The following is a 52,206-nucleotide window of genomic DNA, read 5'->3' as shown; positions in this document are numbered from 1 at the left end:
GTAAAGCCTAACATTCTTTAGGAAGTCAAGAATGGATTGAGCTAAATTGAAATTTTGCATGAAACTTTGGTGGAGCCTCTTGCTTACACCACGTTGTTTCATAGCTACATTGTAGATAAGAAAATTAATCAATGCACTTTATTAAGTCGTGATGAAAACATAATGTTTGAAGAAGCTGTTTTGTTTCTGTACAGCGTCTGGATAATAAAATCCGTGTGACTATTCATGAAAGTTTGATCCACGTTTTCTGAAAATCCTGCATTTTTAATAAATAATATTTGTTTTGGCATCAACTTCAATCTACTGCGTAAATCTCTCCTCCCTCCACCTTTCCACTCATTACATATGCTAAAACTATGTACAAGTGTGGGAGTGTAGTCGTTCCAAAGTGAATGTTTATTGTAAAAAAATACATATATACATAGGATTTGTGTAATAATCATGTAAGGGGTGGTAGTGGGATGACAGATTAGGCAGGTGCGAAAATAAGCTTTTGTATGGGTTACTTATGGTTTTATCTCGAGTCACTCCTGTGTATTTACATGGTGTGCATGGGTAGTGGATGAAAACAAGGAAGTATATATTTTTAAAATTTCTATAAAGAACAGAACAACTTGAAAAAAAATACATCAAAACTACATTAATCCTTTAAGGAGTGCGTGTAAACTCTACATAATGAGTAAGGATGTCCATATGACGTATACTCTTATAGTGGCCCAAAGTAGTACGGACGTCATATGACGTTTAGCCTCTTTATTTTTGTATTATCGTAAATGCATTGCTATTACTGATTGCCTTTAAGTAGATTTGTCTGTAAAGTGGTTTCCAACTATCGGCAACATACTTAACTTCCATTTTTTGTGCTCGCAATTCACGTGTAATCTGATTTTAACCACCAGATCGCAGTAGCCACCCCGCGCGTCACGCGCGCATCCACTTTGCTGTCAGAATATGCCGCCACATTATACTAGCCATTCCTTGTATACTGCGTACTGTGGCCATATTCATCTTGTGAGTGAACATATTTTTGAGCAAACTATCTGGTTTGTTACTGTTGTCCAAGTGGCAGGCAATATTGATTGAGTCTGCCGTAGTGATGAAATAAGACATTTGATTTTGAAAAGTACTGAAATATTGAAGCTTTCAAATGCAAATAAACACTTTTTAAGAGATTTAAAAGATTTTAATTTTTTACTCCTTTTGGTATTTTTTTGGATTTCATCCATTTACTCATTGTAGCCTATCAAAAGAAGACGTCATAGACGTCCATACTCCTGTTTAGGATTAAAAACTAACACATTTTTAGATGTTTACATAAAGATAATTTAGTAATATTATTCTTTTTTAAATGAATTACCTTTGTTGAAGGGTATATAATATTAGTATACTGTAACAATTTACAATCTATTAGTTAAATGTTCAGGCATGGCACTCCAAAGTGGATGACTCCAGTCCTCATTGATGCCACCACTCTGACTTGGGCTCAAATGGCACTTGTTCTATGCCCAGTCCGTTTTGATCTATGTTACTTTGGTCTGTGGTTATAAGTAGTTGAAAACAATCAATACAAAATAAATGAAGACGTTATGTCGTTTACGTAAGCCAAAAAGTAATTGAGAATTAAGATAAGTATAGGGTTACAGGAGAACTATTTAACTTTAAAAAGGCTAAGCAAGGTAAAGTCTTCTGGTTAAGCAGTAAGATTTTTCATTATGTAGAGGTTCTTATTCAGCTTAAAGAAACCCTATAGCGAATACTGACAAAGTTAACCTAAATACAAGTAATCTTATTTTTCAGACTATCGCAGTATACACATTTTGTGAACTCTTGAGATTTGTATATCAAGATTACACTGTAACCTATTCCGAAAGCAAAGAATTTTCTTTTGTTCATAAACGTAAAGTTTGGAAGTGCTAATAATCTTATAGATTGTAATAGCAGGAGTACATTTTTACATCAATCATTCTGTTATTATGTTGTCATCCTCATAGCTATGTTTTGTGTAATTATAATGGTTTCTAATTACCAATATTTGCGACCTCGTGGCGTCGCGACCGGAAGGTGGGACCTTATAGAGGAATAAATCCGTGGATTCCGCCACTAGATTCCGTCTATTCCAAAACCTAACCAGCTTTGATGACTAAATAAATACTAATAATTTGGGTATAGTTCCGAAAGGTTTCCCTAACAAAAATACTACTAAAATCTAGACCACCCACGCAAACTTCTCCCGGTCCACCCTGCTCGAAAGCTGCACAACGACTGTCTGTGTGCAGAACCTCCGGTCACAGCCTGAAAACCTAGCAGGAACCATCCTACCAGAACCTGTCCGGAAGAATTCCGGATGGTAGGAGGCTCCTATTGTTTGAGCTAAAGGCTAGAGGTCGGCGCAGCTGGCTATAGCGTTCGCGGGCAACTGACGGATAACGCGCGCCAAATTCAAAAACTGTAGCGGCACTCGCCGCATCCTCCCCTCCTTCTCCGAGGAGTTCGAAAGGCTTAGCCCATTAAGAAGTGGTAGAAAGGGTGAGAGGAAAGTTATTTGGAAGTGAACCAGTTAAAGTTAAATTGAGCCAAAAATTTTAAACTAGAACGCAGAGTTTACAAAACCAGACAATATCCCCAAAACCGTAGCGTGGATTAAAGAGTTAAAAGCAACTCAGGCCCGGGATCAATGCTCTCTATTGGGCATCACACCAGCAGGTACACTTGAGGGAATGAGAGTTCAGCTTCGTGCTTATATTAAAGAAAAATATAAATTAGGTGAAATCGAACTCAGACGAAAATATTAATGAATCCAAATTAGAAACTACAGCAGCCTCGACTGATGTTACACCAACAGTCACACAACAATCTGAGGTACAGTCCAACATAACATACACACCTTCACAAACAATAATAGATCCGAATATACAAAATTTGATAGTGGCTATGCAACAACTTACACAAACAACAGTTGAACGCACTACAGAAGTAGTGTGTCTTCACAGATTGCCGAGTTTATTCTCAAGCCATAATAGAGATAGTGATGCGACATTTCCTTCTGTTGTTCGTGAAATGATTAGAGCCCTGCCTATGACTTCAGGTTCGTCCCTCCCAGACCTCGTACAATTTGTAATTAAAGCTACAGAAATATTCAACTTGAACCTTGTAAGTGACAAACTATTTATTACAAATACTATTCCGCGGACTGAGGGTAGACTTTCGTGGCATATGGTTAAATGCTATCACATCTAATCTTAGTTGGCTCTCACTGGTCCAGACTATACGTACTTCACTCTTAACTGATAGAACACTGAGGGAAGCTCAGAATCAGTTTTTGTACCGCCAGCAAACTAACTCAGAGTCCTTAGCTGACTATGTACACAACATTAGTGCCATGTTTACATTTTTAAACCCTACAGTAGATAATGCAGTTGTCTTTACTACTATTATGGCAGGTCTCAATCCCTCCACTAGAGCCTGCTTATCAGGACTTATAACACCACACTGCATTAATGATCTTTTAAAATTGGCCCCCACAGTAGATGACTTACGTCTTACATATTACGACACTCCACAAACAACCAACGTATCCCCACCTACATCCCTTCATAGTTCCATACCATATAATCAAAGTTTTCAACAAAACAACAGATTGTTTTACAACCGAAGCAGTGGCCACTCTAACCATACTAACGGTCAACACCACTACCAAAATCACTGGTCACGTAACTTTAATCAATATAAACCTCAAAATAGTCGTAATGGCGGTCATTCACACTTGGAATTAGGAAATAACCATTCAGGCCAATATAGTACACCAAAAAACAACACAAGTCAGCGTAACTACCAAAACGGTCAGCAGAATAGGCAAGCTAATTATTCTGGTCAGTCCAATTCCAGGCCGAAACATTTAAACTTCCCAGGGAGGCATTTTTAGAAGACAGGGAAATTGGTCTCCCCTAAACCGAAGGTGAATCGCCCTGTCCGCTCTATGGCACCTTCCTTGCCCAAAGTAGATCCCCTTACTATCTGGCTATCCATAAAGGAAATCAAACTAGAAGCACTAATTGATACAGGCTCCACATACTCAATAATATCTGGGTCAGTCTTTAAGGACCTACAGAAAGGTAAAGGGTTTTACGTCAACTCACTTAACACCAGAACTCAAGCCATGACAGCGAATGGTACTTACATGAATTTCCAAAAACAGATTAAATTGCATTTTAAAATTTTACACCTTTCCTGGACTTTTCCTTTCTTTGTATCAGATAGCCTACCGGTGGCAGTTGTTTTGGGTTTGGACTTTGTAGATCACAGTAAAATGGTGATCAATGCGGCTCAGCGTAAAATAACTTTTTCCTTTGACACAACCTTAATTATTAATCAATTCCAGGATCAGTCAGCTCAACCCAACATAGAATCAACTCATACAGCACCAACATTAGGAGAAAACTTGAACACAAAACAAAAACACATTTTAAAAAACCTATTGCAGCAGTACCCGGATACCATAACACCATGCCTTGGCAAAACCAACTTAATATCTTATACCATCCGTATAACAACTAATAAGATTGTCCGCTCAAAACCTTTTCATTATGCTCCTCCCAAACTGAAAGAGCTAAACAGCCATATTAAAGACCTGTTGAGTAAGGGTATTATTCGTCCCTAGTGACTCTCCATATTCAAGTCCGGCGTTTTTTAGTCCCGAAAAAGAATGGTAAAAGTCGCATGGTGGTAGACTACCGTCTCATAAATAAGATGGTTGAGCTGGAGAACACTCCCATGCCAACGGTGGAGTCAGCATTCCAGTATTTAGGGAAGGCTTCTCATTTTTCCCACCTGGACCTTGTAAGCGCTTATAATCAAATTCCTCTTGATGAGAATTCCAAAAAATATACGGCTTTTGTCACAAGCACAGGTTGTTACGAGTATAACTATCTGCCCTTCGGCTTAGCTTCCGGTGGCATGGTTTTGGCAAATCTACTTGACAAAGTCTTTGGAGATATAAAATTCAAATTCCTTTTTGTTTATTTTGATGACCTAGTTGTCTTCAGTAACAGTTTCAACGAGCATGTACAGCATCTTAAAATAGTTTTAGACAGGCTTAGAGATGCTGGTCTGACGGTTAGTCCTGAAAAAATGGTTGTGGCATCTCCTAGAATCGAATTCCTGGGTCACATATTTCATAATGGTAAAATCAGTCTAAATCCTGACAGAAGTAAACCTATCGACTCCTACCCAACACCAAAGAATTTAAAACAACTGTCTAGGTTTCTGGGAATGTGCTCATATTACTCGAGATTCATTAAAAGCTTTTCTCAGATTTCGGAACCTTTTAAATTCTTTAAAAAGGAAGGGCGTTCCATACTTATGGGGACCTTCTCAGGAGGAGGCATTCAAAACACTTAAAGCAATTTTAGTATCTTCACCTGTTTTGAGGCTACCCGACTTTGAAAAACCCTTCACGTTGCAGACCGATGCCTCTGGCACGGCTGTGGGTGCGGTCTTGTCCCAGGAAACTTTTGATGGCAGCCTAGCACCTGTTGCTTTACGCCAGTCGTGCCCTGAACCCCCATGAAAAGAACTACTCAACCTTTGAACTGGAGGCTCTCGCTGTTGTGTTTGCTTTGGAAAAGTTCAGAACTTACTTAGAGCATAGAGAATTTTCTCTTTTTGTGGATAATAGTGCTCTTTCCTGGTTGCTGAACCACCCCAGGCAAATTGGAAAAATAGCACGATGGATTGCCTTAATAAACACATTTAAATTTCAAGTCAGTCACATTAAGGGCAAAGAGAACGTTGTTGCAGACTGCCTCTCTCGTTTGTACGAGGAAGACTCCACAACTCCCCAACAAGATGACACAAGTTCAACACCTTCAACAAACAAACCCAAAAATCCTACCTCCAAAATGTTTAGTTCTCTTCTCTCTTCCAGAAGCCTTCCAAGACATAAGAGAACATCAAGCCCTAGACCCAGAATTAAAAAATATAATTAAGTCAATTAAGTCTGGACAACACCCTCCAAACTATGAAATAATTGATAATGTCTTAGTTTATAAAACCCCTTCCCAGAGCAGACCGCGTGTTGTTGTTCCCAAAAAACTACACCACATGCTATTTGCCATGTATCACACGTCCCCAGTTGGAGCACATTTGGGAATCTCCAAAACACTAAATCGGTTAAAAAGAATATTTTACAGTTCTGATCTTACTACAACAATAACTAACATGGTTAAATCATGCTTGCAGTGCCAGCGCTGTAAGCAAGCCCCAAACACAAAATATGGTTATCTATCGTCTGATCTAGCACAAAGACCTTTTGAAAAGATCATGATTGACTATGTTGGTCCTCTCCCTAGAACTAAACGTGGTCACCAGTGGCTACTAACCATTGTAGACGCGTTTAGCAAATTTTCAGTCATGATCCCAACTAAGAATTCAACAGCTCTAACTACAGTAAATGCCCTTAAAACGAGGCCTATTTTCCTACTTTGGGTTTCCCCAGTCTATTGTCTCCGATTCTGGCAGTTGTTTCAAATCTCATCAGTTCAAAAACATGTGCGATGAGCTTGGGATTAAACACATTAGGACTTCTCCTTATTACCCGAAAAGTTCGCACGCTGAACGTGTGAACAAAAACATCGGAGTTGCCTTGCGAATTTTCCACCACAAAGACAATACTCAGTGGGATGAAAACCTACATTATTTTCAAACCGCCTTTAATTCTTCTAAACACGAGAGCACTGGCACATCACCCTCTGAAATATTTTTGGGATACACTATCCGCACTCCTTTGGAAAATAAATGGAATCTTGACCAACTTCTAGAACCTAATTCTGAACCAAGAAACATGGAACAGAGATGGAGTAAAGCTCTAGACAATCTGATCCGTGCTAAGGATAAAGTATCCAAACAGTATAATAAAGGTCGAGCACAGGTTCCCTTTAGAGTGGGTGATACAGTTATGTATCGACTATTTAACCTGAGTAATGCACCCAAACACATCTCAGCCAAGTTGCAGCCTATGTGGTCTAAACCTTTGGAAATTGAGACCTTTACTTCCCCTGTAACAGTTGCCTTGCGTGACCCAAAAACCAAGAAATTTGTGAGGTCAGCACATGTATCCCATATTAAAAAGTGCATTCTCCCAACTCCACGACAATGATCTGCCACTAGATATTTCCTCTATTCCGAAAAAGCCATTGTGATATTAGGTTTAATTTGAGTTTATTTTCATTCTTCTTTCATTTTACACCTTACAAATAACATTTCCTTTTCTTTTTCTACTCTTCATTGGGACCCTGCATTGGTGGCTGTGCCTGACACTGAGGTGGATTTGGCTAAGGAGTTCACCTGCGCGTGCTCTCCTCTTGCTACCTGGTGTTGGGTTTGGCAATTCTGATGTTTGGTCCAAACTGTCTACTATACACTTACACGGGGATGGGTGGTTATGAGACCTGCCGTTTAAATTTTTGTTTGTTTGAAGTATTTACAGCTTCCTTGATTTAGTATTTATTTATATATTTTTTCTGTAATCAATATTGGGAGCAGCGACAGTCTCATTGCCTCCTATGCGCAACCCCAAACACACTTCATTAACACATCTTTAACTATCTCTATGCTATTAAATAATTATTTTTTTTTTTGTTAAGTTATAACTTAAGGCATTTAGGGATAGAGAATAATTTGTATCGATAAATGCTTTAGAACCGACATTATTTAGCACATCCCTTATAGTCGACTTTTCAACAAAGTTTTCTCCTATATACAACTAGGCTAAAGCTATAGCGAAGCACTCACGCCAGTGGAAAAAGGAATTGTGGCTGTAATAAATAATAAATGGACAGTTATGTAAATTAAAGTCAACAAAGAAAAATACTGCATAACACCTATAATTAGTGAAAAAAATGGTTGTTACAGTCTAATACAAAGTGTACTTCAGGTTACTAGTATAAAAGAAAACTATAGAACTTGGTTAAACAAGTCGTAACTCTGCTTAGTTAAAGGTTAAATGAGACTTTACTGTTATTAGTTATTAAAAAAAATACTATTTAAGAAATATTTAAGAATATATTTATATTTAAGAAATACTTTATAAAACGGGCAAAAAAGTACGGTATTAAATTATTAAGGTTGAACTATGAAATTCTATTAAAGTTAAACTGAGAGCAAAAAATAAATGTTTAAATTAATTCAAGTAATAACGGTTTTATACTTTAAGCTTATTTTAAATGACTAGAACTAATTTAGTTATCTGAAAAGTTGGTGAAGGTCGCTGCTTCCCTCGTGGCGTCGGTCGCTGCCCTGGGGTGATTTACGCCATAGTTTGAGAAATTTTTACCACTGCTATTCGAAAACGAAAAAAATGGACGGAAAGCGTGAAATTTAAATTAATGCTGGTTAGGAATGGTGTTGGGAATCCGAGGCGGACGGCTCGCGCTACCAACCACGCTCTGCGACCTCGTGGCGTCGCGACCGGAAGGTGGGACCTTATAGAGGAATAATCCGTGGATCCGCCACTAGATTCCGTCTATTCCAAAACCTAACCAGCTTTGATGACTAAATAAAGACTAATAATTTGGATATAGTACCGAAAGGTTCCCTAACAAAATACTAACTAAAATCTAGACCACCCACGCTAACTTCTCCCGGTCCACCCTGCTCGAAAGCTGCACAACGACTCTTGTGTGCACAACCTCCGGTCACAGCCTGAAAACCTAGCAGGAACCATCCTACCAGAACCTGTCCGGGAGAATTCCGGATGGTAGGAGGCTCCTATTGTTTGAGCTAAAGGCTAGAGGTCGGCGCAGCTGGCTATAGCGTTCGCGGCAACAGACGGATAACGCGCGCCAAATTCAAAACTGTAGCGGCACTCGCCGCATCCTCCCCTCCTTCTCCGAGGAGTTTCGAAGGCTTAGCCATTAAGAGTGGTAGAAAGGGTGAGAGGAAAGTTATTTGGAAGTGAACCAGTTAAAGTTAAAATTGAGCCAAAAAACTTAAACTAGAACGCAGAGTTTACTAAAATATTCAAATAACACTACCATGCAGAAAGGCGGTGCAGAAACCGCGCCCATTCTCGCTGAACAGCTCCAGTCCTCAACCACAGACAAATTCAACCCATAAGTGGAAAAGCAACTAAGATCTATCTATCACCAATATGTCACATACCTGCTAAATACTTCTAACTCTTCCAAGGTTAAGGTTGGGCTTCTTTAAAAAGTTTAATTAAATTATAGAAGATAGTCCTAGGTAAAAGGAATCAGTATTCTGGAAACCGTGTTTGACTGAGAATCACGACCTTCATTCAGCCCCATCATCAGACTCAGATTTCCCTCCAAAATTAGGCCAAGTAGGAAAGGGGAAGTTAAGGAAATTTTATTCTTGTGTAACTCATAGAATATTTCTTCCATCGTAGCTGGCCATAATCCTAGTCCTGTTCCCCTTACTTCCCTCCCCCCCTCCCCGCAGCGGGAGACAAGCCTGCTGCCAACAAGCCAATCTACCGGACGCAGAATGAGAGGGAGTGAAAGGTCCCCATGACCTCTCTGGAAGAACATATACAATTAATAGTTTGTTCATATTCTTTCAATATTTGAAATACAGGAAAGGTGGTGAAAAGATTAAATGGCCATTGGAGAAATAAATCCAAATCTAAATGATGAGGTCTCCTAGTGACTACAGTCATTAAGAGGCAAGGAAAGAGGAGAATTGGTCTGCTAACAAGTTCTTTAAACTTATCTACCCTATTAGTTTTTCAAGATTGTTTGGTGACATATGGCGAGTAGAATTCCCTAAATGGAGTGTTCAGATCGAGAAGGAATGGGCCAACAAACAATAACTCAAGAGAAAAAAAAACTCCTGTTGGCTCAGAGTTAGTAGGCCAGGATATGATTGGTAATAACCATTAATATGTGGATAGGATAAACCACTCTAACACATACAAATAAATATACATATAACTGACCATTATAAGGTCGTAACACGCATGCTCGAAAATACAAAGTAATATCTATCACGAAAAACCATACACGAACACTAAATTACACAGAGATAAACAATTATAGCAATAAATAACGATTGACTAACTGGCGTGAGTGCTTCGCTATAGCTTTAGCCTAGTTGAATATAGGAGAAAACTTTGTTAAAAAGTCGACTATAAGGGAAATGCTAAATAATGTCGTTTCTAAAGCATTTATCGATACAAATTATACTCTATCCCTAAATGCCTTAAGTTATAACTTAACAAAAAAAAAAATTAATTAAAAGGATAGAGATAGTTAAAGATGTGTTAATGAAGTGTGTTTTGGGGTTGCGCATAGGAGGCAATGAGACTGTCGCTGCTCCCAATATTGATTACAGAAAAAATATATAAATAAATACTAAATCAAGGAAGCTGTAAATACTTCAAACAAAAAAAATTTAAATGGCAGATCTCATAACCACCCATCCCCGTGTAAGTGTATAGTAGACAGTTTGGACCAAACATCAGAATTGCCAAACCCAACACCAGGTAGCAAGAGGAGAGCACACGCAGGTGAACTCCTTAGCCAAATCCACCTCAGTGTCAGGCAGAGCCACCAATGCATGGTCCCAAAGAAGAGTAGAAAAAGAAAAGGAAATGTTATTTGTAAGGTGTAAAATGAAAGAAGAATGAAAATAAACTCAAATTAAACCTAATATCACAATGGCTTTTTCGGAATAGAGGAAATATCTAGTGGCAGATCATTGTCGTGGAGTTGGGAGAATGCACTTTTTAATATGGGATACATGTGCTGACCTCACAAATTTCTTGGTTTTTGGGTCACGCAAGGCAACTGTTACAGGGGAAGTAAAGGTCCTCAATTTCCAAAGGTTTAGACCACATAGGCTGCAACTTGGCTGAGATGTGTTTGGGTGCATTTACTCAGGTTAAATAGTCGATACATAACTGTATCACCCACTCTAAAGGGAACCTGTGCTCGACCTTTATTATACTGTTTGGATACTTTATCCTTAGCACGGATCAGATTGTCTAGAGCTTTACTCCATCTCTGTTCCATGTTTTCTTGGTTCAGAATTAGGTTTCTAGAAGTTGGTCAAGATTCCATTTATTTTCCAAAGGAGTGCGGATAGTGTATCCCAAAAATATTTCAGAGGGTGATGTGCCAGTGCTCTCGTGTTTAGAAGAATTAAAGGCGGTTTTGAAAATAATGTAGGTTTTCATCCCACTGAGTATTGTCTTTGTGGTGGAAAATTCGCAAGGCAACTCCGATATTTTTGTTCACACGTTTCAGCGTGCGAACTTTTCGGGTAATAAGGAGAAGTCCTAATGTGTTTAATCCCAAGCTCATCGCACATGTTTTTTGAACTGATGAGATTTGAAACAACTGCCAGAATCGGAGACAATAGACTGGGGAAACCCAAAGTAGGAAAAATAGGCCTCGTTTAAGGGCATTTACTGTAGTTAGAGCTGTTGAATTCTTAGTTGGGATCATGACTGAAAATTTGCTAAACGCGTCTACAATGGTTAGTAGCCACTGGTGACCACGTTTAGTTTCTAGGGAGAGGAACCAACATAGTCAATCATGATCTTTTCAAAAGGTCTTTGTGCTAGATCAGACGATAGATAACCATATTTTGTGTTTGGGGCTTGCTTACAGCGCTGGCACTGCAAGCATGATTTAACCATGTTAGTTATTGTTGTAGTAAGATCAGAACTGTAAAATATTCTTTTTAACCGATTTAGTGTTTTGGAGATTCCCAAATGTGCTCCAACTGGGGACGTGTGATACATGGCAAATAGCATGTGGTGTAGTTTTTTGGGAACAACAAACACGCGGTCTGCTCTGGGAAGGGGTTTTATAAACTAAGACATTATCAATTATTTCATAGTTTGGAGGGTGTTGTCCAGACTTAATTGACTTAATTATATTTTTTAATTCTGGGTCTAGGGCTTGATGTTCTCTTATGTCTTGGAAGGCTTCTGGAAGAGAGAAGAGAACTAAACATTTTGAGGTAGGATTTTTGGGTTTGTTTGTTGAAGGTGTTGAACTTGTGTCATCTTGTTGGGGAGTTGTGGAGTCTTCCTCGTACAAACGAGAGAGGCAGTCTGCAACAACGTTCTCTTTGCCCTTAATGTGACTGACTTGAAATTTAAATGTGTTTATTAAGGCAATCCATCGTGCTATTTTTCCAATTTGCCTGGGGTGGTTCAGCAACCAGGAAAGAGCACTATTATCCACAAAAAGAGAAAATTCTCTATGCTCTAAGTAAGTTCTGAACTTTTCCAAAGCAAACACAACAGCGAGAGCCTCCAGTTCAAAGGTTGAGTAGTTCTTTTCATGGGGGTTCAGGGCACGACTGGCGTAAGCAACAGGTGCTAGGCTGCCATCAAAAGTTTCCTGGGACAAGACCGCACCCACAGCCGTGCCAGAGGCATCGGTCTGCAACGTGAAGGGTTTTTCAAAGTCGGGTAGCCTCAAAACAGGTGAAGATACTAAAATTGCTTTAAGTGTTTTGAATGCCTCCTCCTGAGAAGGTCCCCATAAGTATGGAACGCCCTTCCTTTTTAAAGAATTTAAAGGTTCCGAAATCTGAGAAAAGCTTTTAATGAATCTCGAGTAATATGAGCACATTCCCAGAAACCTAGACAGTTTGTTTTAAATTCTTTGGTGTTGGGTAGGAGTCGATAGGTTTACTTCTGTCAGGATTTAGACTGATTTTACCATTATGAAATATGTGACCCAGGAATTCGATTCTAGGAGATGCCACAACCATTTTTTCAGGACTAACCGTCAGACCAGCATCTCTAAGCCTGTCTAAAACTATTTTAAGATGCTGTACATGCTCGTTGAAACTGTTACTGAAGACAACTAGGTCATCAAAATAAACAAAAAGGAATTTGAATTTTATATCTCCAAAGACTTTGTCAAGTAGATTTGCCAAAACCATGCCACCGGAAGCTAAGCCGAAGGGCAGATAGTTATACTCGTAACAACCTGTGCTTGTGACAAAAGCCGTATATTTTTTGGAATTCTCATCAAGAGGAATTTGATTATAAGCGCTTACAAGGTCCAGGTGGGAAAAATGAGAAGCCTTCCCTAAATACTGGAATGCTGACTCCACCGTTGGCATGGGAGTGTTCTCCAGCTCAACCATCTTATTTATGAGACGGTAGTCTACCACCATGCGACTTTTACCATTCTTTTTCGGGACTAAAAACGCCGGACTTGAATATGGAGAGTCACTAGGACGAATAATACCCTTACTCAACAGGTCTTTAATATGGCTGTTTAGCTCTTTCAGTTTGGGAGGAGCATAATGAAAAAGGGTTTTGAGCGGACAATCTTATTAGTTGTTATACGGATGGTATAAGATATTAAGTTGGTTTTGCCAAGGCATGGTGTTATGGTATCCGGGTACTGCTGCAATAGGTTTTTTAAAATGTGTTTTTTGTTTTGTGTTCAAGTTTTCTCCTAATGTTGGTGCTGTATGAGTTGATTCTATGTTGGGTTGAGCTGACTGATCCTGGAATTGATTAATAATTAAGGTTGTGTCAAAGGAAAAAAGTTATTTTTACGCTGAGCCGCATTGATCACCATTTTACTGTGATCTACAAAGTCCAAACCCAAAACAACTGCCCCACCGGTAGGCTATCTGATACAAAGAAAGGAAAAGTCCAGGAAAGGTGTAAAATTTTAAAATGCAATTTAATCTGTTTTTGGAAATTTCATGTAAGTACCAATTCGCTGTCATGGCTTGAGTTCTGGTGTTTAAGTGAGTTTACGTAAAACCCTTTACCTTTCTGTAGGTCCTTAAAGACTGACCCAGATATTATTGAGTATGTGGAGCCTGTATCAATTAGTGCTTCCTAGTTTGATTTCCTTTATGGATAGCCAGATAGTAAGGGGATCTACTTTGGGCAAGGAAGGTGCCATAGAGCGGACAGGGCGATTCACCTTCGGTTTAGGGGAGACAATTTCCCTGTCTAAAAATGCCTCCCTGGGAAGTTTAAATGTTTCGGCCTGGAATCTGGACTGACCAGAATAATTAGCTTGCCTATTCTGCTGACCGTTTTGGTAGTTACGCTGACTTGTGTTGTTTTTTGGTGTACTATATTGGCCTGAATGGTTATTTCCTAATTCCAAGTGTGAATGACCGCCATTACGACTATTTTGAGGTTTATATTGATTAAAGTTACGTGACCAGTGATTTTGGTAGTGGTGTTGACCGTTAGTATGGTTAGAGTGGCCACTGCTTCGGTTGTAAAACAATCTGTTGTTTTGTTGAAAACTTTGATTATATGGTATGGAACTATGAAGGGATGTAGGTGGGGATACGTTGGTTGTTTGTGGAGTGTCGTAATATGTAAGACGTAAGTCATCTACTGTGGGGGCCAATTTTAAAAGATCATTAATGCAGTGTGGTGTTTATAAGTCCTGATAAGCAGGCTCTAGTGGAGGGATTGAGACCTGCCATAATAGTAGTAAAGACAACTGCATTATCTACTGTAGGGTTTAAAAATGTAAACATGGCACTAATGTTGTGTACATAGTCAGCTAAGGACTCTGAGTTAGTTTGCTGGCGGTACAAAAACTGATTCTGAGCTTCCCTCAGTGTTCTATCAGTTAAGAGTGAAGTACGTATAGTCTGGACCAGTGAGAGCCAACTAAGATTAGATGTGATAGCATTTAACCATATGCCACGAAGTCTACCCTCAGTCCGCGGAATAGTATTTGTAATAAATAGTTTGTCACTTACAAGGTTCAAGTTGAATATTTCTATAGCTTTTAATTACAAATTGTACGAGGTCTGGGAGGGACGAACCTGAAGTCATAGGCAGGGCTCTAATCATTTCACGAACAACAGAAGGAAATGTCGCCATCACTATCTCTATTATGGCTTGAGAATAACTCGGCAATCTGTGAAGACACTACTTCTGTAGTGCGTTCAACTGTTGTTTGTGTAAGTTGTTTGCATAGCCACTATCAAATTTTGTATATTCGGATCTATTATTGTTTGTGAAGGTGTGTATGTTATGTTGGACCTGTACCTCAGATTGTTGTGTGACTGTTGGTGTAACATCAGTCGAGGCTGCTGTAGTTTCTAATTTGGATTCATTAATATTTTCGTCTGAGTCGATTTCACCTAATTTATATTTTTCTTTAATATAAGCACGAAGCTGAACTCTCATTCCCTCAAGTGTACCTGCTGGTGTGATGCCCAATAGAGAGCATTGATCCCGGGCCTGAGTTGCTTTTAACTCTTTAATCCACGCTACGGTTTTGGGGATATTGTCTGGTTTATACATATTTTAAAGAGAGCGAAAATAAGAACACAATAAGCTATACAAGGGAAACTGGTACCAATATGTTCACTTTTGTAATTATTAGACTAGAGGAGTCTGAAAACAATAACAGTAAAAAACAATTATTTCAAACAACTTGGGCTGACCTAGCTTTGAGAAAAATACAGCAAACCAACACCTACTGGGAGGAAAAAAAATCAGGTAGTTTACTTTAATAAATTATAAATTAGTTTTATATTGATGTTAAAAAAGTTTAAGTAGTTTAATTTTTTATAAAATTTTCTCTGTAAATTAGCTTGTCTATACTCTTTTAAATAAATAAAAATTTATTATATTCAAATTGCATTGTTAGACTTATAATTATTGTAACAACTGTTTTAAGTACCTGAAACAAATGCTCGTATCCAACATCAAACATATTTCCAAGAGAAGCGATATTTAGAACACAAAGGTTAAGATTCTACCGAAGGTAAAATATTGGCTATAACAAAAATAACAAAGTCACCAACTACCTTACCTGTATTCGTAACTCAAGGTTAGTTACAAATGATCGTCGCAAGCTGTAATTTACACAAAACAAAAGCACCAGTTATTATTATGTGTTTAACACTAACTAATATAACCAACATCTAAACGTATATAAGGCTAAGTCGTAAAATAATGTAAAGAAATCATTCGGTTAACAATTTAATTAAGTGAAAACGAAAACAAATTACCGTTTACTTACAAGGATAACTTACGTAGTACCTTAAAACATTGACCGGAAATTATAAGATATTCGTACTTAAAATGTAGTAGTAAAATCTATAATGTAGATTAAAATAATTAGACTTCGTTATCTACGGAGTGATACAAAAACCGGATCTGAGGAACTCTGCTTACGCAATTACGTGCTTGCACGGCAAACTGACTAAACTTGTGTCGAAAAATATTACTGCAGTTCCAAAAATAAGAAGATCTAATTCGGATAAAAATATGAAGTAAAATAATTATAACAATTGCGAGCTTAGAACTATAAGTATAATTACAAGGAAAAATGACAAATTTAAATTTTAAAACTGTCTTAAAACGAAACGAGAAATTCTTGTTTGAAACAGACAGACAGACGGAAATTACGAACTCCGTGATAATAATTTTTAAAAGACTTAAGCCTTATGAAAAACTTGAAAAAGGAATTGTGGCTGTAATAAATAATAAATGGACAGTTATGTAAATTAAAGTCAACAAAGAAAAATACTGCATAACACCTATAAATTAGTGAAAAAAAATGGTGTTACAGTCTAATACAAAGTGTACTTCAGGTTACTAGTATAAAAGAAAACTATAGAACTTGGGTTAAACAAGTCGTAACTCTGCTTAGTTAAATGTTAAATGAGACTTTACTGTTATTAGTTATTAAAAAAAATACTATTTAAGAAATATTTAAGAATATATTTATATTTAAGAAATACTTTATAAAACGGGCAAAAAAGTACGGTATTAAATTATTAAGGTTGAACTATGAAATTCTATTAAAGTTAAACTGAGAACAATAAAATAAATGTTTAAATTAATTCAAGTAATAACGGTTTACACTTTAAGCTTATTTTAAATGACTAGAACTAATTTAGTTATCTGATTCTGTAGGTGAAGGTCGCTGCTTCCCTCGTGGCGTCGGTCGCTGCCCTGGGGTGATTTACGCCATAGTTTGAGAAATTACCACTGTTAATACGAAAACTAAAAAAAAAAAAATGGACGGAAAGCGTGAAATTAAAATTAATGCTGGTTAGGAATGGTGTTGGGAATCCGAGGCGGACGGCTCGCGCTACCAATATCTGCGACCTCGTGGCGTCGCGACCGGAAGGTGGGACCTTATAGAGGAATAATCCGTGGATCCGCCACTAGATTCCGTCTATTCCAAAACCTAACCAGCTTTGATGACTAAATAAAGACTAATAATTTGGATATAGTACCGAAAGGTTCCCTAACAAAATACTACTAAAATCTAGACCACCCACGCTAACTTCTCTCCGGTCCACCCTGCTCGAAAGCTGCACAACGACTCTTGTGTGCACAACCTCCGGTCACAGCCTGAAAACCTAGCAGGAACCATCCTACCAGAACCTGTCCGGGAGAATTCCGGATGGTAGGAGGCTCCTATTGTTTGAGCTAAAGGCTAGAGGTCGGCGCAGCTGGCTATAGCGTTCGCGGCAACAGACGGATAACGCGCGCCAAATTCAAAACTGTAGCGGCACTCGCCGCACAATGTACAGGAACTATAACAAGACACTAGAAAGTATTACAAACTCTATTGGGAACCTACCAGTGCCCATAGTTGTCACCGTCTTCATAGCAGTCCGTGGGCCTGACGGCAGGATCCTGGCTGAGCCAGACGAAGCGGTAACAGCGTAGTCCTGCATTTTCAGAGTAGCTCAGGTACAGACGAGCCAGGTTCATCCACTCCATGCACACTGAACCATCATTTCTGTGATCAGATTAAAATGATGATTGTCCAAAAATGTACTGTAGACAATGATTTGTAGGATCTTACACGAGGTAATGGTTGAGAAAATCTTAGAGTTATATGGTTAAATAAAACCAATACAACGGTCATGAAAGGACCTGACAGTGTAATGATTGGCTGGTTATACTAACCAATCTAACAAGTTAACTTCATCACATGTATTACTATGGCACATGATAAAATGGTTATTACCCAGTTTGTTTGCTCTACAATTTTTTCATTCACATCATGGTTACTAATAAAACCAATGTGAAAGTTTGAGAGATTTATTTTTACCTTTAATTTTGACCTTTTGTCCTCAACATCAATAGTATTCTACCTTGGAATAAGAGGAAGCTATATACTAAGTTTCAAGTCTCAAGGACTTTTCAGTTAACAGTTATCACACAATTGGGAAGGTCAGACAGATGGACAGACAACACCACGATTTTTAGAAGGCCCTGATGGAGCTTCACCAGTTGTAGTAAAAGGACCTTGAGTTTTCTACACAAATACATAGTACACATGTTAGGAAAAACGTTTATCTCTCTATGTTTACTTGCTGAAGATCTTAGCAGCATCTGAAATGTGACATTATTACAGATTTTACTCCTGGAATCTGGAGTCTACATCCATCTGGGAGATCCAAAAATGTGGCTACAAAGACGTTCAAAATGTACTCCTTACATTGTTTTGGCATCAGAGACACCTAGACTGCAAAATCAAGTTTAATCCAGATGAAGAGGTGTTCTCATTGTCTCATCAGATACACTATTGAGTCTTAGACAGTGTCAGATTTCAGACACTGCACTAAGAGGAAGATGAAAAGGAGCTGAATATTTGCATTGAATCAACCCTTCCTACTCAGCTTTGTCTGATTTGCCCAGCAGTGTAATTTTAGATGAAATATTATGAGACACTACCTCTCACCTCACCCTCTACCTCTTGATGTAGATTACACTGGAAGGCTGCAGGTAAACCAGACAGAGCTCTTTTGTGGTCTAGGTGTCTCTGATGTCAAAACAATTTAAATGTTCATTTTTTAACAACTATTTCATCCACTTTTTTGGATCTGACTAGACTTGGACTCCAGATTCCAAGAGTGAAGTCTGTGACAGTGTCAGATCTCAGACGTTGCACTATGCATAAGGTGAAATGAAGCTAAACTAACATTCGTATTGAATCTACCCTTCCCACCATAGCTATGTTATGTATAGTAAAACACAGTTCAGTTAACTTATGTTAATAGATTTTTTTATCTACATAAATGAAAACACAACAATTTGATATTTTTTCTATGTGTTAAATAAACTGTCTACAGTAAATGTTAGGTTTATATTGTGAAAATTACTTGGTGATTGATATGCAACCATAAGCTATAAAGAATCAAAGAAAAAATACAGTGTTAGAGGTAAATAAAGAAAATTGAATGAAGTAATGGAGAGAGAAGAAACCTTGGTACACAGGTTCGTCTTGGACGAAGGAAGAAACCTATTGATTTTCGGGTCAAAAGACAAGAGAGACTGTCCAGCTGCCTTTTAGTGCAATAATGATTTCGTTATGTTCTTTTGTTATCGGTTCATTAACCCTTTAAGGACCAACCGTCTGATTTATCGCCGGCGGCGTACTATGCGAAAAGGACCAGTCGTCTGATTTATCGCCAGCGGCGTACTATGCGAAAAGGACCAGCCGTCTGATTTATCGCCGGCGGACTTTTCATATTTTTTAAGAGATATTTTAATCTTCTATATGGAATAAATATACTATTTTTCTATTCCCTGTATGTTTCTTACTATGATATCAAATTTTAAAAGTCTTTGGAATCATCACCTTGATGAAAAAAAAAATTTTACGGCCATATTGCATCTTAATGTTGTCAGGGTACTTTGGGATTATACCGACCACACCCAGACATGAATCGTTATTTGACAATTTGCTTCTACTGATTACTAGATTAGCGTAGAACAATATTTTGTCAATATAAAACAGGAATAGTCTTATTGCAAACCCCTCCCCATCCTCAGACAGAGGTCAAAGTCGGGCGGTCTAGTAGATAACGTGATTGCAGAGTCTGAATGGGCGGTTCAGCTGGTGCGTCGCTTTGTTGTACTTCCGTGTTTTACCCCTACATTTCTATAAACACAAAAATTCAACAAAAACAAACATTACCAAACAAAAACTAAACTCTTTATTGAAAAAAACACACAAAACTTGTTTTTATGTACCGTGCAAAAAACTTAAATAATCATGTGATGCCGCGCGGCCTGCCGTAATCGGGATTCTCGAGAAAGATAAGATAACAGCGACAACAATACCGATCACAATACCTGGAAATGCTTGTTGATTGATATATTAGTTAATATAATATTAGTTATGTTACTCAACTATATCGTTTTATAACGTTCTAAGTTCATTGAAAAAAGTTTAAGCGTTGGGGGCATATAACGGAATCTGACCCCATTAACAATTGATAATCGTTGTAAGTTTGCAATTTTGTAATTAAAGAGTTGTTTTTTCGTTCTATCATGTTTGTTTCTATAAATGTATATTTTTGTGTTCTTCATGATGGTGTGCTCGGTATAATCCCAAAGTACCGAATAATATCCTTAGTAGCCTGTAAGGTTTTGTATGTTAGGCTAATGCTGAAAAATGTGTTTTAACCAGTGTTACAGAAAAATTTAATTCATTTACAAACTTTTTATTTTTTATTCCAGGGCTTTCAAATTTTGTACAGTTATAGAGAATTATATGCAGAACTAATAAATACCATTTCCCACAGGTAATTTATTCTTATTTTTTGTAGTTATTGAAGATCAAACTCAATTTTTTTTCTTTTTTTTACTTGATAAACAGATAAATCAAATTGTTTTTTTGCTATATAATGACTTAAATTTATTTTTTCACAATGAACAATTTAATTATAAACATTTTAAGCCTAAAAAACAAATCTGTACAGTAATTAGTTCTGAAGATATGATTTTTCTCTCAAACGCTTGAAAAATCGCACATTTTTAATATGCACAGTTCTTGGAGCATGGCCAGAAAAATGCAAAAAATTTTCTTTGCACATGTCAAATTTTGGTCTGGTCCTAAAAGGGTTAAATAAAAAATAATTTCTATATCTTTGTGGCTCTGAGTTTTGTGTATTTTGAATTATCAAATCCTAATTATCATACACTTGATAATATACCTAAAAATTGAATTTTTCTTCACTTTTCCTGCACTGTTAAAGAAAAAATAATAAAGCATTTCTTCTTTTGCTGAATGTAATACGTGCTCAGTCCCTGGTACTATAACCGGAAAGATAAGCAAAGTTTTAGAGTTTCTTCATACATGACAAAGCAAAGTTAAAAATTAAAAGTAAGAAATACTTGGTTAGACTGACCTCTCATCCTCTGGGAGACAGTTGAAGACGCGGTCTGTCTCAGGCAGTTCTGTAGCCAAGTAACCCAGAGCTATCTCTAAGCCCTCAAAATTGTAAACCCTCACAAGCCTCTCCTTATTGTTGAATCGAATTCGGTCGAAATAAGCTCTCTGAAAAACATTAAATTGATTTCGAATTTGGTAAATCACAAATAAAGCTAAAAAATATCTGCATGGTCAAAAAATTAAAATTGATATTTTATTTTTAAAGGGATTGTAACAAAAAAATACAATACCTGAAGGACTTGTTGGTGGTAGAAGACATGAGCGAAACCCACCAGGAAAACAACGGTAAGGAACAATAAACTGACAAACCCTTGGAGTTTATACTCTTTGGGTTTCTTGTGGCGGATAGCTCGTGGAAACGTCATCTGCAAATAAAGCAATGCTCTTTTTACATACATTGGGTATAATGATTGCACTTCACTGAATTCAATTTTTGAATATTGCTCCTAGCTTCACAATAAGCGTAATGGAGATGTAAAAAAATTAATTTATACTAGGAAATTAATTTAAAAGTATATCTTGAAGTAATAAATAATAAAAACAAGTTCATAAAAATTTCATAGTTTTAAGCAGTAGTGGGTATCAAAAAAAGGTTTTGATTTTAACATATCACTATGATTGATGCTACAGCAGCTTCAATATCTTATAAAAATTGGAAATATTACACACTTTCTCAGAATTTACCATGTTCCTACCATTTCCTTAAGACAAAGGTCAAGAGAGGTTAGAGGCTTCTTTGCGTCATTGTGGCTGTCCCAGATCTACTTCTCCACCTTCCTTTGAAAGAGATTCCCTCTGCTCCAGAAAAAGGGTTTTAGAGGAGTGTAGCACTAACTTGCTAGAACTCACTGGTCCTTCCTCTTCCTCTGTGTTGTCCATCTGACTGAATACACTACTTTCTAGTATATCACAGTAGGTATCATCATAGTATTACTGATTTCCCCATCACTGACTAATGGCAAATATTCAGAAAAATCTAATTTCCTTCTTAATCCTTCTATCGTCAAAAAGAAATATCAAACAAAGGTATCATCAGTTGCTGAGTTCTTAACAAAAATAAACAGTCCAACAACCCTGTGTTCATCAGCCTGTACCAAACATTTGATTAAGACATGTTTTCTGGTATACAGCACTGTATTTTGGTTTCTGAGTATCCCACAATATACAGTTTTAAGAGTTGATGATTCTATTCATGTGAATAGTTGATGAATTGTTAATCATAACTGTTAGGTTTTCATATTTAGTCATATCAATTAATCAAATTTTACGCATTAATATAGTTTTTACTAATAATTAGAATTGTATGTTATTTAGAACTGCTCTTTGCCCACCATTGTCCGATACCATTTTTATTATAAGCCATCTATTTCCACTTATCTTGTACACACACACACACCCACCTGCATTCCAAATCTATAGTGGTCCGATCGTCACGTGGTATGAGGTGACTTCTGCCGACCAATCAGGCGTCCAGGACGCGGACAAGAAAAGCTCCCCAAGGCATCTCTCCAGTTCTTCTTAAGACTCCGTCTCGCTAGGTTGTACGTCAACACCAGCTTTAACCAAGTTCGGGCCGTGCCCCTTTGTCTTGTCTCTTGTGAACCGCAAGCCGTTCTATGGCAGTTAACAGTCCCTTCGAGCCGGACATTATTTGGTTAACGAGCCAAAAGTAACTTTGTCGCAACGTTCGTGAGTGAACCGAAAACAGTGTCAAGTGAAGGTGGAATCTTCATGGTGGAATCTTCATCCCTCAGCAAGGACTCCACCAGCGCAACGTTCCTTGGAATCAACCCAGGTCGAACTACAATCAACCCAACTTCATGTGTGTCGAGATATCAGACAATGGACGGTGCAAGGTAACAGTGTTTCATCATTCTTATTATGGTCCTTCGCAACTAAAGACAATCTTCTTTTCAACCAAGATTTAAAATCATCAACTAATTCGGACATTTTTGGACAATTTAACAGAAGAAGAAAATCATTTTAACACTTGTATTTTGCTCTAATTGTGTGCCCTTTTTTCCTAATATTATGTTTTGTGATCTCATTCGTATTTTTATTTTTCCCAAACAACTAAGAGTTATTCCTTAGAAAATCAATGTATGGGCTCCACCTGCTCAGCTATCGAAGTATGAGTTTTTAAATATTAGACATTTTATTGGTCCTTCGAATAATTGCTGTCCGCCAGGCCGGATCTAACATATCTTTGGGTCCTTCTGACCGGATATCTACATAATTCTTTTGGTCCTGTCGACCCAGATTTTCATCAGACTATGGATAAATAAACTTTATTTGGTGTTGGAAAATAAGACATTGTGTTTCCATTGTGTAAGAGACTAGTATTTGTAGCGCCAAAAGTTAGCGTCCCCAAGCGACGCGCGGCCATCTTGAACACTCATCCCCTCACTACTCTTACATACCACACTACAATTTTAAACGCATTGTTTGTAAACAAACATTGGCACATCTTATACCTTACATCCATTGTCTATACACTACATTGCATTACACTTGCAACATTTATTGTTTTGCCAACTATTGTATCTCATTTGTGATTGTCATAATAATTGAGTAAGAATTTATTATGAGAGGAAATTGAAATATCTTGTATTAGTGTTTAACTACAACGTCTCTGGAAATATTGTGTAACCAATTATCATAGGTGATTGATGATTTTTATTGTGTATTGTTTATTTGAAATATTGTTACATTATCAAGGGTTAATTAATTTCTCATAATTGTCATTGATTATAATTTAGTTGGTTATTTAGTTTGCTGTAGTAATTTCATGTTTTAAGTTAAATATTCACTAACCAATCATGGCTCCAATCAAAGTCAGTACCTATGAAAGGTTGACGCTGCTAGTTAAGAATAGATTTACCAAAATTCTAAAAGAAGTTGAAAAAATAGTTAAGAGCGAAATCCCTTTAACTCATGTTGTTCAACGTACGTTAAACAGCTATCTGAGCGAAGTTTCCAAAAAACGGAATGACTTCGAAGCTAATTTAGCTAGGATCGTGGAGGTTGCAACGACCGAAGAATTGTCCGTGGAAAGACTCTCTACGGATCAAGACGAAATTAACGATCTTTTCGTTCAGATTTCTGGTTTGATAGAGTCCGCTATGTCTCCTGAGGAAGCGCCGTCAACACCGTCGGTACACAGTGAGCGGCAAACCCCCCTAGCGACGCTGTCACATATCAATCTGCCGCGCCTAGAGCTTCACCACTTCTCTGGCGACCCCGCCAAGTGGGTATCCTTTATCAACTTGTATGATAGCACTGTGCATCACAACACCGCCTTAAACAAGTGTAGTCAAATTCCAATATTTGCTCTCGATTCTTTCTGGCGAACCCCTCGCTTTAATCAAGAATTTCAACATTAGTACAGCAAATTATCTAATTGTGTACAATATCTTACGTCAGCGTTATCACTCAACAAGACGCTTGGTTACTCTACATTTGAATCATTTGATAGATTTACCCGATGTTAGCAGTCAGTCAGTACGAGGACTCAGAACATTCGTGAACACTTTCCATGAACTCAGTGAGGCTTTGAAGGCCATTGAGTGTGACGTAACCACACAAGCCAACCCTTTGCTTTCAGCATTGTTACTTCGTAAATTAGATGGAGATTTACGCAAACGTCTAGAATCTTTTAGGTCCTCGAACGAAGAGGAAACACACACTTTGCCTACAGTCAAAGACATAATCTTGTTTCTGAACACAGAATGTAACATGAGTGAAGATGCAGACCTCCACTCGTCAGCAAAGAAAGCTCCAGTTAAAGCTTTCAATCAGCGATCTCAAAAGGTCACGCGGTTTGAAGACAAACACAAACCCACCGCTTTAGTAACAGCTCACAATATAAATAGTAGCAGTTGTTTTGCTTGTGGTAACTCTGATCACAAAATCCATGTTTGTCCCACATTTCTAAAGCATTCACCAGCTGAAAGGTTTCAACTTGTAAAACGAGAACGAAAATGCTTCTCGTGCTTGAGAGATCATAATTGCCTCAATGTCAATCATCGCATACTTGTAAACGGTGTCGCAAACGACATCACACATTGCTACATCTCCAGTCAGGCGCGACTGAGCGAAGTGAAGCAAGCAATCAATACTCGACACGTCATCAATCAGCTGTGGAGCGACGTCACAACACGACTCATCATCGATCGATACCACAGCCGAGAGTAGCGGGAACACCTCCTCCAGCTGACGTCACGAGTCCCACTCCAGTCACGCTGTCTACGACTAAGACTAAGACGCTGCCACCTGTGCATCCGCCACAAACAGTCAACGGTACTCTTAGGTACCATCTTAGTGAAACTAACTGCTGAAAATGGACAGTCCCATGTTTTCCGCGGATTACTGGATTCCGGAAGTACTTGTAATCTGATAACGTGTCAGGCAGCCTCATTGCTAGGAGCAAGACGTTATCATTCAAACATTCAAATTGCTGGTTTATCACAGCATGCCTCTAACACACGTGGCATGTTATCTCTTCAAGTCAACACTTTGTCAGGTCAGCTCATAGCTCCTGATCAGGAGTTTCCACATCTTGGATAAAATATCTGTAAACCTCCCAAGGGCGAAAATAAGTCCAGAGTTGTCGCATCTAGTTAAGCATTACACCTTAGCGGATCCGACTTTTGACACCCCTTGCGGCATTGATGTATTGTTGGGTGGATCCATAATACCCACTGTCTTCACACAAGAAAATCATAGTTTAGGACCGGGACTGCCACACCTGATCGGCACTCAGTTCGGCTTCATACTTATGGGAACAGCTCCTTGTGTCACCCCGACAGAGCCAGTTAGTAACTATTCGATTGCACTTTTGTCTACTCACGACAACTCGCTTCACACAGCATTACAAAAATTTTGGGTTCAAGAGGAACCGCCTATCATCAATCACAAAAGCATTGAAGAAACAAAGTGTGATGAACTTTTTGATAGTACTCATACGCGAAATGGAGACGGACGGTATGTTGTTAGATTACCGTTCAAAACAGAACCCAGCTGTTTAGGCTCATCTCGAGCAGCCGCAGAAAGACGTTTTGTATCCTTAGAAAGGAAGTTTCAAACCCAACCACAATTCGCTGAACTGTACAGGAATTTTATGAAAGACTACAAAGCAACAGGTCATATGACACTTTTGGATAAACATCACGCCGACGAACCGCACTACTATTTACCCCACCACGGAGTAATAAAGGAAAGCAGCTCTACTACCAAGCTAAGGACTGTTTTTTGACGCAAGCAACAAGACCACTTCAGGTTGGTCCTTGAACGACGTGCTACTAACTGGAAGGAAACTACAACCAGACATTTCCAGTATTTTAATAAACTTCCGCTCTCACGCTATAGTGTTTTCATGTGATATAAAACAAATGTATCGACAGATCTTAGTGCATCCTGAAGATCAAAACTTTCAGTTAATCTTGTGGCGAGATACTCCGGAACAGGAGATATCTACTTTTAAGCTAACAACAGTGACATATGGGATGAACAGTTCTCCATATTTAGCAATCAAGACACTCTCGCGGCTAGCAGAGGACGAAGGACACGCCTTCCAGGACGCAGCCTACGCATTGAAGCATCACACCTACATAGATGACATTGTGACAGGAAGTGCTTCACTAGAATCAGCTATCCAACTGCAAGACCAACTCATCCAGCTACTGGCGAAGGGAGGATTCGAGTTGAGAAAATGGGCTTCGAACGAACCCCGACTTCTGGACAGACTACCAGCTCCTCATCGTGAGACGCCTCGCTTTCTGCAGGACTCACAATCTACGCAGTTCTCTATTTTAGGACTCCATTGGGATCCAGTTGAAGATTGCTTTCACTACAATTTCAAACATCAGAGAGGTAGCTTAACTAAGAGACATGTGTTAAGTTTAATAGCCAGATTGTATGACCCGTGCGGCTTCTTATCACCACTGATAATGGTAGCGAAACGTTTTATGCAGCTCCTTTGGACACGAGGGCTCCAATGGGACGAACAATTACCGCCTGAACTAGCAGAAAAATGGCTATTGTTTGTGAACGACACACGGGATCATCTGGGTGACATCAAAATCGATCGCGTATTTCCCCTCCACGCCGCCAGCAGCGTAGAACTTCATGGGTTTTGTGACGCGTCTGAAAAAGGCGTCGCAGCCGTCATTTTTATCAAGTGTAACCAAATGAATGAGGCCCCAGTGATAAGACAAGTCATGTTGAAAACTAGAGTATCTCCATTAAAGAAGATCACAATACCACGCCTTGAACTCTGCGCAGCACATCTGCTGTCAAAATTAGCTACTTATTGCATTCAACAATTCAGCAATATTACTTTCAATCATGTCATGTTATGGAGTGACTCAATCGTAGCTCTACACTGGATAAAAACACCACCGTATCAGTTGAAAACATATGTAGCAAATAGAGTGGCAGAAATTCAGAACACATTTCCGTTACGGTTTTGGAATTATGTCACATCAAGCGACAATCCGAGTGACGTCGGATCAAGTGGCCTATTAGCATCACAATTGAAAAACCATACACTATGGTTCGAAGGTCCCCAGTGGCTAAAACTGGACCGACAAACTTGGCCTCATTTCACCTTCTTTGAAGATAAAAGGGAAATCGAGAGAGAAACTAAAGAGACTCCTCTGAGCGTATTACAAAGCTCTATTGTTGAACATTGGGAAATATTCACCAAATTTTTCCTCTTGGAATAAATTGATCAGAATTATGGCCTATATTTTAAGATTCATCAACAATTGTAAAAATGGATCTTCAACTGACAAATCAAAACTATTGTCTGTTATTGAATTGAAAACAGCTAAATAAAAAATCTTTAAGCTTGTACAGCAAACAGCTTTTTCTTCAGAATATTTGTTGTTAAAAAAGAATGAGCAGTGTAACAACGCAATCCGGAAATTGCAGCCTTTCATCAATGAGGCGGATGTTATTCGCGTAGGCGGCCGGCTAAAAAATAGCCATCTAAACTATGAGTCACGACACCCCGTGCTACTACCAAAACAACACCCAGTAGTAAACTTGATTATCGATTACTACCACCGGATACACCTGCATTCCGGACCACAGCTGACTCAGGCTCTTCTCTCACAAGAGATATGGATCATCTCTGCTCGCAGTGCCATACGTTCACGTATTTTCAAATGTACTACGTGCTTTCGTCACAAGCCTAGAAATAGAACACCACTGATGGGTGACCTACCTGCCTCTCGGGTTACACCCTCAAGGCCATTTCAGTCTACAGGAGTAGACTACGCCGGACCCTTTTGTGCGCGAGTGCATCATCTTAAAGCTCTTAGACAAATAAAAGTCTATTTGTGTATTTTTATATGCATGGTAATCAAGGCTGTGCACATTGAGTTAGTGACAGATTTAACCACCGAAGGTTTTTTAGCAGCATTAACCCGTTTTGTATCACGACGCGGTCTGTGCTCAACAATCTATTCAGACTGCGGAACTAACTTCATTGGTGCAGAATCATCTTTGAAAAAAATATTAAGTGAAACCGTGAAAGCCTCAACGGCTATGGACAAAATTTCACATTTTGCGAGTTTAAAGGGCATAGACTTTCGTTTTAATCCTCCAGCTGCCCCTCATCAAGGCGGACTCTAGGAAAGTGCCGTAAAAAGTGCTAAACACCATCTCCGAAGAGTAATGGGAGAAACAATCTTAACTCTTCCTGAATTCATGACGTTAACGGTTCAGGTTGAAGCCATGCTTAACTCAAGGCCGTTAACTCCACTCAGCGCTGATCCATCAGACCTATCAGCCTTGACTCCAGGTCATTTTTTGATTGGGACTACTCCGCTTGCCGCTCTACCGGAAGCTAACCACCACAACACTCCGACCAACAGACTACGCCATTGGCACTTGGTACAAGCCTTCCATCAGAGGATTTGGAAGCGATGGCATCTAGAATATCTTCATTCGCTGCAGCAGCGCTCCAAGTGGACATCACCACAGCCTAACATACAAGTGGGCGACCTAGTGCTCATCCAAGCTCCGTCACCACCTTTAACCTGGCCAATGGGACGTGTCATCAAAACGCATCCTGGTGCAGATGGAATAGTAAGAGTGATCACCTTAAAAACAATTAATGGTGTTCTCACTAGACCAGTTGTCAAGGTCTTTCCACTTCCTATGGAATGACAAATGTAAATAAACAGTTTTGTTTTCAGTAGTTTTGTTTGTAACTTTGTGTTAACTATGTTTTATATATTTGGTTTTATCAAATTTAGACTAAGTGTGTTATTACCATATGTATCTTATTCCATAGCCAAGATTTTATTTTTTTTCTTTTTTCTCTTGAAACCTTATAATGTTTCAAGGAGGCGGGAAATGTTAGGTTTTCATATTTAGTCATATCAATTAATCAAATTTTACGCATTAATATAGTTTTTACTAATAATTAGAATTGTATGTTATTTAGAACTGCTCTTTGCCCACCATTGTCCGATACCATTTTTATTATAAGCCATCTATTTCCACTTATCTTTGTACACACACATTGGATTGGAGTGGGGATGAACCTGCATTAGAACACGTGTGTGCGTCGGCTCCTGAATTTTTAATCGCGTTTGACGGGTTCTAATAGTTTTTTATGTTTTGAAAACTATACGTACGTGACAGTGTTGGATTACGTTACCGTCTTATCGGAACCAATAAGTGCTGCCGGAACTGTAGAGAGAGAAAAACCTAATTTAAGCCATTAATGTTCCGGTCTCCGCCTGGTCTTCGGTCAGGATCAAAGGTCAAGCGAGTGCCTCTACAATCTACTGATAAGAAAGGTTTGGAGCGCTCCTTATCTGATCCGTCCGCCTCACTTTCACCGATGCCTGGAGGTAAACAGACCCCGACTACGGCCCACCAATCCATCGAGGCGTGCGTGGGGGAATGTCTTTCTCACGCCGGCGCCGTTGACGCCCTTGTGGCAAAACTGAAGGTTGTGGTCGAGGAAGCTGTCCAGACTGCGCTCTTGAAAGCCAATCAAGAGATCAGCCGACTCAGCGAGGAGCTGATAAAACTGAGGACGGATATGGTGAGGATGGAGGTGGCGCACGCGGAGCGGGTGGATGACTTGGAGCAGTACACCCGGCGGAGCAACGTCCGTGTCTACGGTGTACCCGAGGAACAGGGGGAGAACACCGACGCCCTGGTTTGTGAAGCTCTGCCAGGAGAAGCTGGGGCTGGAGATGACGGAGGCGTCAATCAGCCGCTCCCACAGGGTTGGAAGACCTCAACCTCCAGCGGCTGACGGCAGAACCAGGCCTCGGGCAATAATCGTCCGCTTCGTGAGCCACCGGGACCGCCGAGCAGTCTACGCCGCCAAGAAGAGACTGAAGGGTACCGGCGTGGTGGTACGCGAGGACCTGACGGCGCGGCGCCAAGAGGTGTACCGGCGGGCGGTCGAGGTCCATGGGCTGCGCAGCTGCTGGACCAGCGACGGCCGAGTTATGTGGGTGGACAGCCGTGGACACAAAGGCAAGGCTACAAGGTTGGCGGACGTAAAGTAACCTATTGATTTAAAGTAGCTTAAATTAGAAGTATTTCATTTTTTTTTTTTTTTTTTTTTTAATTTAAAAACTATTTATAATTTATTATGATTTTTGTTTTCTATAGGTAAAGTAAAAGTAAGGCTTGATTTTTTTTCCTTTTTTATTATGTATATATGTTTGCATATGTATATGGTAATGTACGTGTTATTACTTTATATTGTGTTTTACACTGCACTCGGTTTTGAATAGCATAAAAAAATATGTAATAAACCATTAATGATTTTAAATAGAAAACATTATCAACACTGCGATCTACATGGGAAAATAACTTTTGTTTTTCTTTTTCATTTGTGTTAGCACAAGATCTTCTTTATTTTGTTAGTATCTTATTATTTCGACTACCGTAATTAATTATATAAATTTATAAACCTTTAGTTTTATACAGCATTTTATTATTGTATTCCATTGTTATAATTATTTTATTATTGCACCCCTATTTTATTTTATTTTATTTTCGCACAAGGAGCCGTACAGCATGTAACTGTGGCTCAGTTAAAAATAGTTAAGAGCATTATTGAGTGGATGAGTGTGTGTGTGAGTGTGTGTGGGTATGTCAGTGCCGCGGCCGCGGGCCGGGGCGGGCGTGTCGCGCCACCGTGGACTGTGGACCCAGGATAGCGGGTCCGCACAGCTATCGCCGCGCCGACCGAGAGGTCCCCCTCCCCACCCCGCCTCATCCCTCCACAGCTGATATCTTATCTAGCTCCTTAGCGCCTTACCCTAGACACTTGAAAGCCGCACATATTAATGCTCAGTCGCTGAGGGGGCATATTGATGAGATCAGAGAAATATTTCGGCCTCAAAATTTTGATCTGATTGGCATTTCGGAAACGTGGCTCAAGCCGAGTATTCGTATAAGTGAGGTGGCCCTTCCCGGATATACTCTGCAGCGGAACGACAGACTGGGAAAGACAGGTGGAGGTGTTGCAGTTTATGTCCGGGAGGGCTTGAGATGTAAACAGCTTGCGTTATCTCCATCTGAGTACTCGGCCAGGCCCGAATTCATTTTCATTGAAATTGGCTTGTCTGGTTCGGATGTACTATTACTTGGAGTGTGTTATCGCCCGCCTAGGACTGGTCATCTGGCAGACTTTGAAAATGCTCTCTTGCAACTTATGCATGGATATAGTCGAATATTGATCATGGGCGACTTCAATACTGATTTACTGAAAAACAATCACGACTATGACTATAGACAACTGACTTCTATTCTCGATTCTTGTAATCTGACAATACTGCCACTGGAACCGACACACCACACTGCCGGATCTGACACTCTTCTTGACCTTATGGTTGTTTCAGAACCACAGCATATCGTCCTTCATGGGCAACTTCCAGTCCCTGCCATATCAAAGCATGACCTAATCTATTGTGTTTATTTTGTAAATATACCTAAGGCTCAAGTTAGATTCATAAAATACAGAGACTTTAAAAATATGGATGAGGCTGCGTTTATGTCTGATATTTTGATGATTTCATGGCAAAACCTTGAAAACCTTGAATCTGTAGATGATATGGTGGATGATTTTAATAAAACCATCATGGGTGTTTATGACAAACATGCACCTATAGTGACAAAGCGTATTAGTAAAAGGCGTCCAGTGCCCTGGATGACAAACGAAATTCTCAGTCTGATGGCACGTCGCGACAGTCTGTACAGGAGAGCGAGGCGCTCCCAAGATCTTATACTTATGGACCAGTACCGTGAACTTAGGAATAGGGTTAAGCAGCTTCTACGCAATTCCAGACTGAGATACACGCGAAGTCTTTTTGAGAACAGAAAACAGTCGTCAAGCGACTTATGGCGAAAAGTTAAAAGCCTTGGGGTGGGAAAGCAACGTGAATCACATCAGGTCCATATCCCATTGAATGAATTAAATACCTTTTTCACTTCTTGTAGTCCAACTATCAACCAAGGTCAAGTGAATGACTACTTAACCTATCTTCATAACTTACCTGATCACAGGCGAAATTATCCTGAGTTTACTTTTAAGCCAGTGATACAGGGTGACGTGTTGAGGGCTATACGCCGTATCCGCAGCAATGCTGTTGGGTGTGACGGTATTCCAATACGCCTCATTAAAAATATCCTCTTTGCTGTCCTCCCTATTATTACTTTAATCTTCAACACGTCATTAAGAAGCTGTGTTTTCCCTTTTCAATGGAAGTCTGCCCTTGTCCTCCCCCTCAACAAGATCTCAGCTCCAGTGTCATGCTCGGATTACAGGCCGATAAGTATTCTACCTGCACTATCTAAAGGCCTTGAGAGAATAGTGCACTGTCAAATTACTGAATATCTGACTAACTATAACATATTAAGTGACTACCAATCTGGTTTTCGCACAAACCACAGTACTGAAACTGCACTGCTAAAGGTAACTGATGACATACGACTTGCCATGGACCATAGACAGGGCACAATTCTTACTCTCTTTGATTTTTCTAAAGCTTTCGACAGCGTAAACCACAAGTTACTGTTAGCTAAATTAAGGGTAGTAGGGTTTTCTGATCATGTTCTTAATTGGCTGAGATCATACCTGTCAGAAAGAAGGCAGTGTGTCAAGGTTGCTGACGTGACTTCGGACTGGGGGTGTGTTACTTGTGGGGTGCCTCAGGGTTCTATCCTGGGTCCCCTACTCTTTGTACTGTATGTAAATGACATTCACAGAGTTCTCAAATACTGCAGGTATCACATGTACGCTGATGACCTACAAATCTACTTGCACTTCGACGTTAACTCCATTAACGACTGCATCAACAGGATGAATGACGACATTAAAAAATATTGTTTTATGGTGTGGAAACCATGGGCTTACACTAAACCATGCAAAAACCAAACCAATACTTATATGCCACACACGTTTACGGAACTTTCTGGACCCGAACACTATTGAATCCTTAATTATTGACGGAACTACTCTACCATACTACGAAACAGTGAAAAATCTTGGTTTGACATTTAACTCGAATTTGACTTGGACGGAAGCGGTGAGGGATATATGTAAAAAAGTCTTCGCATCTGTCCACTCACTGAAACGCTTACAAAGATTTCTACCTGAACGGATCAAACTACTGTTGACAAAATCACTAGTACTTCCACACTTCAATTACTGCAACTCTGTGATGAATGACATGACGGTAGCACTTAGTGAGAAGCTGCAAAGGACTGAAAACTACTGTTTACGTTACGTTTATGATGTGAGACGAGACCAACACATTACACCGTACTATATTCAGGGAAATATTTTGAAATTAAAAGAACAACGATCAATCAAAATACTAAATTTAGTTCATTCAATTTTACAATCTGGATTTCCAAAATATTTTTCAAACTATTTCCAATTTATATCTCATGATAGTGTAAGAAGCACTCGCTCTGGTTCTCGTACCTTAAGAATGCCCCAACACAGGACTGTAGTATTTGATAGATCTTTTCAAGTGATGGGTTGTCGTCTGTGGAACTCCCTCCCCCAAGAAGTCACTTCCATTGAGGGAGATCGGCGGTTTGTGGCGGCACTGAAACGTTTGTACCATGAACGGTTGGTCGGGGCGGGTCCGTCCTAGGGGTCTGTGGGTGTGGTGCTGGCATTGTGTGTGAGGAGTGTGAGTAAGACAAACCGCATATATATTATTTATTTCAAAAATATTCTTATTATATATTTATAAATTATTGTTATTAGGTATTAATTATAGTTTTTGGTTATTATTAAAGATGGAAGTTGTAGTATTATTTTGTGTCATGATTGTATACTTATATTTTTATTTATTTTTATTTAGAAGTATCATATTTATAATTTTTTTAGTGTTTAGATTAATGTTTGATTTAATGTATTTAGTAAGGTATATTAGTGTCAATATTAATTTGGTTAATATTTGTCATGTTGTTTATTGTTCTGCTTATTGATCAGACAGGTTAAGTGTAAGAAAGGGCCATGAGGCCCTAACTTTGCCTGTTTAAATAAACAAATTTTCATTTCATTTCATTTCACACACACACACACACACACACCCACCTGCATTCCAAATCTATAGTGGTCCGATCGTCACGTGGTATGAGGTGACTTCTGCCGACCAATCAGGCGTCCAGGACGCGGACAAGAAAAGCTCCCCAAGGCATCTCTCCAGTTCTTCTTAAGACTCCGTCTCGCTAGGTTGTACGTCAACACCAGCTTTAACCAAGTTCGGGCCGTGCCCCTTTGTCTTGTCTCTTGTGAACCGCAAGCCGTTCTATGGCAGTTAACAGTCCCTTCGAGCCGGACATTATTTGGTTAACGAGCCAAAAGTAACTTTGTCGCAACGTTCGTGAGTGAACCGAAAACAGTGTCAAGTGAAGGTGGAATCATCATGGTGGAATCTTCATCCCTCAGCAAGGACTCCACCAGCGCAACGTTCCTTGGAATCAACCCAGGTCGAACTACAATCAACCCAACTTCATGTGTGTCGAGGTATCAGACAATGGACGGTGCAAGGTAACAGTGTTTCATCATTCTTATTATGGTCCTTCGCAACTAAAGACAATCTTCTTTTCAACCAAGATTTAAAATCATCAACTAATTCGGACATTTTTGGACAATTTAACAGAAGAAGAAAATCATTTTAACACTTGTATTTTGCTCTAATTGTGTGCCATTTTTTCCTAATATTATATTTTGTGATCTCATTCGTATTTTTATTTTTCCCAAACAACTAAGAGTTATTCCTTAGAAAATCAATGTATGGGCTCCACCTGCTCAGCTATCGAAGTATGAGTTTTTAAATATTAGACATTTTATTGGTCCTTCGAATAATTGCTGTCCGCCAGGCCGGATCTAACATATCTTTGGGTCCTTCTGACCGGATATTATACAATAACATTGTTTAAAATACTCTATGTCATCAGGTAATATTAGAAAAGTTGATGACAAATCCACATAGTTTTCGTTTATAGTAAAATGTTATTTTGTACACCAATTGGATCTTGTAAGCAAGTAACTTCAGCATGATGTGTACAATGTCATAAACAATTCATCTCGTTATTTCAAATTACAGTTTATATTTTTGTACTACTGATGTTTTACAATAGTGATTACACGAAACTGGAATTAGTTCAACAGTTAGGTCTGAGAAGGCTGATGCACCTGTTTATTTTATTTTCAAAATGCTACCAATTCCTTAAATCATTTTGGTGAACAGTATACTACTATCAGGTTTACATCTTTAGTTTCACTACACAAATACAGAATAAAGAAAGCTTTATTCATAAACATCAAGTTTAGAACAGGTATCAAATTTAATACATAATAATATAAATGAAAATCAATACAATGTAATGGAAATAAATTGTCTTCAGTTCTTTGTAAGTTTTTAATAGTTGTTGTGGCTATTTGCATGTTCAAGGAATTCACTGATTAGGTAAATTGATTTCTTCACAAGCCAGGAATACAGTCAAAGGGTATTTTTAGTCCTTTTTTAGTTTTTTTTCTTCAATTGTCTTGAGCTTGATAGGTAAAGCATTATATAATCTAGCTCCAGCATATGAGGGTTTCTTTGCGAACAGAGCGGTCCTGTGAGCAGGTAAGTTGTAGTCAAGTCCATGTCTTGTTGTTCGACCGTGACGATTGTTTCTTGTCAAGTTTAAGTTAGCATCAAGCATGATGACTTCAAGTATGTAAAGAGATGTGATGGTCAGTAAATCTAGGTTCTTGTATGCATCTCTGCAGCTGTCCCACGGTGCAATGTCAGCCATTATTCTTACTGCCCGTTTCTGAAGAACCATGACTCGTTGAAGGTTGTTGTTTGAGGATGCTCCCCATAGTACAATTCCGTATCGGACTCTGCTCTCAAATATTGCATGATAAGTTGTTCGGGTGGCTTCCGGGGTACTTACAGATTTTATTCTTCTTAGGGCAAACACTGCTGTGCTCAGCTGATGACAGACACAAAGAATCAATATGAAAGCTACAGGAGAGAGAGTCATCTAATGTGAGTCCAAGATGTTTTGTGTAGCAAGAAATTTCAAAATGTGGGAATTGTTATTTTGTCCTTGTTTTTTCAAACTATGATGTGTTGAATTTTTGATTCATTGAAAACTAGGTCATTTTCTAAGCAATATTGATGGGCAATGCTAACTGAAATGAAGTTGTTAATCTCAAGAAGCTCTGTGGATTTGTGAGAGGTGGTCAGAACAGTGTCATCAAAACTAACAGAGTTACATTTAATCAAACAAATGACACATCAAGCTTTCTAGTGTGACGTAGATATATAAATAAAATGAATAATGAGTCTGAGTGGCAGAGATAGCAGTGCTTCACCATTGAGTGGGTCAATCTGAGAAACTCCTAAAGAGTGTAGCACCAACCATTAGAAATAAATCTCTCTTAGTTATTATCTTCATTAGTTATTATAACATGAAATATTTACTGTTGGTTACAAAATAGTCACTGTATGCTTTAAATATTCAAAACTAGGGAGTTCTTTTAAGATGATTAATACATTAAAAAAACAAGTTGAATTTAACTAATATAAGTTAACGATTTATATTTGAATTTAGGAGATTTGCCATTGTTAAGTGTAACAATAAAGAACTACATATTGAGGGTCAAAATCTATCATTTTCTTTAGGAGCCAAAAAACTCTGTCATATAAGAATAAACAACATCCAATTTATGACTACATGTATGCCAATGAATTCACTACAGTCTAAATTTAATAAGGAAACCTAAACAACATTATAACAACCAAACAACCTCAGACAGTACAAGTTGTAAACTGTGAGATCCAGAGATAATCGGTAGGATGGAAATGTTTGCCCTTTCCCCTCCATCTCTCGATCATTGCTTTCTTGTTCTCTTTATTTCAGATGACAATTCGGGATACCACAGAAGGTGGTAATATTTTTTTCTCCAGTCTTTCACCTTTCCTAGTGCATTGACATATTGGGTAGTGCTCTTGGTTATACCCAGTGACATCATTTGGGTACACTCTCAACAGTCTTGACTTAAAGGTATATGCTTAGTGTTTAACATATAACATTCTGTTGTCAAATTAATATTATAGCGAGTTCTTTGCCACACTTTTTAGTATTTAATTTTTGTGTGTATGTTTATGTCATATGGCTTTCTGACATCTGAAGAATAGGATAGGCATCAATCAATAAAATGCAGTGTTCAATTTTTGTACCATACACGAATGGTAAATGTCAAAAATCCTCTTATCCTTTCAAATGATCTGATGTTAATAACAAACTTCAAACAATGAATAAACTATACTGTCTAGAAAACTGAAATACTTGTGAAGATAATGGCTGGGTTACATATGTAATTTACTTTGACGATGGGCTCCTACTGATGATTGACATGAGAATTCTGTTCGTACTATCCATTTAATAACTAATCAGTCTTACTTTTTCTGCTTCTATTTTCCCACTGTTGACTCTGGCTATGGGAGCATTAGTTGTGGTGGTTTAGGACAGTGGTGTAATTAAGACTTGGTTTTGGGGGAATGAATCTGATTGAAGAGCACACCACACTGGAGGATAAAGAATAAATCTCAATAAATCAAAATTTTCATAAATTTGAGTTTGAACAAATAAAGCTGGAAAAATTTCTGTACAACTCGAAATATTAAAATTAATTTTGAATGTGCATTATTTTAAAGCTATACAATGGATAGCGTAAGAATTACAAAGATACACAATAGCAATATAACAATGCCATACCATTATCTTTTCCTTGAGAAGACTGGATATGGAATTCATGGAGTTTATACTGGTGACGGAGTTGGCAGGGGAGTTGTCTGGAGGGATGTCCAAAATCTCATCCTCAGAGTCCCCGCTGTGATCCACTGGCGGAGGTCTGATGGACTTCTTCCTGACTGTTCTTGTCGGCATTCTGGAGACAGAGACTGATTTATGAGCAACTACAGAAGTAATGCGAATATATTGACCAATTTCACTAGTACCAATTTTAAGTAAACTTTTTGAAAGTTGTATAAAACATCAACTAAATTTATATTTTAGCCTAAACAGTATTTTTGGTAATAAGCAGTTTGGCTTTATTCCTGGTCGAAATACAATTCAAGTGGTAGAAGAAGTTGTCTCTAGAGGTTTAATAAATTTGGAAAATAAAAAATTAATAGATCTCGCAAAAGCGTTTGACTGTATTTCTGAATTATTTCAAATAAACTGTTTTTACTGTTGTCAATTCCTTTCTTGGCAATAGGAAGAGAATGGTTGTCCTGGTGCAGGATGTATCTAGTTTTAGAAATGTAAGTGGTATGATGCCTTTAAGGTCTGTCCGTGGTCACTACCTATTTGTAAAAGCCCATTAATGATTTTCTAATTAGTGTTGAATTGGTAAGTTCCTGCTTAATGTAACTGAAAAAATCATTCAATTCAATCTTTGTTAGCTCAATAAATTTTCTATTAATTATAACATAAAAATAGGTGCTTCGTCATTTCAAACTCATATATATATCATGCCTTATTTTGACTGCCTCAAATTAACCTTAAATTATTAGTTTTTAGCTTCATATGAATAAATTAACAATGCATTTTACAGGCTAAGGCTGTGGCGTATTAGAATATATGAACTTGTCAATTCGTGTAGGTTACAATTTTATATTTCTTGACAATACAATGGCAACGCATCAATTTATTGTTACTTTTGTACTTTTTAAGACATTATTTAAAAAAATAATGCATTCAAAAAATCTGTCATACTTTGAGGTAGAGGGAGCACCGAATACATCTCTGAGTAAAATATGAGAACAAAAACTGTGCTTGTGGACACTTCAATTTTAGGGTCCTTATACTTAAAAATGAGAGAGTTAGCTTTTTATAAACTTCATGTACAGCATATTTAATTTAAGTTACCAACATGTAAAAACTTAAATTTTTTACTACGATTAGGGTAGTTAGAATTACATTTTTATATCATAATTCATTTTATCTCATCAAAACCACTTTAAAAATATTAAACATTACCTATGCTAAAATATAAAATTCCAATTAGACCTTCATAGGATATACTCTGTGGAAAGGACACAAAAATTAGCTTTTGAAATTTTACATTGGTATGCAGTTTCACCTGCCAATAGTACAGTTAAAATTTTTGCCCATTGTTCTGGAACAAAACTGTTGCATCTACAAACAATTTTTAGAATATTTTTTGAAGTTATACTAATCTTAATTCAGGATTTTATTACTAAATACATATTTACTTATTAGTAATACAAGAATGTTTACAAATTAGGCCAGCGTTTTACAAGTTAAATAATATTTTATCACCCATAATAAAGTATAAAGAAACCAGATTTTACCTTTTATCCATGATATTTCAGAGAAACCAGTTCCAGTCCCAGTAGTAGCCAGTGAAACAATAAGAGATAATATTACTACTCTTTAACCTCTATTTTGTATCCACTGATAAATACCATGTTCTAGATAATAATTTTTGCTAGCCTCCAAAAAACATTGTAAAAAATATCATTAATTTAGGAACTCAGTACAGTATGCCAATCTATAGGGAGTGTTCCAGAATATTATAACCATACTTTAGCAAATGATTACATGGGTTCAATTAAAAGATTATCTCTTACCATATATGTTACACAAGAGCAATAACAACACATCATTTTATTACTATTTTCTTTACAGTTGACCTTGAATATTTAGAGTCAACAGTTAAAAGTTAAATTATCATTTAGCGGGGTTTCCCCGCCTTTAGTGTAACGTTTTAGTTTGTAAACTTTTATGTTATTTTACCTGTTTCAATGGCTTTCTGTTTTTAATTTAACTTTAAATTAGAAAGAGAAGAATTTCATATTATAAAGTTAATTATAGAATCAGAGAGTGAAAGTGCACGAGATGATTTTGATGTTGAGAAAATATTCAAGGTGTAAAGAAATCCCTGCCCGCTCGGGTTGTTGTGTTACTAATCATACTGAGAATAACATGGTATTTTAATCTATTTTATTCATAAATTTTACTTGCCTCAATGACTATATTAAATATATTAATGCATAGCCTTTAGTGCAATACCAAGGATATTTATTTTACTGTTTAACTACCCCTTATTTTTAATACCTCAAAAACAAAAAACTGAAAGTGAGGATATTTCCGCTGAGCATGTCAATATATGATTATTTTTTATGTGTGTCACAGAATGTTAAATTAAACACTCTGACTTAATTAACCAAACAGTTATGATAAACTCAAATGCTGTATTTATTGGTTACTGATTTAAAAATTAAAAATGAGACAGAATAACTGACATGAATAGCTAAATTTAACATTGAGGAAACTGTATGTTTTCTAAATTTATTGTGGTTAGTCGTATACAGTTGTCAGATCAGCCCACACCAAAATAGACCGATGATGATGTTGTGTTTCAATTCTCACTCAACACCCAGGGTCCAACACTGTTGCCAATTTTACATGTGTGAAAAACTGTTGATCCGTCTCAACATATGTTATAATAAAACAAACATTACGAGATGTGACCATGAACAAATCATGTATGTTTAGAATCCATTCATGTAAATCAAACAGGCAGTATGTGCCCATATAGCCACGTGATAGCGGGGAACAGTTGGTGATCAGTAGCAATGTGGCAACACTGCCCCAAATATCATTGGACTATTTTGGTGCAGGTTGCTCTAGCAGTAGAACGGTTCAAGCTAGTTAAATACACATCAGATGAAGGGCTAATAAATAAACTATCAATCCTGGTTGCACCAGGCAATAAAATAATTATTTACGTTTTTAATCAGCTGTATACATGGATAAACTAGCCTGATAGTTTTTTAGCCTTTTGAAATTTAAATTATAGTCTAGGAACTGAGGCCAATTTGCACTGTATAAGTACAGTGCCTAAATTCAAAACCTAAATTCTTTGCAGATGAAGAAGCCAGCAGGCTTAAAGAAAACTTTCTAAGACTACAACATCAGTTTGAAACAACAGGGGAACTCGACGACATCAAACAAGACGCAGCAAATGCGAAGAAATCCTATGACCAACGCTTTAAAAACTACTGAGAAAAGAGGCCTCCGCCAACTTCATAGAAAGAGCTGACAACAAGCCCAAAGCCATGTGGAAAATAGTTAATAATGCCCGTAACCAAAACAGGAGCTCTACAGATAACATAAAACTGAAAATAAATGGACAACTTTCACACAACCCTCAAGAAGTCGCCAATCATCTGAATTTATTTTTTGTTAATATGGCAGAAACAACACTACAAAAAATCCCAGCGGATGAGAAGAAGGAATTGGAATCTGTGGAACCACATGAAACAGCATTAATGGAAACAATGACCAAAACGAGCATCAAAGAGGTTTAAAGATACAATTAAAAACCTCAAATTCAAAAATTCAGCCGGTATTGATGAAATTTCTTCCAAAGTATTAAAATTTTGTGCTGACGAACTAGCCCCCCCATTGGTTGCCATATTCAACAAATCTTTTAAAGAGGGTCAATTCCCCTCAAAATTAAAAATTTCGAAAGTATTCCCTAAATTTAAAAGTGGGTTGCAAAACATGATGCAAACAACTACAGGCCAATTTCACTGATTTCAACATTTTCAAAATTATGTGAAAGAATTGTTCTTCAAAGGACTCCTGGACCATTGCGCTCAGCACAATCTCTTAAATGAAAACCAACATGGATTTACAAAAGGGAAGTCAACTACAACGGCATTGATCAAAACTAATTGAATCAGTGACAGACAGCAATGAAGAGGGAAAATTGACCACAGCTTTGTTTCTTGATTGGCGTTTGATTGCCTCAGCCACAACATCATTCTGAAGAAATTGGAATTGCTTGGAATCAAAGGGACAGCAAATAATTGGTTTGAGAGCTACTTAAAGGGTCGTACCCAACTAGTAGAGCTCTACCACTCATCAAATGGTATCACAAAGGCAGTCAGATCAAAAGTCCTTCCAGTGGTGAGAGGTGTGCCACAAGGTTCCGTATTAGGACCAGTGATTTTCATTCTCTTTACCAATGATCTACCCCAACACCTAGGGAAACTACTGCACACCTCTAATGTATGCGGACGACACTACCTTATTTCTGACCCAATGTTCAGCAGATGGCCTTGCGGTCTCATCTTATACAGCTCTCAACATGGCCATCCAATATTGCTATGGAAATGACCTTGTAGTAAATCCATCAAAGGACTAACCAGATCGCTTTTGGAAGGAGAGCATCAGAAGTCCCAACCATTCCAGATGTCAGTATTGAAGATCATTTAAAATTCCTTGGAGTAACAGTGGATACCGAACTAAATTGGATTAATCACGTCGACAATCTTAGTAAAAAACTCAACACTGGTCACTTTGTCATCAAGCAAATTCTTTCTCTCAGTAGCCTTGAAACAGCAAAAATAACTTTACTTTTCCCTTTTTGAGTCTCACCTGCACTATGGTCTTGCTGCCTGGGGTGGAAACTACTGCTTCAAATCTCCAACGGATAAATTATCATACAAAAGAAATGTATTAGAACACTGGCGGGACTACAACCTCTGGAGAGCTGTAGAGAGGCATTCAAGTCTCTGAGGATTCTCACTGTCATTTCGCTTTACATTCAAGAAGTAATAATGTACGCTGATGGGGAGAATCTTCCAAGGACCAATGATGTACACCACTACAACACCAGAAAATGTACACCTCTACAGCCTTCCTGTACATCGTCTGAGGCTTTATGAGCGAAAAACCATCATATATGGGAATGAAGCTCCACAATCTCCTACCACCTCACCTGCTGTCCAAAAGAGGAAAGGAACTCAAGATAGCACTACATCAATGGCTTCTAGACCGGCCATTCTACACACTGGAAGAGTATCTTCAAAAAACCTTTTCCTGATGTTAATGTATTTAATGACACTGTTTATAATCTCAAAGATTGTAAATAAAGATATTCTCATTCTCATTCTCATTCTCATTCTCATACACAACCTGGCTTTTCTTGAAAGTAATCAAATAATTTGTTCTAAGAGAGAAATTGATCATCAGCCACACTAATTTTGTTGGAGGTTATAATGGGAGGGAATATAAAGAGTTAAAAACATGAAAAGATCATTTTTCTCAGACTAGTTTTTTCCTATTTTGATACACTTCAGTCGTTAGATACATCAATAATAGTTATACAGTAGAGTCCTAAAAGGGTAGCCGACTGCGAGAATGCAGGGTTTAAAAAAACCATAATGTAACTGAATGTATTATTTGTTTAAGCATACAACAGAGAATAAACTGTCCTAATACACTTAAACAAAGGAAAGTATGTACTTTATGAAGGTATAATGAAAATTAACTGTAAAAACTGGCTAATTTTTAAAAAGAAATGTGTAATGTCCTTTTGTTTTATGCGTTGCAAAATATGTACTTTACGAAGGCATAAAGCTGTCTATAATGAAAATTAACTGTAAAAACTGGCTACTTTTTTAAAAGAAATGCGTAATTTCCTGTTGTTTTTTATACTGCATTATGCGTTTTGCTGCCTCATCACGAAGACGACGAAGGAACAGTAAGTCCATCACCTTGTTGTCATAATACTGAAGGACGGTTTGACAGCCTTTAGTCCCTCACTTTGTGATAATTTAAGAGCTTTTAAGATGGAGACCTAAACTTCAGGGTGTGGCCGAGTTATCCGAACTGCTGGGTTATCGAGTTCAAGTTTACAGGACTTTACTGTATCATCACTAGACAATTAGATAAAGAAACTGAAAGTCACTACTTAAGGGTCTGTATATAGTTAGCTGATGCTGATTTAACATTTATTTAGGTGTCTATGGTTAGTTTTTAGTGTTCTAAGAAAAATATGATCTGAGAAAAATTACCATTTCATATTTTTTTCAGCCCAGCTGACGATCTATTCTTTTTTTGGAAAAATTCCTGTACGACTGATTTCAAGAAAAACAGGTTATGAGTTTAAACAATGCAAATTGGCTGTCTGCTTCTGGACTGGTAGCAATCCGTCGTTATTATTATATTTATGTATAATAAATATATATACATATACTAGTTTTTGGATTGAGCCCATAATCACAATAACAGTATAAATAACTTATAGATACAATAACAAATACAATAAATAAGTGAAAGAAATGAAATTAATACAAAAATTAAATTAAAACTATGGGATTTATGTGGTAGAAAATTTATAGAATGTATGCAAACTTGTAATACTGAATTGCACATTATTCAGTAAATATTGAGAACCTTTCTCATAATTAATTAAAATCTGCAATTCTTTTTTCGGCGCTAATTGTTTTTAAATATACAATTTTAATAATATTTTAAACCCTTCATGTAAATAAATTGATTTAATAAAATATTCAGCAAAATTGAATTAAATTTTGAACTGAACCTTATCTATTTAAAGCAAACATAATTTTTAAGAAAGTATCATCTATACTGAAGATTTTGGTAAAATCTTCTTGTTTTTCTTCTTTAAAATACAAACTTTTATTAAAATGTTTTATTTGAACAAAAAAGATAAATTTAAAGATAAAGTGTTATGAATCTGATCTCTTTCTAAACCGTAACCCACTGAAACTACAAGAGATGTCAGTATCAAGGCATGACATATTTAAAATTAAAACAACTTAAAAATTGGTTTAGACTAGTGCTAATGATGTTGGATCATAAAAAATATTCAGGCAAACTGACAACAGTTTTCATTTTATTGAGTCTATAAAAAATTTAATTTACAGATCCTACATGATCTCACCATTCATTCATTGCCTTATGACTAGTTCAGCCTTTTGTTTATGCCTTTTTGTCAATGGAACAGAGAGGTAACATGATTTTGTTCCAAACACTTGTTTCTGTTAAGAGTTTAAAACTTTATCAATAAAATAACATTACATTTTGGGATATATAGACCTAATCTCTTTGTCAGATGAAATAAATCCAGGTGATATTGCGAACAAGCTAAAGCAAACAAATCACACCAAAGAGCTATAACAAAGAATAATCAAGAACACAGATTATTATCAAGTTCAGTTAAACCATAAAGTAATATGCCTAATCTATAACTAATTGCAATTATAATTCCAACAACATTGCCCAGCAAAAGTACATTTACACGTACCAACTAGAATATTTAGCTCATTAATTTCTGTTTATTGACGTAGAAAACATATATTTTCTCTGTTACTGTCCAACTGTTCATAAATTTATGATTATACCATATTGAGCTTTAGAATTAAAAATAAAAAATTCAAGCAGACAATGAAGTGTATTATCTAGAGTTTTTCTAACACCTTCTACTTGGATTGTTCCACTTACTTCTGTTCAGGCTCACTCTCCTCCTCAGTGACTCCGCCGTCACTGAATGTGTCACTGGTATCGTACCCATCATGCCTTACTCGCTCTGGTGTCAGCTGTCACATATTACATTTATTACTCTTTATACTACACATTAGACAATAGGAACAAACAATGTGATGTAGCATCACCATGATATTAATCTAATATCTTTATTTCTTAGACTTTTAAGTAGCCTAACTAATGGGTTTTCAAAGGAGCATTTGCTATCTCGTCAAGTTACAAGTGAATATCTTCACCCACCTTCTTTGAGTTCAAATTAATCTTTAGGTTCATACCAATGTAACATCTCCTTCCAGAACAGATATATATATATATATATATATATATATATATATATATATATGAGGTTTTTAAGAGGTTCTTTTCTTGCATTTAAACCTCTTAAAAATATGATTTTTAAAGTTATTAGACTTGCATTATCAATGTCATAACTGATGTATGGGTATTAAACACACCTTCGGAACGAGATAAATTTGGGAGGTACAACAACTTTGATTTTCATCACATTACTGGATGTGACAAGAGACAAACACTGCACATGACCAAGGGCTTATCCAGTAATGATTTCAAGGGAGGTTATCTTGATTTTAATTTTATCATTACTGTAAAAAGTAATACTGTAAGTAAGTAGCCTATAGTAAATCCGTCACTGCACTTTACTATAGTGAAGGCTAACACTACATCCAATTTAGAGTTGAGTGAAGATCCTACTTCAACTCAGCATGCAAGAAATAATCACCAGCAAATTGATCTGTTTTTTCTACGTTACATTTATAAAATATCTTAAAAACCAAATTTTGGCAAGTTTCAAAAAAAGCTGTTTATTGAAAATATGAACCATGGCACTTAAAAGAAGAGTGAAAATTTTATTATTTTATCTTAAAAGTAGACAAATTCATTTTTATGGGACAGGATAATACTTTGCTTGGAAATGAGCAATGGCACCAACTCCATAGGGCCTGTGGAGCCCAATCCCCCTTGAAAACTTGTTTGGGAAGGTGGAACCCCCATATAATTAAAAAAAAATAATTTATATTTGGTTGACGATTGTTCGTTTCCTCGGAATCGACATATACCAAAGAAGTGTAAAATACAACTAAGCCAGCTCACCACACACTTTTCAAACCCCCAAAGAAATACTACTAAGCTATTTACATGGAAGTTTGTTAAATGGTGCAATCTTGCATTACTGAGAGGTTTGCATAAACTGGACTCACACAGGCCATTGCATTGAATGAATGTTGAAACTTCTAACAGAGGTGAAACAAATTTTGAAAAATCAACAGTTTTTTTAAAATGACCTACACTGCACTTACACCTAAATATTTTAGCCAATATTGCTAATAAAATCAAACTAGTCTTAAAAAACATGCATGATGTAAGAAAGTACATTGCACATGAGTTGGTGACTAGAGGCCGAGTGGTGCGGACGTGATCAGATTGTGCTCCTTATCTCTATTCAATATGAGTGATTGTGCACGTTGCAACGATCCCTTACCTGAAACCGATGAATATGCTAAATGTTCTGTGTGTGAAAGTTTATTACATTTTGAATGTGCCGATATACTCGAGTCTACCTGGAATCGAATGGGGTCAACAGAGGCGTGAAAATTGGAAGTGTAGCAAGTGTACTACTGCAGGTAAAGGAAAGGTTGCCAAGGCTGTAGCTGTGAGTAATAAATTACCACTAGACAAAACTACATGCAGAGTATTTAATTTAAAATGGAGGAAACAATTAAATCGCAATTTGCAGAGTATGGGGATAAATTTGGTCAGCAGTTAAATGAATTTAAACCATCAATGGAGTTTTTCTCTAACAAGCTAGATGAGTATGAGGGACAGGTAAAAGTTTATTCTTCCGAAGTTAAAGGCTTAAAAGAGTCACAGGATATGTTAATGAAGGAAAATGAAAAGCTAAAGAAAGAAATTTCCTCACTTAAATCTCAAATGGAGGACATGGAACAGTATAATCATAATAGAAATATTCAGATAGATGGAATACCTGAGACTAACAATGAGAAGGTGTGTGATGTTGTGCAGAAACTGGCTGATATTGTTGGAGTACAAGTAAACTTGCAAAGTGCATAGAGTACAAGCTATGCATAGATTACCCACTAGGCGTGAGGTGGGCCCCAAGCCTATAGTTGTTCAGTTCTCCAACAGACGGACCCGAGATTTGTTTATTAATAAAGCTAAACAGTTGAAAGCGAAATCAACTGACTTTGATTGGAATGTCCCATTAACTAATGTGTACATTAATGAACATCTTACCCCCTTCAATAAGAACCTGCTCTATAACGCAAAGAAGTTGAGAGAACATGGCTGGAAGTATGTCTGGACCAGGGGGGGTAAGTATTCGTTAAAAAGAATGAAGGTGATAGAGCAATTCGTATTACATCGCTTGATAGAGTTAATGGGCTACTGAACGTAAATTCCAAGGAAACAGCGTTGTAAACGATGTTGTGTGACTGAGTAGTTAAAACTATATAATACTCAATTTTCATGCAAAGTAATTCTGTATGTAATGAACCTTGTTAATTTTGGAATTTTTGTTTTTAAATATTCGTAGTTTAAGAAAACATTATGATGAACTATGCATTTACCTACAAAATTTAAAAGGAACATATTATTTAATTATATTAACGGAAGTCTGGATTAAGAGTGGAGAGGAGGATAAATATCAATTGCCCGGATATGACATGTTGCTACAACCAAGACCGGATGGGCAGGCAAGTGGTGACTGTGTGTATTTTGAGTCAACAATGCGATACTCTTATCAGCTGATTCTACTGCCACAGCTGAGGTAATTAGTGTCGTGGTCAGTGTCTTGCACAACAATAACAATCTTCAGATAACTGTGTTCGGAGTATACAGGCAGTGTAAATTCACTTTTAATCAGTTTCAGGCCGATTTTGAAAACATTTTAAGTAAAACAAGTAATCCTACAATTATCAAGGGGGATATGAATGTATGTTTATTAAAAAATAATAATTCAACAAAAAACTATCTTAATTTAATTTCAGCTTTTGGATTTAAAAGTTTAATTAACATTCCAACTAGAATGGTTAATAACAGCGAAACCTGTATAGATCATGTCCTTTTAAGAAATTCAATACCATTAAATGTTGACTGTAACGTTGTTAAGCTCACATTACTGATCATTATGCTCTGAATATATCTATATCTAAGTTATTCAATGTTACTGAACGACCAAAATACTGCAAATTGGTAGACTACAAAATGTTACGAAGGCAGTTGCAACTAGCTAGTTGGAATGATGTTTACGATGTAGATGATGTAGGTTTATGTGTATCAAATTTTTACAAAATTTATAATAAATGTTATGTGTCTTCTTGTACGTTAAAGAAATTAAATTAGTAAATGTAGAAAGAGGAATGTATGGGTCACAGATAACTTGGTACAAATAATCAATAGGAAAAAATTGCTTATATAAGGAATACTGTAAAAATAGATTTAGCATTAAGAAAAGAGTATAATAATCTTTCAAGGTATGTAACTGGGCAAATTAATAGAGCAAAATTGGATTATTATTCTTCATTGATTGACAATATTGTAAAGGTGACTCCAGGAAATACTGGAATGTTATTAAAGGCATTGTTAAAAACAAAAGGAGTTCTCTTGTCACTATAAGAATTAATGGTAATTTAGTTGAGGTTAGTGGTAATGAGTATTTAATTGCTAGTGAGTTTAATAATTATTATACATCTGTTATTCCTGAATTAAAAAAATATAGTATTTGGTTATGACATGTTTATGGAAAACTGCAATATTGAAAATGAATTAGTTGGAAGTTTTAATTGTACTTCCTTGAACGTGGTCAATTCAGTCATGTCAATAAAAGACAAACGTAGTACGGGTGTGGATGGTATTAATATACGTACTGTTAAAAAAAATCTTGATGTATTTGTTCCTCTATTGTGTAGATATTCAAAAAATCTTTAGAACAAGGAAGAGTACCTGATGAGTTCAAATTGGCCATTGTAGTCCCTATTTTTAAGTCTGGTGATAAATCGGAAGTATCTTCTTTCCGCCCAATTTCCATTATTAGTGTAATAGCAAAGATATTTGAGACAATAATTAAAAATAAAATACTTGATTTCTTTACTCAAAGATCACTCTTTTCTGGTAATCAGTATGGATTTATTCCTGGTAGAGGGATAGACCTAGCAGTTGAGAAACATGTGAGTTCTATTGTAAATGCATCAGATAAATATAAATATACAGTGGCTGTTTATCTAGACTTTCAAAAAGCATTCGATGTATTAGATATTAATTTGTTGTTGAATAAATTTGGGAAATTTGGTTTCGGTGGATTGGCTCTTTCATGGTTAAAATCTTTTTGTATAGGAAGAAAGCAAGTTGTTAAAATTAATAATGTTATTATTAACATTATGTGATCCATTGGCATTGTACTTTGGCACAGCTCAAGGCGGAGTCCTGGGACCTCTTATGTTCCTTGTGTACATCAATGACTTGTTAGAATTAGATATGTATTCGACTGTGTTTGCTTATGCTGATGACACTGCACTAGTGTGCTCTGCCTACAATAAGCAATCACTACAGCTTAAAATTAAAAAAGATCTAGATAAGGTCTCTCAATGGCTGTCAACAAACCGACTTTTGATAAATTCTACTAAGTCTAAGTGTATAGTTTTGTATGATTATCACCTCACTAATGAGCATTTACAACGGGAATTTAATTTGATGTGTCATAAGCACCAGTGTAATTATAATTGTACTTGCAGTAATATTGAGGTAGTTGACTATGTAAAGTATCTAGGCATGTATATAGATAAACACCTTAAATGGGACCATCACATTAATTTTTTATCATTGAAATTAAGAAAGGTAAATTATGTTTTGTATCACCTTAAAGGTTTTGTAAGAAGTGACCAATTAATGAATGTTTATCTTTCTTGGTTTGAAAGTCTAATGAGGTTTGGAATTATTCATTATGGTGGAGCCTACAATTCTTGTTTAAAATCAGTTATTATGAATCAAAGGCATGCTGTGAGAGCTATATACAATGTTAAAACGCATGGACAGAATGAGCTACCTTTTTAAAGAAAAGAATATATTAACATTTGAGCAACTTCATAAGTATTCAGTAATCTTGTATATTACAAAATTTATTTACCAATTGGACCTTAGAGAAATTAATAGAGTCACTAGAGCTAGTCAACAGATAGTTTTAAGAGTTCCTTTCTTAACTAAAGAATCAAGTAGACACCAGTTTTGCTATTTGGGTCCCAGAATATATAATAACTTCCTGCTGCACTATGGCGATAGAATTATGTTTGAAAAGACACCCAAGGTAAAGATGAAAGCACTTGAATATTTGAAAAGTATGCCAGTTGAATAAACCTTAAGTATTGTTAATTGTTATCTTGATCCAAATTGTTTTTGTGATACGTGCTTGTCTATTTATTTTTTCTTGTTATGCTTGTGTTTGTTATATTTTGTATATTTTATATTTGTTATGCTTTGTATATTTGTTATATTTTGTACATTTATTATATTTAGTATAAGGTACTGATCTATCTAGTAGTGATCTATTAAGATTAATGTAATTATGACACGTTGTAACATGTCTACATTTTTTTATTGTAAAAATTTCAAAAATATATCTTTTATTAAGGATTATGTATTGATTATTGATTAATTTTTAATTTTGTGTTTATTGGAATTTTAAAGAGGAAGAAAATCTAACCTTAAGAAAATACATTTTTTTAAAGAATCCGTGTTCAAAACATACCATAAAAAGAGCTCGAAGTCTGTCAGCCATTTTCCATGAGTGCAATGATAAGAGATAAGCTAAGTATTGATCACAATAATTATGTTCAAGAGCTCTTGAGTGAGGTAGTTATAAACCTATTTGTACTCTCAATATTTTAACTGCTCTTAGGTACAGTCTTAGTTACATGACTGTTTGAAAACACAATACCAGAAATCATTATTTTATTCTTTTGAAGACTACAACTTAAAAACTAAAACTATTTTTTTAAACACATGATTACGTGATATTAAGTTGTCTAGAAATGGTTTACTACAAATAATATACTTGTCAAATCTATATATAAATAACGCATATTTCTCAATCAAAGCTCAG

At 37.0% G+C, this 52,206-nt stretch overlaps 1 protein-coding gene across 2 annotated transcripts; it reads right to left on the bottom strand.

The window, feature by feature from the left end:
• Positions 1-17,566: 17,566 nt before the first annotated feature.
• Positions 17,567-51,897, bottom strand: LOC124372754. 2 transcript variants are annotated; one of them, XM_046831164.1, is made up of 6 exons: positions 51,853-51,897; positions 46,035-46,129; positions 38,463-38,634; positions 21,416-21,550; positions 21,142-21,290; positions 17,567-17,738 (listed from the first exon to the last, which is right to left on the bottom strand). In XM_046831164.1, the coding sequence occupies exons 1-6, from the start codon at positions 51,880-51,882 to the stop codon at positions 17,573-17,575; spliced, it is 747 nt and encodes a 248-aa protein (XP_046687120.1). In that variant the 5' UTR covers positions 51,883-51,897; the 3' UTR covers positions 17,567-17,572. The 2 variants fall into 2 exon arrangements, with proteins under 2 accessions (XP_046687120.1, XP_046687121.1); XM_046831165.1 differs by lacking the exons at positions 46,035-46,129; positions 51,853-51,897 and adding an exon at positions 40,064-40,192.
• Positions 51,898-52,206: the final 309 nt, after the last annotated feature.

The sequence above is a fragment of the Homalodisca vitripennis genome, unplaced genomic scaffold (genome assembly GCF_021130785.1).
Source record: "Homalodisca vitripennis isolate AUS2020 unplaced genomic scaffold, UT_GWSS_2.1 ScUCBcl_3968;HRSCAF=9826, whole genome shotgun sequence".
Classification (NCBI taxonomy): domain Eukaryota; kingdom Metazoa; phylum Arthropoda; class Insecta; order Hemiptera; family Cicadellidae; genus Homalodisca; species Homalodisca vitripennis.
The sequence above is the reverse complement of the archived record's forward strand: the minus strand, read 5'-3'. Positions and strand labels throughout refer to the sequence as shown.

Bases quoted from the DNA above. Each gene is read 5' to 3' on its own strand.
- LOC124372754 (XM_046831164.1), bottom strand. From the start codon at position 51,882: ATGGCTGACAGACTTCGAGCTCTTTTTATG. The intron at 21,551-38,462 runs GTATGGCATTGT...CTTTATTTGCAG, and splicing joins TTCTCAAGGAAAAGATAATG to ATGACGTTTCCACGAGCTAT. The intron at 21,291-21,415 runs GTATTGTATTTT...AATGTTTTTCAG, and splicing joins ACCACCAACAAGTCCTTCAG to AGAGCTTATTTCGACCGAAT.